Source organism: Prosopis cineraria, unplaced genomic scaffold (assembly GCF_029017545.1).
Source record: "Prosopis cineraria cultivar Desert tree isolate PC_DT_omini unplaced genomic scaffold, ASM2901754v1 PC12, whole genome shotgun sequence".
Classification (NCBI taxonomy): domain Eukaryota; kingdom Viridiplantae; phylum Streptophyta; class Magnoliopsida; order Fabales; family Fabaceae; genus Prosopis; species Prosopis cineraria.
In genome coordinates this window covers 16,258,008-16,330,096 of record NW_026555343.1, presented here as the reverse complement: position 1 = coordinate 16,330,096, position 72,089 = coordinate 16,258,008, and the positions used below count along the sequence as shown (strand labels likewise).

At 32.7% G+C, this 72,089-nt stretch overlaps 4 protein-coding genes and 1 pseudogene across 5 annotated transcripts; all 5 read right to left on the bottom strand.

The window, feature by feature from the left end:
- Nucleotides 1–28,562: 28,562 nt before the first annotated feature.
- Nucleotides 28,563–31,883, bottom strand: LOC129287849 (uncharacterized; annotated as a pseudogene).
- LOC129289170 (uncharacterized) lies at nucleotides 31,638–33,982 on the bottom strand. Its single transcript, XM_054925978.1, has 2 exons — nucleotides 32,244–33,982; nucleotides 31,638–32,013 (listed from the first exon to the last, which is right to left on the bottom strand). The coding sequence occupies exons 1-2, from the start codon at nucleotides 33,980–33,982 to the stop codon at nucleotides 31,638–31,640; spliced, it is 2,115 nt and encodes a 704-aa protein (XP_054781953.1).
- Nucleotides 33,983–36,708: 2,726 nt separating this feature from the next.
- Nucleotides 36,709–37,791, bottom strand: LOC129289169 (uncharacterized). The gene has a single exon (XM_054925977.1). It carries the CDS (start codon nucleotides 37,789–37,791, stop codon nucleotides 36,709–36,711), a length of 1,083 nt encoding a protein of 360 aa, XP_054781952.1.
- A 3,308-nt stretch (nucleotides 37,792–41,099) lies between these two features.
- On the bottom strand, nucleotides 41,100–41,927 carry LOC129289168 (vicilin-like seed storage protein At2g18540). The gene is made up of 2 exons (XM_054925976.1): nucleotides 41,600–41,927; nucleotides 41,100–41,542 (listed from the first exon to the last, which is right to left on the bottom strand). Exons 1-2 carry the CDS (start codon nucleotides 41,925–41,927, stop codon nucleotides 41,100–41,102), a joined length of 771 nt encoding a protein of 256 aa, XP_054781951.1.
- A 1,288-nt stretch (nucleotides 41,928–43,215) lies between these two features.
- LOC129287809 (UPF0481 protein At3g47200-like) lies at nucleotides 43,216–52,426 on the bottom strand. Of its 2 annotated transcripts, XM_054924055.1 has the most exons (5): nucleotides 52,387–52,426; nucleotides 52,178–52,352; nucleotides 46,504–46,917; nucleotides 45,560–46,083; nucleotides 43,216–44,254 (listed from the first exon to the last, which is right to left on the bottom strand). In XM_054924055.1, exons 3-5 carry the CDS (start codon nucleotides 46,894–46,896, stop codon nucleotides 43,582–43,584), a joined length of 1,590 nt encoding a protein of 529 aa, XP_054780030.1. In that variant the 5' UTR covers nucleotides 46,897–46,917; nucleotides 52,178–52,352; nucleotides 52,387–52,426; the 3' UTR covers nucleotides 43,216–43,581. The 2 variants fall into 2 exon arrangements, with proteins under 2 accessions (XP_054780030.1, XP_054780029.1); XM_054924054.1 differs by having other exon boundaries at nucleotides 46,504–46,914; nucleotides 52,178–52,426.
- Between the last annotated feature and the right edge of the window lie 19,663 nt (nucleotides 52,427–72,089).

The window sequence follows — 72,089 nt, the reverse complement described above, 5'->3', positions numbered from 1 at the left end:
AAGATGTCATATGAATAGATATGAGTGGAATGGTGAAATTTTAAAGCAGAGCGTGTGAGCATAGTGAAGATTTCCCTCAATGTGCCATGTGCCGTAGGGGGATAGATGAGCCGCGGTGTATAGTGTAGAAATTAGATTAATAGGGACGTGCTAACTTGTGAAAATAGAAAGGGAGAGCATGAGAAAAGAGGTATGGCATGGAGAAGAGTAGGGCATGTTTAAGGGCAAGCAAAATCAAGAGTAAGGATGGTGTTTTCAACCTGTTACTTATCAAGTAAGTCACGTACTACCTTAACCTTTGATTCTACCCTATTTTCACTTAGTTTTAACTAGTGAGAAATTAAATTCAGGAGTTTTAAGGAGCTTATTTCTTACTTATAGTAATAGAAAGGTTCTTTAGAACTAAACTAGTGCTTTGTGACTGGTTTGAGTCGAAATGAAAAGGCTTTAAAGCTGTAGATAAGATTTGCCCCAATCTAGAGAGAGTAGTGAGAGAAATTGGCTAGAAATATTAGAGTTTGAAATGAGGGATAATTAGTGGAATGTATGTAATTGAGTATAAATTGTGGAGATGATAGCGATTAAGTGCTTAATTGTGATAATTGTTACTTTTGTCAACAGAGAAATTGACTTTGGGTTGCCAATTTTTTTTTATAGATTCTAGTGTGTGACGAGTAGATAAACAAAAAGAGATTCAAATAAGAAAGTGACACAAGTAAACCTTTCATCGGATAGAAGGGTTGAGGTAACCATATAGTTTATTATATTTATTAACTATTATAACTATGTAGAACTGAATACCAAATGATAAATTGTGAATTTATGAGCTTTATACATGATTGTTATTAAAATGGCTTTAGCATGAACATTGATTTGTGAAATGAAATTTGAAAAGCCATTGATTTCAATGGATATATACATATATGATATGGAAGTATATATGTTGTAGAAATATGGATAAGTAGTGAAAATTATGAAAAGCATGATATGTGGGGATGTGTGTATGTGTAGAGATATATGAGTAAAAAATTTATATGGTTAGGATGGCACCATGAGACATTTGGTGCAGCATTATATAGGCTGCTACCATAGGTAATCCAGTACAGCACATTATGAGACTCTTACAATGGGACATTTAGGTAGTCTAGCAACTTCATGTGCTCGATAGGGTGTAGTTGGGAGTCAATAATACCTCTATCACAACTGTGTGAAGAGGAAAATCATAGTCCATAGGCGGGTTAGATTTCACTCGTGGTTATTTATATTTTTCAGGCTCTGGTACTAGTGGTTCAAAGGGAAAGGATATAAGCTGAGTTGGCATCTCTCGGCTAAATCTTTGCAAGAATTAGTGTAATAAAGTTATTGTTATTAGTCTTGAATGTGTATAAGTTGCCATAGGATTTATACATGTGCATAAAGATGTGATTGTGGTATATTTGATGATTTTGAGTTCCTTAGCCTTGTATATGTGTGAATGGTGAAATGATTGAATGGGCTAGTAGAAGAGTATATAGGTGTGTGATATGTGAAGTGGATAGATAGTGATTTGGCCATGTATAAGAATATATAAATGAAAATGTAATTTTAGCCTAAAGTGTAAAATAGGCGATTTACAGGCCAAATATGTTTATGTGAATTATATTGTGTATGTGTATGGTCAATCAAGTGTGTATTGTCTATTTGGACATGGTCAAGGCCCAAAAAGTAGCTAATGACAATTGGTTTCGAGTTAAGACACTTAAGTGATAAAATTTTGGCAAAAAATGGCCAAAATGCAATTAGGTGTCTAATTTTTGATAGAAATATTGGATTGAGTTGAAACCAATGTCATTAGTTAGATTTCAAAACAAGCTTCGTGTGGGCACTTGAACCATTCTAATTAGACATTATATATGGAAATGGCGAGCATCTAAATTTCATATTAGAAACTGCCATTTGACAGCAAATTCAGATATGTGCGCCACAGCACATGTACCCGCATGCCATGGTGCATGGCATAGAGCGAGCAACTGTGGCCTCGTGGCATGTAGCACGAGCTACGACGCATGATGGTAGACTTAAACTTAATTTTGCTAAAATGTGCATGTTTTCTTGGACTCGAATGTACCCTTAGAGATTGCTTCTACTGTGTGTAATGTTTTATGTTTTGAGGAAAGTGTAAAAAAATGATTTCTGGAAATATTTTCTTGAGGTCCCAAGATTTTCAAGGTTTCAAATTAAATGATTTCGAAGTGATTAGATTGATATTAGTAAAGCATATGGTAATGTTAGATAAGGCATTACACTCTTTGCATAGGAGATTATGAAGAAGAGATCCTTTTGTGATGTCATCCCTATGGATGTTTCTCACATCTTATTAGGATACCCTTGGCTTTATGATTATGATGTCACTGTTTATGGTCAAGCAAACACTTAAGTGTTTAAGCATGAGGGCAAAACTATCCTACTATGTCCTAGCAAACCTGAATTAAAGGATAAGAGTCCTTAGAATCTTAAGAACTCCTAATCAAAGCTCCAAGGCTTACACCTCTTTACAAAGCAACAATTTGCTTAAGAGTCTAAAGAGGCCAATGTTATCCTTGTTGTAGTCTTTAAGTTTTCTAGTAAGATTACTATCCTAGCGAATACTGAGCTACCAAAGGAAATAATCCGCCTCTTAGAAGAATTCAAGGACATCACCCTAGATGAGCTTGCTTCTGATTTACCACTTATGAGAGAAATTCAACATGCTATAGACCTAGTTCTAAGGTCACAACTTTCTAACTTACCACACTATGGAATGAACCCTAAAGATAGTAAAGAACTTAATAGGTAAGTAAACAGTTTGTTGGCAAATGGTTATATCTAACATAGTCTTAATCTATGTGTTGTGCCTGCCTTGCTAACACTTAAGAAAGATGAAACTTGGAGAATGTGTGTGAATAGTAGAGCCATTAATAAGATCACTGTTAAGTATTGGTTTCCCATTCCTAAACTTAAGGATATGCTTGATCTAGTTTCAAGTTCTAGTTGGTTTTCCAAAATTGATCTTCATAGTGGATACCACCAAGTTAGGATTAGGCCAAGAGATGAATGAAAGACTACATTTAAGATACAAGATAGGTTGTATGAATGGCTAGTCATGCCTTTTGGTCTAACCAATGCCTCTAGTATATTTATGAGGGTTATGACCTATATCTTTTGATCTTACTTAGGCCATTTTCTAGTTGTCTACTTTGATGATATTTTGATCTTTAGCAAGTCCAAAGATAAGCACTTATCTCATCTTTGCCAAGTATTCCTTACCTTTAGGAAAGAAAAGTCTTATGTTAATTTTCCTAAGTATTCTTTTCTACAGAAGCAAGTTATTTTCTTAGGGTTCATTGTTTTCGAAAAAGGATTAGCTGCCAATCATGAAAAGGTCAAGGCTATTCGTGAATGGCTTAAACTTAGATCTCTTTAAGAAATGTGTATTTTTCATGCTTAGCATCTTTCTATAGGCTCTTTATTAGGGATTTTAGTACTGTCATGAGCCCTATTATGGATTGCCTTAAGAAGGATAAATTCCATTAGACCCTTACCACATCATGGGCGTTTATGAACATTAAAGAGAAATTATCTAAAGCCCTTGTTTTAGCCATCCCTAATTTCTCCAAGTGCCTTGAAGTGGCTTGTGATGCTTCTGGAGTAGGAATTGGAAGTATCCTCAGTCAAGATGGTCACCCTATAGCTTTCTTTAATGAAAAGCTTAATAAAGCTAAGCAAAAGTTTCTACGTATGACAAGAAGTTTTATGTCATAATTAGATCCTTTGAGTATTGGAAATACTATCTTCTCCCTTAATAATTTATTCTGTATTCTGACCATTAAGCTCTTAAATTTATAAACTCTCAACACCATCTAAACCCCAAATATGCCAAATAGGTTAAATTCCTTTAAGAGTTTACTTTTGTTGTTAAGTACCTTGCAAGAATTGAGAATAAAGTTGCAGATGCTCTAAGTCATAGGGTTAAACTTTTATACACTATGAGTGTCAATGTTGTAGGCTTTGAAAGACTAAAGGATGACCACACCTCATGCCCCGACTTTAAGATCATTTATCAAGAAGTTAGTAATGGAGCTCATCATAACCACACATCTTTCCTTATTAAGAATGATTTCCTCTTTTGTGGTACTAAGTTGTGTATTCCTCAAACATCTATGAAAGACTTTTTCATTTGGGAACTCCATGTAAGAGGATTAGTTGGCTAGTTTGGTAGAGATAAAAATCTCGCTTTAATTGAGGATAGATTTTATTGGCCTTCTCTTAGACGCGACGTTGCTCGAATTTTGTCATAATGTCGTACTTGTCACACTTCCAAGGCTAGGAAACAAAATAGTAATTGGTATACTCCTTTACCTATCCTTGATACACACTGAAAGTATCTTAACATGGACTTTATCCTAGGATTAACCTATATTGCTCGACAACATGATTCTATTCTAGTTGTTGTGGATAGGTTTTCAAAGATAGCTTGTAACATCTTAAGTTTCTCAATTAGCAATTATCAGTGTTTCCAAGGGTAATTTAGTTAGTTTAGATAAATTATTGATTGATGAGGTTTATGGGAGACTAATATAGTTTTTGGATTCTTCGACAGCCTTAGAAGAGGGCTAGGTTAATGTTTGAGCAGGCCATGGCACGGAAGAGAGTTTAAATTTTGGTAGGACTTTCTATGTCATGCATCATGACAAGTGTGTCAATGCATCGTGGCACACATGTAAAATCTACACTTATCAGATTGCAAAAACAAATCAAAAATAAAAAGAAGAAAGGAGGAAAATGAGAGAGCGACGAAGAGGAGCTCATATACTACTAGGGCATGATCCCTATACCACATTGGGAGCATTTGGAGCTTGAATCATCCTTGGGTAAGTTTCACATTCCCTCTCCTTCATCTTTATGCAAAGATTTTTTACTTTTAGGATAATAGGGGCTTTGATTTCAGTTTTCTTTAGTTTATACTGAACCTATTGGCTTATTTAAGGTCTTAGAGAGTTAAATCAAGCCTCTAACCCTAACTTTATGAGTTTTATGGTGAATGGAAATTTTTGTTGAAGGTTTGGACGAACCCTAGGAATAATTTAGAGATTTTGAGACAATGTAGGGAATTGGCTAGTGATTTTGGTATGTGAGGATGTTTAATAGGATGGTTAGAGTGTTTGGGAATGATTGGTATGGTTAGATAAGAAAATTAGGTTTTATAAGTACTTAGAACCTAGAGAATTTGAGGTTTATCCAAAGTGATAATTGAAAATTATCACTTGATTGTGTAGATTGAGTGTTGCTCGAGCTACCTCGTGTATATAGAATAAGTAGAGCTAACATTGAGCCGCGGTAATTCTTTTGTGACAAAGGGTTGAGGTAATGGAATAATTTACACTATTTGATTATATTGCTTAACTGTTTGTGAGTAGATATGTTAAATTTATTACTTGAGATTTGATAACCTTACATATTGTGAAAAGTAGTTTTGTGCATGGAAAATCCATTTGCAAATAATGAGAATGATGAAAGTTATATATGAATGGGTTGAGAAATTTAAAATGTATATGTGATATATATGTTAAGTATAGGCATGATCATGTTAGAGGGTGGGAGTTCACCCGTACAAAGAAGTAGTGGAAGTCCATATGGAATGTATCTTCTTAGTGTCTAGTGAAGTACGGTGTTAGAGATTTTCTTCTTAGTATCTATGCAGAATATGACATTGGAGAGTGACACTCCTTAGCATCAGTGGTGCAGTGTTAAAGTAATGACACCCCAATTCGTGTGCGATGGGGGAAACCATAATCTGAAAGTGGGATAGGACACCTTTGGCTGGGTGATCCTACCACCGAAGGTGACCTTAGACTATTGTGGATATGCACTTAGTTCAAAAGCCTATAGTTTCAATTAGAGTGATATGGAGGCTCGGATGGTAGAATGATCATGCTAATGGTAAAAGATTTGTATTTATGAAAAAGAGTATGTTGTGATATGCTAAAAGTATATTTTAGAGTTTTATAGTTTTACTATCTTATGGTTGTACATGTTAATTAATAATAGTAAATTATTTTGTTACTAAGATATTTATCTCACCCCGTGGTTATATTTTACAGGTGAGGCCAAGGGGAAGGAAGGGATGATTGAAGAGTGAAGAGCGTTATAGTATAGCTCTTTCCTTTCCTCTTTTTGGGGTATTGTAATGAATATTGCCATTATATTATGCCAACTTAGGAACATGACATTGCTTTAGTTATCACTTATATGAATTTGTGTTAAGTGTGTGTGCTTGGCCAAGCTACAATTATAAGTGATGTATTTGAAGTGATTTATGTGCCAAAATGACTAAGTTGATTTGTGTGCTAAATTATATCAACCCTTTTGTGTTATTCTCAAATAGGGGTTTAGCAGTCATTTTGAGTGTGAATACTTATTTATGTCATATGATTAATTTGTCATGTGGTATGTAGTCCATTTAAAGTAGTCAAAGTATTTCCAGGGTTAATGGCATTTGGTATTATGATTTGGACACTGTTGAATATAGGTTGAAGTGAAAATGGACCATTTTTGGTTCATATGTCCATCTTTTTAACAGAAAATTATTTGAGTGTGAGACTAGTGCCATTAGTAAAAGGGCTCAATGAGCTTCGTGTGGACTCTTGAATCGCTCAAATAGGACGTCGGATGGTGAAATGGCGTGCTCTAAAAGTTCGGAGAGCTGTTGTCATGATAGCAATCTACTATCATGACAATAGGGGCGCACCGCGGCACGTGGTAGTTACGCCATGCTGTAAGTGGCCTTTGAGGGACTCATCCCTCTATGCCATCCGCCACGGTAGACAGACCAGATTTTTTAGAAATGGCTTGTTTCAGCTCGTGTTTAAGGGCTGTTTGATTTTCATGATTTCATTTCCATATTTAATTAATTTTAAATGATAGTTTGAGCTCAAACAATATTTTTAAAAAGGATTTTCTTAGGATCACATTATTTTAACTTATTATCTTTTAAATCATTAGGTTGTGATAACTTTTATTTGGGATTTAGCTAATCCTGGTTATCACAATGATGTGTATGAGTGTTGTCCTGGTAATGTCAAGGCGGACATTACATAGCCCATTTTATACCTTGCAGTAAAACCATTGAAGCTTCCTACTTAGCCAAGCTCTTCTTTAAAGAAGTTATACGCATGCATGGATTACCTACTTCTATTGTCTCTAATAGAGATGTTAAATTTATTAGCTATTTTTAAAAGACATTTTGGAAACTCTTTAGAACCCAATTAAAATTCTCTTATACCTTTCATCCCTAAACTGATGGCCAAACTAAAGTGACTAATCATAGTCTAGGTAACTTACTTCGAAGTCTCGTTGGAGATAAGCTAAGGAATTGAAATACCTACAGCTGAATTTGCATATAATAGTTCAATCAATCAGTCTACAAGAAAAAGCCCTAAACAACCCATTCATTAACTTGGTAAGCCTTCTTGTAATAACTTGTGCTTCTGAATCCACAAAATCCATAGCACAATGCCTTCATGATTTTGTAGGTACACAGCCTCACAATGCTATAATCCCTTTATTGCCAAATGTTCCATCCGCTAGGGACAAGATTGATATAATCATAGATGAACAAACTGTATTAACCACCAATGGTCCTATTCACTGCTACCTTTTTCGTTGGAAAGACTTCTTAAACTCATATACTACTTAGATTGTTGAAGAGGAGTTTTGCCAGATTGATCCTACCTTGCTAGAGTCTCACCAGCTCTATACATCTTTAGAGGAGAGTTCTTTTAAGTAAGGGGGAAATGATGAGAAGAAAATTAAAAAGAAATGAGTAAAGATATTACAAGGATATAGCATATTTGAAGATTGAAGAAGATTGAAGATATTTTGCTCTGATATTACTTTCGCATATTTTGTTTTAATTTCAGTTATTATTATCTTTCAACATTTATTGTTATATTTTCATTTATTATTATATTTTTATTTAATTTTAGAATTTCTAGGATTTTCATGCATTTATTTCAAGAGTTGGATTGAGGCTTATAAATAGCACCTCAACTCCTTTGATTGGGACGCACATTTGATTGAATAAGAATTACTATTATTTTGCCTCTCTTCCAAGTTTTTTCTTCTCTCTATTATCTCTATTGATCCCTTTCTCTCTTTTCTATATTCTCTCCCCCTTCTCCTTCCCTATTCTGCATTAACTTTTCTCCAATATTAACAAGAACGTGGCAGCAAAAAAGTACCAAGTCATCACCTTGTGTGGGTAATGTTCATAGCAATCTTATTAAAGTTCTTCTCAATATCAAGACTCAGTATGATCCATCTCCAACTTGGGATGGTCTTCCTCCTATTCTTTGTAAAGGTATGGAATCTAACTTCTTGTTGTGAACTGCCAGATTTCAACTCCTTTTGGTTCATGTATTTTAACCTCATTTTCTTCACTTTCTAGGAAGTTACAAGTCATAAGAACATTTCCTTTTTGAGTTCCCACTCTTGAGAAAAAGTTGAGCCAAGATGTGTTTAGCAAAGCTCCCACTAACAAGAATGCCATGACTTGGGTACAAGTTGCCTTGCAAACTAATCTTTCTAAGTTCATATTATAATTGAATTAAACTAATTAGTGCTAGTTACTCTCATTGAAGTCATGTCTACTTTTAAGTAAATATCACAAATTTATATGCTATGTGAGTGATAGTGCCATAATTTTTAGGATTAGTATAAATATAATTATAGAGTGTGTAAAGTTGCAAAACTTGAAGTGTAGAGTTATGAGTATTTTCCTATTTTCACTTTGGTTACTTTAAATTTCTGTTCATGAATTCATTACATTAACTTTGACATGGATCAAAGGATAATTTATTTTTTAAGTTGAAAGAAATGATAATTTATAATGAGTTATATATTTATGAAATTTTGCTACTATTTTCTATTCTTGTTCAATTTTATTGTTGTCTAAAATATGCTAAAATATTATTTATGAAAATGATTTGTACATCATGTTGCAAGGGTTGCTTTTGGCTATGTAAAATTAGCCCCCTATTTTTTAAAAAAATCCAAAAAAAATATAACGGTTATTAGTAATAAACTTTATATTTGGTCTCCAATATATGAAGATTATTTATAATAACCATCATATATTGAAGGTTCCCAATATATGATTGTTACTATTTAATAACTGTAATATATTAGGGTCTAATATATAACTGTCATAGTGACAATGTATGATGGTTATTTACAATACCTAGCCCATCATATATTCTTTAAAGTTAAATAACCCATCATATTTTGTCAAAATATATGATGGGTTATTTAATTGTCATGTATAGTCATGAATATATGATAAGGATTTAACCGTCATATAAAGGGGGATTTTAAAAGATAGACCAATAAATGACAGTTGTTAACCGTCATTTATAGGTATAAATAACTATCATTTATGCCTTTTTTTGTTTTAGTGTTTATTATCATGCTAGATATGCTGTTATGCATGCATATATACTTTTAAGTGATGATGTAGGTAAACTTGTGAATATTCATATATTCATATACTTTAATATAATAACATTAAATTTAGGTAAAAAGTGTACTACATTTGTAAGGGTCAAATTGGGATGAAGAAAGATTGGCTAGCTCATGCTTAAATCATAGTTCTTTACAAACACAGCCTACAACATTTACAAGGAAATTATTAGATGAAACATAAAGATGGAAAAAATGCAAGGGGAAAGAGCAATTGCAACAAGATCTAAACTACAATGGGAAGTAAGCAATTCTTCTTAAGAGGTTAGAGTGTGACCTAATTTTCTTGCATAGCAGCATGTTTGTCGATCTCTTCAAGCAAGATGGCTAAAAAATCTCAAGCATGAAGAAAGCAAAGGATAAGGGAAGTGGAGAACACAAAAAATAGTTATAGCATATGCAGTTATGCTCATATTAGCATAATGGTTTCAAAAACTAATTAAATATATTAATCAAGAGCCACATTAGGACTGAGAACTTGCTAGGAGCATTTGAAATGGAAAACAAGGATGAATACTTCTCATTTGATCAAACAAGAATCATTAGCAGCAGGAGATGAAACTTATAATATCAAATTCTAAAATTAAATGCATAAAATGAAATAAAACTCCTACTTGAACTTATATAAGACCCCAATCCTAAGTGGCAAGAAACAGAGGAAATAAGTTATTTTTAAAGAGAAAAATGAATGGATAGAAAGACACTATAAAAATAGTGACACATACATGAAAAATCTAAAACCCAATTCATAAGATAGACAACAAAATCACAAACGAGATTAGGGAACATAGTGATGATGATTATAAGAGTCAATAAAATATAGTTATGATACAAGTATTTCATCTCCAACAAGAGCCCCAAGTTGTATAATTTTTGGTAAATGTCAGTCTATTATAGCACCCCATAGGAAAACATTTGAGTACCACTTACTCACTTACCACAGAATTTCCCCATGTCATTTTCCTTTTCACAATTATTTGGTCTCAATAAAATAAGAGTTAGAAAATCTTAGAAAGAGAATAGAACATGAACAAAAGGCTTTATTTACAAATATTAGAACTCAATACCTCTTTCCTTGACTTTGTTAATATCTAATCTCACATAATCTTTATCAGAAAGAGAATTTACAATCAAGTTCGACATAGTACCTTAGTAATCCCAAACTAGTGATGCGTATTAATGAACTAATATTTGTAAGAAGCCATTAGTATTGTAATATATATTTTTAAAGGTCATTGATACTCTTAGAGATATCATACCTAAGATAGCACATGGAAAGTGTAAGATTAGACAACAACACTAAAAAGGGGGTGAATTGGGTGTTTAGTAAATTTTTGGCTTTTTAAACTCTTTAGAATTGTGAGCACAATATAACTTGAATTTTCAATGCAGTAAATCAAAGAAAACCTTAAATACTTTGGTTATAGATTTCAAAAACACTTATGAAATGTAAATTCTTTTAATGTAACAACCAAGAGAGTATGCAAAGCAAGATGAGCTAATTTTAAAGAGAGTAGAGTGAGAAATACTGCACACTTTAACCAACCACCTGGCTTACATCCAATCCTCAAGTTCACACTTGAGATTTTTAACTATTACAAAAGCTTCAAAGGTTGCTCACTACCTCAGTACAATCCACAAGCTTTCATAGGTATTTGTGAGCTGTTTACAAGGTCTCTTACTAATCTAGTAAGTCTCCTTAACTTCTTACTTCAAGATAGTGATCACTCTTTTAAGACACTAAAGAAATCCTTTCTTGAATCTCCTTAATGACAAAAATTATATCTTCATATCAAGTTATCTCTCAAAGAGATAACTAGAAAAATCTTAGGCATACTCAAAAACTCTCACAAAGAGTAAATAGAACAATGTAAGCCTAAGAATTAGCTTGAGTGCTTTTTACATGAACATAGTGAAAAATGAAAGTTTGTCGAATTATATGTGTTCGATCTATCTAAGTATTACCCACTAACTTAAAATAAGGTCCTATTTATTGGTTTTTATAGTTTAGGACTGTTGGAACCCATACGGTATATAATATAGTTGTTATACATATGTGGATGTGATCTATGACAGATAAAGCACTTTTCTAGCAAAGTGCGTTACATACTATCAGAACTCTCATTCACGAGTGGACAAGAGTGATCTAAGCATGGATGAGTTATCTTCACTTTAGCTTACTTATCACTTCAATTGATCTAAGAATAGATCAGTCAGGGTTTAAGCATGTATGATAAGGTTGAAGTACCAAACTTCTCTTTAAGGCCAAGCACGCGTGGGTAATTTGTGTACCAAATGTGAGTAATGCTTGGGAAAATTTTGAGCCAAGGTTAGATAGCTTGTTTAGTGCTAAGGCTCATTTTAAGTCAGCCTTAAAAGTTAATTAACAACTGATTCATCCATTCAAGCATAGATTCAACAGGATCCAAATGTAGATTGCTTCTTAGGTATACTTCAAACTGACACCTAGGATCAATCAAGCATGGTAAAAATAACATCCAAGCATGAATCATATTACAAAAACTCAACCAAGACATTTTTCCATACTGTCTTTCAAATCAAGCATGGACACAAGAATGTCCAAGCTGAATCAACATATAGGGCTATGTCTTTTGTAACATCCTGAAAATTTTAAGACTCAAATTTATTTTAAAATAAAATATCTATAATTAAATTAAAATTAATAATAATTTAATAAAGGTCTAGAGTTTGAATTTTGCTAAGTAAAAGTTTGATTTTATTTTATTTTTAACCAGAGAAAAAATATCAAAGTTGACTGGGGCTTTTGTGCTATAATAAAGAAATGTTAGGCCCTTTCTTGTAATTTTTTTCAAAGTATTTGGATTAGTTTTTTAAAGGGAAAAACATGCAAAAACCAAAAACAAAAGAGCAAGAAATGGAACAAAGAGCACGAGAGAGAGAGAGAGAGAGAGAGGAGAAGACAAAAGGAAGAGAGGGTGCTAGGGCTCAGATTTAGGAGGCTTTACGGCCATTGCGAGCTCGATTACATGATTGGTAAACTCCCTACTTCAATCCTCTTCCTTCCCTTTTGGTTTTCTTGAGTTTTTAGAAGAGGAAAATTCTTAATTTTGATCCTAAAGGATTTATTCTTGTAAGCTTTGATTTCCTGGGGTCCTATGAAAATTGTTTTGAGTTTCTATATGGTGATCTAATATTTTGAGTGGGCATTGGATGAAAAAAGGTGTTTTGGGCACAAATTCAAACCTTAAGAGATTGGATTTCACTCTTCAATGGTTTAAGTCTATTAATTTAGTTATATTTGTGCTATTTGGATCTAATAAGATTTAAATTAAGCTTTAGTTTTTATTATAAGGGCTAAATATGAAAGTTAGTGATACTAAGTGAAGGTTTTTAATTGATTAAAAATTATATGAATTAAAAATTGACCTAGTAATGGCTACTAAATAATTTTGGTGGTTAAGTGATACTATGTGAATGGTTGGTTTAATACGTTGACCATTAGGATGGATTATGACTCATTGACCCAAGTTTTATGGCATGAGTTATAGTCTTCTTTTATGCTATTTGCCATGATAAGTGATATGGATCACTTATATGTTGTAGGGATTGTTAATGAAATTTGTTTGAAAGTTAAGAGACAAGACAAGTCTTATTTTTGCATAAGGGAAAACCCTTTTAGTACAAAAGGGTTGAGGTAACAGGAGAATTTATATTTGTTATTGCTTTGTTTACCTATTTTTCAGAAGATAATATTATTTAGCATGCATTACATGTTTTAAACAATTGAACGCAAATAAAATATGTTTTAGAAGGGTTTATGAGATATTACTTTAATAATAAGGCATCTATGTTTACTATCTATTTAATAATGATGTTATTTATGGAAATAAGATTATTAGCATGTATTGTGATCATAAAAAAAATGAAGAGTTGCACTTAGAGAGTGCAACTAGGTTTGATACCTTAGATAGGCTAAGGAACTGTTTAAAGGATGAATTAGGAGTGTTATACTACCTTAGAGTATTAAAGTGGTCAATACTCGAGAAAGGTAGAAAAGGGTAGGTGGCATGATCTCGGTGAGAGTTTATTAATGAGGAGATGTGGTACTGTGATACTATATGGCTTACTATCAGTTCTCAGTGTTGCCTTTCATATTATGGGCTCAGCATACTAAAGTAGTTAGTGGATTGAGTGTTCGACACCTCTCAATGGGGGAAGAAATCTGACATATGAAGTGTAAGGTTGAGTGCCTAGGCCAAGGTAACCTTTAATAGAGAGTAAGTTGGGCTAGCTTTGGGAGGGAGTTAGCTTCGACTACTCAAGATTCACATCAAAAGGGCACAGGCAATTCGGTAGATCAGATCATGCCTTAATTTATATTTTGTGCTCGTGGAGGTACAGTAGGTATAAGGCTTACCTACAAGCTAAAGAGTGCCAGGGGGCATTCTATTGATCAAAAAAGGCCATATCAGCCTATCTCATACATTTAAGCATTTTAATTGATTAATTATATGTTATTTGAATCTATTATTTATTTACTTGACTATGGCTTTCCTTGCAATAAGGAATATCGATTTCCCTATTATTGAGACTATGGTTGTCTCACCCCTTTCTTTACAATATTTATAAGTCCAGTAAAGGATCCAGTCATGGATGAGGAAAAGAGCCAAGCTAGGGGTTTGCTTGTGATTTGTAAAGAACAGCATCCCCTTTTCTTTGAGCAAGTATATTGTAGTGTATTTAGAATTAGAGTGCTAGTAAGATGTGACTATACATATATGTGAATATGTGTGGATTGTGTGCTTGTGTATGAATTTTTGTTTGCTTGTAGACTTATGACTAGGAAACTTAGTTATGATGTGTGGTTTTGATAGATTCATTTGATAGACTAAGTTTTCACTACAAGAAAATATTTATTTTGGTGTATATATATGAATATGTGTGATTCTACACGCAATTACAAAGTGGTTGCATTGCAAATTGTATGTTAAGGGCAAAGATACACCTTGAATAGAGAGAGTGGGTGTGTGGGTCCCACAAGAATCTCTAAGCCAAGTGAAAATGTTTGGCATGTGCATTTATATAAATACATGCATAGTGTTTGAATTGATTTTTGACTACTCTTATATAATTTGTGCATTTTGGGGGTTTAAGGTCCATTTTAGGAAATGATACTTGGGTGGTCAAAATTTGATGTATGGAGATTTTTCATCATTTGAATGTTCTATTAGGTACTCTTAGTCCTATTTGATGTGTCCAAAATGTTCCTCCAAGTTTGTGACCCTTAGGTGACATTTGGAAAATTTTAAAAATAGTTTTTATCAAAAAACTGTACTTTTGCATCTGGGTGTTTAAATCTCAATCAGATCATTGGATTTCTCTAAAATTTGGGTCAAAAGTCAAAAAATTTATAATCTTCATGTGGGCTTTAGAATCACCTTAATCAGACATCGTACGAAGAAATGGTGCACTTTGAAAGTTGGTTCGGAGGTGCTACCTTAATGCTGTCAAGACAGCAAAGTTGCTGAATTTACAACATGCACGAATTTCAATCCATATGTTAGATGTTTTCAAAATTTGATATGCTAGTAGTACTCTTTAAAAGTGACGTGTGGGCTCCAGAATTGCTCTGATCAGAGGTCATATGATGAAATTTTACACTTCAAAAATTGGTCTAAAAGTGCTGTTATGACAGCAACTTTGTCCAATCTTGTAGAGTGTCTAAATTCAAATCCGACCATTAGATCTTTTTAAAATTTGGTACACTAGTAATAATCATTAAAAATGATGGGTGAGCTTTAAAATTACTTCAATTGGAGATTGAATGGTGGAACGGTGCCTCCCAAAAATTGGCCCAGGAGGGCTCTCATGGCAGCAATTTAATGCTATCATGACAGCACCTTTTTACCCCGCTTTCGCCTAACTTGCTTCCATGCGCTATAGGTAGAACCTATAAATGATTTTTTTTCTAAGTTAGTTTTAAAATCAACTCTTAACCATTCTTAGTTTATTGGAATTGTGAGATTTGGACAATTTTAAAAATGGCTTTTGTCAAAAACTGTACTTTTGCATCTGGGCTTTCAAATTTCAATTCGACTACTGGATTTCTCTAAAATTTGGGTCAAAAGTAAAAAATTTTATAATCTTCATGTGGGCTTTAGAATCACCTCAATCGGACATCGTACAGAAAAATGGTGCACTCCAAAAGTTGGTCTGAAGGTGCTGCCATGACAGCTATTTAATGTTGTCATGATAGCAAAGTTACTGAATATACAACATGCACAAATTTCAATTCATATGTTAGATGTTTTCAAAATTTGATATGTTAGTAGTACTCTTTAAAAGTGACGTGTGGGCTCCAGAATTGCTCTGATCAGAGGTCATATGATGAAATTTTACACTTCAAAAGTTGGTCTAAAAGTGTTGTTATGACAGCAACTTTGTCCAATCTTGTAGAGTGTCTAAATTCAAATCCGACCATTAGATCTTTTTGAAATTTGGTACACTAGTAATAATCATTAAAAATGATGGGTGAGCTTTAAAATTACTTCAATTGGAGATTGAATGGTGGAACGGTGCCTCCCAAAAGTTGGCCCAGGAGGGCTCTCATGGTAGCAATTTAATGCTATCATGACAGCATCTTTTTACCCCGCTTTCGCCTAACTTGCTTCCATGCGCTATAGGTAGAACCTATACATGATTTTTTTTCTAAGTTGGTTTTAAGATCAACTCTTAACCATTCTTAGTTTATTGGAATTGTGAGATTTGGACAATTTTAAAAATGGTTTTTGTCAAAAACTGTGCTTTTGCATCTGGGCTTTCAAATTTCAATTCGACTACTGGATTTCTCTAAAATTTGGGTCAAAAGTAAAAAATTTTATAATCTTCATGTGGGCTTTAGAATCACCTCAATCGAACATCGTACAGAAAAATGGTGCACTCTAAAAATTGGTCTGGAGGTGCCGCCATGACAGCTATTTAATGTTGTCATGATAGTAAAGTTACTGAATATACAATATGCACGAATTTCAATCCATATGTTAGATGTTTTCAAAATTTGATATGCTAGTAGTACTCTTTAAAAGTGATATATGGGCTCTAGAATTGCTCTGATTAGAGGTCAGATGATGAAATTGTGCACTCCAAAAGTTAGTCCAGAAGTGTTGTCACGACAGCAACTTTGTCCAATCTTGTAGAGTGTCTAAATTTAAATCCGACTGTTAGATTTTTTTAAAATTTGGTACATTACTAGTAATCATTAAAAATGATGGGTGAGCTTTAAAATCACTTCAATTGGAGGTTGGATAGTGGAACGGTGCCTTCTGAAAGTTGGCCTAGGAGGGCTGTCATGGCAGCAATTTAATGCTGTCATAACAATACCTTTTTACCTCGCTTTCACTTAATTTGCTTCCGTGCACTATAAGTAGAACCTATAAATTATTTTTTTTCTAAATTGATTTTATGATCAACTCCTTAACCACGCTTAGTTTATTAGAATTGTGTGATTTTGAATAACACTTGGGGAAAATGTTATATCTTTACTTTTGATTCCTTAATTCAATCAAGGTCCAACTAAGGTTCAAGCTTGAATAATGTAATGACCCAAATTTTTTTTAAATTAACATAAATTAATTTTCTCCTAATTGATAATTCAGATTAGTTTTATAGCAAGTGGATAGTGGTAGTTTAGAGAAACTTATCTAGCATATTTTTTTGAAGGTCCGTAATTTGAATTTTAGTGAAAAGTGTGGTTTTATTTTGTATTATGAGAAAAGTTTGTGCCTTTTCTTGTAATTGTTCCTTGGGCATTTTTGTAGTTTTCCTAATTATCCTTTTTTGTTCAGAATATATGTGTGTTACGCGAAAACAGAGCATCGGTCTAGCTCATTTCTTTCCTTCCCTTCACCGACATGAGCGTTCTGGTTCTCCACCGCCATTACACTCCTCCTCTGTTCTTCGCATCTCCGGTGGCCATAATGCCTGTGCTGTCGTGCAACACCAGGTTCTCCATCATCCTTCCCATCTTTTTGATTTTTTTTTCATGCTGCTACTCTGTTCTTCCGTTCACGATCTGGGCGCTTGCGGTGTGTGAGGAAATCAGTCGCTAGAGCTGGTAACTTTGGTTGTGATCTTTTTTTTTTGCTTGGTCTAGCGCTGTTAATTTTCGTTTGCTTCCTTTCTTGTGCATTGAGTTAGATTTTTCCCTCGTCCAGCTGTAATCTCATTTTCTTCTCTCCCTATTCTGTCGGCAGTCACTTGGTCTTTCTTCTCTGTTGTTATTGATTTAGGTGAGTAGCTTTAAATTTTTCTTCTTGCTGTTCTATGCGTGTGTTTGCTGAGATGAATAAGGTTGTGAGTTTTATTTTTCCTTCCCTGTACTATCGTGCATATCAAGTTTGAAGGGACGTTGTTTGAAGCTGAAACTATAGAGAACAAGAGGATGATGGTTTGGCTCTGATCTTTATTTGAATTTGATATAATTATCAATGCTAAAAAAAACAAAACAATTAGACAAGTGGTTGGAATTAAGAAGTTTCATTGAATGAGTTAGGAATTGATGCCTATTATGTGTTTGTTGAAAGGTCTAAAAGAAAATCTTATTTCTGTTAAACAATTTAGCTTTAGTTCAAGTGATCTGAAAAAAAAAATTGTGATGTAATTGAGGATGTTTAAAAAAAGGAGGGGTGATATGAGAACTTGAAATTTAGAGTGATTAATTTTGGTCTGTGTATATATAACATTGATTAAGTTTTGTTGCTTGTACTTGACAAGAGTTGAAAAGAGATATCAAACTTGAATATGCCATTGAATTTTTTTTTTTTACATTAGATAGGGAATTTAGAGGAAAGAAGGTTTGATTGGGTTCTAAGAAGTGAATTTTAGTACTTGGGAACACTTCAGGTAAGTGAATAGCATCCCAACTAATTTATGATCCAATTTTTTTTCAAAAATATTTTTTACTTGGATAATTTAATAACAATTATATTACATATTTCATACTTTGTTAATTAAATTATTTTTATTTTGGAAAATTATAAAGGGATGTGGAAGGATAGCTGAATCATGACATGTATATGTTTTTCCTTACAAAGGATACTTTCAAGATCAATGGAATTATTTTTATCAACTTTGGTAACTTTGGTTTCTCAATAAATGCAAGCATGGACATCATTTATGAAGTTTTATTCTAACAAGTTCAAAATTCTTCATGCGAGTTTGATTTTGAGAATGGAAACTGTACTTTCATAGTGATGACTTTCTTACATGTTTGAAAATAGATTTAGAGGGGATTTTATATAGAATATTGGTTGTTAACGGCAGTTCTGTTAGCCCTTAGCGCGCCATGGTACACCTAGTTAGTAAAGTGCTTATAGGAGGTGCTAGCCCCGTGCGATGGCCAGCGCATGTGAAACGGAGGGATGGTTATTCGTGAGTATTGTACTCACATTTGTTTTGTGGCTTCGAGCCCCATTTGGTTAGCATTACCCTTGTGGACTTTGTGTCCACATTTGATTTCGTGGCATAAGCCGCGTTTGGTTAATTACCCTCTTGGACTGTGTGTCTATGTTTGTTACTTGTTCTGATAAATCCTCATAATTATGAGATTTTAATTATTTGATGAATTTTTTTATTGGTTTTGATTAATGACATATTATTTTTTTATGCAATTATTTGCTTTATGGAAAATAAATGATAATGACGTTTGATATGATGCTTTAATGAATCAAGATTTTATTTAACGTTATATAGAACCCTCTTATGCCCAATTTTATTAAATATTTGGTTGCAAAAATTGTCATCTTTAGCTCTTATAGTTATAATATATTTTTCTTTTATACAAATTTAATTATTTATTGTTAGGATGCTATTCATTGAAAATTTATTTTGGTCTCAAAGTAATTAGCTGACCTGATCTCACTGCTGACCGATAAAGGGTTTTGGGTAAAATTTTGCTTAGCATCATCTCCTTTGATATAAATATTTGAATTCATATATTTTATTTTAGAAGTAAGGTTAGATGCTCCACATAGCCTATAAATAGGTATCTATTTTGATATATGTTATTTGCTGGCTAGAAGAAGTTGAGTTCTTGATTGATATTATATTTTATAGAAAATATTGTGTTGTAGAATTTTTGAGAGATCCTATATATAGGGGAGGTTCTGTCAAAATTTCTACAAAAAAAATACTAAATAGTTTACTATAATGATTTTTTCAGTACATTATAATTTCTATTAAAATGAAAAGATTTTCTTCAATTTAAGGCTTTTGAGAATGTACGATATAGTTCGCACCCGTGCTGATCACCCTCTATTTTCGAGGCATGACAAATAAAATCCTCTAAGTGCTATATGCACAAAATATAATCAAACATGTATGGGACACTTACAATCCAAGAGTGAATGAAACAATGTGAACCATAAGTACATGCAAATATGTTTCAAACGCATATGGACATTTCTTGTCCTTGCGTGGATAGGACTGTTTAACCTTAATGACTTATAAGCCTATGACTTTTAACACGCTGTATACTTTATCATTTTCAAATATGTATTTAGCTCTCAAAATAATTTTTACAAATTTATCTAAGAGGAGAGTAAAATAAATAGTATATATGAATGTTTGTCTTTCTACTCTTGATTCTTCATTTTCTTGAGTGTAGCATGCTCATGTTAATTATATTATTTTATTTCTTCATGCTCACTTCCATTTCTTGATATGACATTTAATTTACACAAGTAATAAATACCTTTCTCTTAGTTTTTGTTATTATGAAAACACTTGGTTCAACAGAAAGTTGAAAGAAGTGATAACACCAACAATTCCAATAGGGTTCCACATCTGTAGTGTTAAATTTCATGCGCTGTAATGAGTAATTATATCTCTTATAATATATAATGGAATAGACACGAGTAACTAATAATAATTTCAATACTGCACCTCAAACATCATATGATCCAGCCCTGTAACAAACAAGGAGTAAAGTTTACAGTTAATACTCAACTAAGAACATCTTGAGAAGAATAGCTTCCATACAAGAGTTCAACTCTAACTACAGATTATTTGAAAAAGCAATTAAATCAAGCAGTTATAAGATATAAATCTTATCTTCTAACGGTATAATTGATCCCCCAAAGCTGAAACTCTCTAATCATAGGATGAAAAAATTTGCCTTGTTCGTCAACCTGATATTAGAAAATAAAAAAAGTAGGTTTTTAAGCAGCTAAAGGAATTCCAAGATTCGACCTATCAAAACCCAATCCTACATCCCCAAAAAAAAAAAAAATTGTTGAAATTGTGCCAGAAAAGGAACAATAGACAATTAACCACCAAAACAATGTGTAGGAAGATTTAGCAACATTAAAATCAATAATACATCCACAACAGAGCAAGCTCATATAATCACCCCCCAAAGAAAATGCAGGAGAACAATTGGCAAAGGACGCACTTGGACACTTGAGCAAGAACGGTGTGAAGACCGAAGCTCGACTTGTGTAGAAAAGGTGTCGAGAGGTAAGGACGAGAGCTACACTTGAGATTTCAAATCAGAGCAGTATGACGAAGAGTGGTTTAGGAAGGAGGCGGCGGTACGTCGAAGCCAAAAGGAGAGTGAGAGTAATGAGTTGGAATGCGAGCATCTAGGAAAGAAGGAAATAGAGAATGAGAGAATGCGACGGGTTAAGGCAAAATAATTCTGAAGTTGAAAAAGCATATCTATACTGGTTATAAGTAATATCCAGTATAGATATTTTAACAAACAATTTTAAAAAATATTAAAATATAAAACTACACTGGTTATATTTAATAATCAGCATAGATATGTTAAAAATAATTTTTTTAAAAAAATTAGAATACATAACTACATTGATCATGTATTATAATTGGTGTAGACATTAATATATCTAGAGCAACTACCTATTTATTTGCAAAAAAATGCCATCATTTCCTATTTCTACACCATATGTGCATGAACCGGTGTAAATATGAGGGTGTAGAAAGACTATTTTGTACTAGTATAATCAAATTAATTGTAACCAGTCTTCAACTGTGAACTATTCCACAAATTTCTAACAAACCTTTGAACTTTCAATAGTCATCCTTTGTGAGGATTTCTTACGGAAAAAAAAATTACTTTTGTTTTTTGTCAAGTCAATATCTAATAAATCCAATCGAAAAATTTTAATTGCTTAACTTGAATGAACATGGTTTACTAAGTGCTTAAAAATTATATGTGATAAATTCTTGTGAGGTGAGCTTGCCTCGCCATTGCATTACACTTGACCCAGTGAAGCAACTACCTATATGGTGAAGAAAGTGGGGTCCTCTGCCTCTTCCCGTATATTTAAATGGGTCTCCAAATATTTAGCCCCATGAAAAAGTTCTAAAAAAGATAGAAATATAACATAGCTAGATGCAATATATACCCACACTTATGTAACATTCCTTTCTATTGTACTTATAAGATAGAGAGAGAATGTTTTTTTTTAATCTTATGTATAAGTTATTTCATTAAAATTTTTATGATAAATTTTATCTTTATCCTTCATTAACAATTTATACAGTATGTACTCTTTCCATTAAAAATATATGACATTTTTTTTAGGTTAGATGTTAAAAAATATAAGACATTTTTAGTTTTGAATATGTAATTAATAAGTTTTTTTATCTAAAAATACCTTTAATAGATAAAAAACTCAACCATTCATATTCAAAAGAGACATTCTATTAAATAAGAACAAACATGCAAAGGGTGTCTGTCGCACCCGGAAAAATGCGACGCGGACGAACGAGGAGTCGCCACCAAGATTTTGAGGTAAATCTCAGGAAACCGATTAAAAGGAGGATAAGGGTGATCTCCGAAATTAGAGAATAGGTTCGGGAGTTGGTTGAGTATGGGGAAGGTGTTAGGCACCCCACAACACTCGTTCGTGAGAACGGTTACCTGAAGTTTGTTGTGCTCTATTAATATGGTTTTAAAATTATTTTAATTATCCCTTTTATATTCATGTGTCTGATATAAAAATGATGATAATTGAGTGAAAAATGTTTATTTATTTACGAGGGAGGACGGACTTGACTCAGAATCTAACTCTGAGGCCTACGTACCCTGTGATGGGGATCAAAGTCCACGTAGTTCGGGCTTAAAAATTATTAGTGAAAATATTTTTTGAAGAGAAATTAATTAGAAATAATTCACCCTTTTGCAAATAAAACAATTTCTGAAATTTTGATGTGTGTTTTAAATTGCAAAAAGTAATTTAATTTTAATTATTTTCTCAATTTTTGAATTTTGAGTTAAAGAAAAGAAAATGGTTTAAAAATTATTTTTTTGTTTTGTGATTGGGAATTTAATTGCAGTACCTGCAGAACCTTATTGATTCATACGGTAACGCAATTGCTCTAAATATCTGCAGAGATTTCAAAATCTCACACGATAGAAGAGTTTGGCAATTTAATTTATTTATTTATTCTTATGTATATTTTAAGTATTAAAAATATATTTTAAGTGTGTATATACATGTTTTGAAGAATTTTAATTATCATACCTGCAAAGCCTTATTGACTTATACGGTAATATGATTATCCTAAATATCCACGGAGATTTTAAAATCTCACACGATACAGGAATTAAATTTAATTAATTGATTTAATTAATTATATAATATATATGTATATATATTTTAAAAACTAAATCGTTATATCTGCAGAGTTTTATTGACTCACACGGTAATACGATGATTTTAGAAGCCTACGGAGATTCAAAAATCTTACATGACCTAAAGATATAATTGGTAAATATGGTTACAATTTAAATATATTAATTTGGTTAATTAAGTTTCTTAAATTGTATATTATATGATTATTTACAAAAATTATTTATTTATTATAAAAATGGATAATCACTATATCTGCGAGGATTTATTATCCCACACGATAATGTGATTAATTTAAGTCCCTACAAAGATTCTCGTAATCTTACATGGAACTTACATAAATTTGTTTTTAGATTATGAAAAGATAGTTAATTTTTACGGTGGGTCATTAAAACCCTTGAGTGCTTTATATAAATTGGATCTCTATACCTGCGAAATCCTATTAATTTACACGATATGAGATCATTCTAGATGCCTGCAGAAATTCTTAAAACTCCTTATGACAAATAAGTAACAAATATATACTCTCTTATTTTTTGTAGGATTTCAATTATGAAGTTCAAAATAGCTAAAAATGGAACTCTCTTCTAGCAACATAATGAGCATACAAATAAAGAAGGGATGTTATAAACAAACAAAAGCCTCTGCTGGTACAAGGGTCAAAGCCATGACACCACCCATTTATATCCTCTTTCATACTATAACATATTTAAAAATCCAATTCCAAAATTTAGCCTAATGACCACAGAAAACATTTTTTATATATCGTTTGAGGAAAAGTTATAATCAGAATATGCCTATAATTATATCAGGCTAGCAAGCAAAACTTTATTTATAATTTCTCCATCCCTCTTCTCCACTTTTTTTAAAAAAAAATCACTTTATTTATTTATTATTTTTTTTATTTTTATTTTGTCAAAACATCACAAAGATCAGGTCAAAATTAAATTATTCATGGCAACTAGTTAAGAGAGCATGGGAGAGAAAATCACTACGTGACTAAAATCTGCACAATAGATAACAAAACATTTACCGTTTTAAACCAGAAGAACTCTGTCTCTCCGTCTCTTCCCGGTTTCCTTCCTTCTCTCGATTTCTTTGTTTTTTAGAAAGCTCGGACTCTCCTTCTTTCTCGAACGTATCTGTTTCTTCTTCTCCCTTGATTTCTATTTTTTCTGCTTATGGATGACAGTCTCTGCTTTTTCGAGCTCTCTCTCTTCTCCGTCTGTCTCCTCAGCTTGCCAGAATGGCTCCTTCTCTTTCAGTCCCTGTTTCGCGTCCTTTGGTCCTCTCCTTCTCGGTTTCCTCCAGCCAGAACAGATCCTTCTCCCTCTTAGCTTTTCCAGAAAAAAAGAAGCTCCACCGTCACCTCCTCTCTTGTCTCTATTTTTTGAACTCTCCTCGGTCTCCTTTTCCTCTCCTCTTATGTTCTTTCGTGCTCTGTTTTCTGCATTTCTGTCCTGGTTTCTTCTATCTTTTCTCCAGCAAGTCAGTTCCTTCCTCCTCAGCCTCTTTCTCACGACTTTCGGTCTCTCTTTCTCTGTTATCACGTTCTTCGGTCCTCTCTACTCAGTCACCGTCCTCAGGTTTTTTTCTTCTTTTCTTGCTCTGTTTTTCAACGTTTTTCGTCCCCCCTCCTCTCCTAGTCTGGACACTCTTTTATGCTCTCAGTCTTTCCCTCTCGGCTTCCTCTTTCTCTCCTTTTCTGCTGCTTTCTCTGCTCTGTTTTTTTGTCATTTTTCCCGTGCATGAGTAGCTGTGTATCTTGCTTTTTTTGCTACTGTGTTTACGTGTGTGCTCACTGCTCTGTCTCCTTTGTGTTTGTGTGCACTTTTCTATTTCCTTTCTGTGCATTTTCTGTGTACATCGTCTCTTTTTTTTTCTATGTGTGTTCCTTCTACCTTCTGTGCTTCTGCATGTGTATTGCTGCGTGTTTCTATTTGTCTGCATGTGTCTGGCTTTTCTTTTTGTTCTGTATTTACTTTCTGCATTTCTGTGTTTTCGTTTCTGCATGCTTCTGCTCATATTTGCGTTCTAGTTTTCTTTACGTGAGTTTCATATGTGTTGGTGCTGTATTCTCTGGCTCTATCTTTTCCTGCTGCACGTGTTCTTTTACTGGTGTTTCGTGTTTTTGTTTCTGATGTTTCTGCTGCATGGCCGAAAGTATGTGTGCATTCATGTCTGCATATGGCTGTGTTCTACTTCCTGTTCCTTTTGCTGTCTTCGTGCACGTCTGGCTCTCTTTTCTATTTTTTTTTGTTCTGTGCTTGCTTCTCTGGTATGCTTTTGCGTAACTGTTGCGTGTTTCTGCTCGTGTTTCTGTTTTCTTTCCTCCCTGATCAGCACTGAAGACATCTGCTGTTAGCTGTGGTGAAAGGCTGTGCGTTTCACCACAGCCTTATATATATATTTTTTGAATTAATGTCTTCTTTTTTTTTAGATTAAGGTTATATTTTTAATTTTAATGAAAAATAAGATTTAAGGATAGAAAAGTTAATTCCCTTAACACTTAATTATTTTTTTAAATATTTGAGATAATTTGGGAGAGATTTTAAAAGATTTAAATAAATTTTTTTTATTTTAATGAGCTAAAAGAAATAAAATCCTAATCAAAAGATAAAATTAAGCCCTATCAATTAAATTAGATTTTTTTGTTTTGAAAATATAATCTTAAAAGGATTAAATTTTATTTTGCATTTTTATATTTTTTTGGTTACTTATTTTTATTTTTGTTAAATTTAGAAAATGCCTGGACAAAATACGGTGTTCACAGTTGCCCCTCTTTACTTGTTTCTTATGTAAGTATATGAAAAAGTGTGTTTTTGAATTCTTACATAAGTGACAAGTAAAGATAGAACATGTATTTTGGTTGGCCATGCAATACCTATGAAAAGATCTAATTGCCCTTGACACGATAAAATATGATTAAATGCAAGACTATTGCTTAACAAACTTAATGACATGATTTTTTTTTTTTAGCAATGTGATGCGAACATAAAAGAATGCAAGACTATTGGATAACAAATACAGTAAAATAATTTTTTGATTTTTTTTACCGATGTGACACAAATCAAAATGACCAAATGATGCAAGGCTATTGGATAACAAACATAATAATAATTTTTTGGTTTTAGCAATGATGTGAATGAAAATGACTAAATGACAACGATCCAAACAAAATATATGTTGACTAGATGCCCCCTCTTCATTTAATTTTTAAGTGAGAATTTTATGAGATGATATTCTTTTCTTAGAAATGAATGAAGAGAGAAACATGTATTTTGTTTGGGGGGCAAGGCTCTTAGGTACCTACAACTAAACAAACAAAACAAAACAAAACAAAACAAAACAAAACAAAACAAAACAAAACAAAGAGTTTAAAATGAAATGTGATTTAGGAACTAAACAAAATAAAACCTCAATGGAGATGAATTGCCTATGTTCCAAAGGACCTGGTGGATGCTTGCCTTTACAAGGCTTGAAGGGTGCCTGCCATGATAGGGCTTTAAAGAATTGTGCCAGCCGGTACTGGGCTTTGGGGTGCCTACTGTGATAGGGCTTTTAAAGAATTGTGCCAGCCAGTACTGGGCTTTAGGGTGCCTGTCGTGATAGGGCTTTTAAAGAATTGTGTCAGCCGATACTGGGCTTTGGGTTGCCTGCCGTGACAGGGCTTTGGGGTGCCTGCCGTAACAGGACTTTAGGGTGCCTGCCGTTACAGGGCTTTAAAGAATCATGCCAGCCGGTACTGGGCTTTGGGTTGCCTGACGTGACAAGGCTTTAAGGGTGCCTGGCGTTACAGGGCTTTAAAGAATTATGCCAGCCGGTACTAGGCTTTTGGGTTGCCTGCCGTGACAGGGCTTTGGGGTGCCTGTCGTTACAGGGCTTTAAAGAATCGTGCCAGCCGGTACTGGGCTTTGGGTTGCCTGATGTGATAGGGCTTTAAGGGTGCCTGTCGTTACAGGGCTTTAAAGAATCATGCCAGCCGGTACTGGGCTTTGGGGTGCCTGCCGTGACAAGGCTTTAAAGAATTATGCCAGCCGGTACTGGGCTTTAAGGTGCCTGTCGTTACAGGGCTTTGGGGGGTGAGAATAGGTTTTATTTCACGTGGAAGATATGAGAAACTTACAGGTGAGGTTCGTTATTTCTTTTCTTACTTCCTAAAAATTTTTTTATGTTGTTGTTGTTGTTGTTTGTTTTTGTTTTTTTTCTATGTCATTTTGCCCCAATCCAAATGCGGCGTGTTTCTATGACAAGGGATGCAATGTGGTAATGCGCCGTGTATGATTTTCATAAGTGCTGAAAATATGTACAATATACCATGGATGGATGATTTGCAATGTAAAAGGTTTGAACCTTTGTTTGTCTCAATTTATGAGACTTCCTTTTGTGATAAATGCAAAGGGTAAGACGCGCTTATTTGCCCCAATGCAAATGTATGAATAATGCAAATGTATTGCAAGAATTTTATTGGAAAGCTTAATGTTGAAAACTATCTTAATATTTATCCTCTTTTGAAAATTTTGTGCACATTGAATAAATCATTTCGAACATAAGGTAATACTTCTAAGTCCGTTATTTAACCTTATATTCATTAATAGGTGTAGTATCACAGTATGCCGTTGCTCCTCTTTAGAAAATTCCAATGACCAAATTCTCGTCACTTGATCTTGTCTTCAAGCTAATGAGATCAACTATTATGACCGAACACTGATAGCACACATGCTCTCATTATTATTTTACCCCTACGCAATGATCTTGATACCTCAAGGGCGAAAGGCGAGAATAAAGATACCAACATTCTATGTCAAGTAAATGTGTCAATAAATATTGTTCCTTGAATGCGAACCTGCTGTAATATATGAGATATGTATTCGAATATGATAACACGAAACGAGAAGAAAGATGGTCTCAAAGGAGCAAGGGCGGAAAAAATTCATTCACTGATGCTAAAATTCATAAAGAAATGGGGATATCTTGGTTTATGAGTACAAATGGCCAAAGCGCAAATGGGATATATGGATTTACTTAATCACATCTCTTTCCTTTAGCTTTTCAAAACCCCAACAGGTGCTTCACTGAGCTGCTATTGATATGCATAATATGAGAGACGATGGAGTCAACTTTCCCAAACATAGATACTTAACTTTTGATGCCTTCCTTTTCTTCTCCGAAGACATCCTTTTGTCTTGGCGAACTCTTCTTCTTCTTATCATGGCTTTGCCCCCCCTTTTTTTTTTAGCTCTAACTTTTGCTTAGGTTACCTTTACAGGTTTTTTTTTTAACCCAACAAGCTATTCTTTCCTTTTCATTTTCCATTGGCTCTAACTTTTTCCTAGGTTGCCTTTACAGGTTTTCAACCTAACGAGCGCTTCATTCTTTTTCATTTTCTATTTAAGCAAAGTAACGCTTGACAGCATCCACATTAATGGGCTTTGCTAACTCTTGACCGTCCATGTCAGCTAGGATTAGTGCTCCTCCAAAAAAGGCATGTTTGACAACATAAGGTCCCTCGTAGGTCGGAGCCCATTTGCCTCTATTATCTTCTTGGTTAGGCAATATTTTCTTGAGTACGAGATCACCAGCACTGAATTCCCGTGGGCGAAGTTTTTTATCAAAAGCTCTTGCCATTCTCTTTTGGTACAATTATCCATGACACATTGCAATGAGCCTTTTCTCTTCAATCATGTTAAGTTGCTCAAATCGAGTTCGTATCCATTCATTTTCTTCTAAATCTACCTCTGCCAATACTCTTAAAGATGGTATTTCCATCTCGATGGGTGTAACAGCTTCTATTCCATAAATAAGGGAGTATGGGGTTACCCCTGTGGATGTGCGTGCAGTAGTACGATAACCATGTAAAGCATAGGGAAGCATCTCATACCAATCCTTATAAGTTACTGTCATTTTTCCAATGATCTTCTTAATATTTTTATTGGCTGCTTCAACTGCTCCATTCATTTGAGGTCTATATGGGGCTGAATTATGATGCTTGATTTGGAACTTCTCGCAAAAGTTCCTGACTTCCGTTCCATTGAGATTGGGACCATTATCAGTAATGATCCTTTCAGGAATCCCATATCGGCATAAAATATTTGTCTTCATGAATTTAAGGAACATCTTTTGCGTGATGCTAGCAAATGAATTTGCTTCTACCCATTTTGTGAAATAGTCAATCACAACAAGGATGAAGCGATGTCCATTCGAAGCTTTTGGGTTAATTGGACCAATAATGTCAATTCCCCACATTGAGAATGGCCAGGGTGATACCAAATTATGTAATGGGATTGGAGGAGCATTTATCTTATTAGCATAGATCTGACATTTGTGGCATTTTTTGACATATTCAAAGCAATCTTTCTCTATTGTTAACCAGAAGTAGCCACACCTTTGAATCTGTTTGGTCATAGTATGACCATTCGCATGCGTGCCACATATGCCCTCATGTACCTCAACCATGATTTTCTTTGCTTCTTTTGAGCTCACACAGCGAAGTAAAGTACCATCATAACCCCTCTTGTACAGAACATCTTGACTGATAAAGAATGTCATAGCCAAACGATGAAGGGTTTTCTTTTCATTCTCAGTCATTCCAGCTGGGTATGATCTCTTAGTGATATAATCCTTAATATCCTGGAACCAAGGATATGCTTCTCGATCTTCTTCAACATTCAGACAGTACGCTGGAAAGCTTCTAGCTTCCACTTGGATAGGTTGGACATGGACTCCACAATCAAGTTGGATCATTGCTGCTAAAGTGGCTAAAGCATCAGCGAAACGGTTTTTATCTCTAGTCAAGTGATGAAAGCTAGCAACCTTAAATTACTTAATCAAATCTGTTAGGAGTTCTTGATAGGGAATCAATTTTACATCCTTTGTTCTCCATTCTCCTGTTACTTGATGAATAATGAAAGCTGAATCACCAAATACCTTCAAACACCGTATACCAAGGGTAATAGCTGCTCGAAGACCATTAACACAAGCTTCATATTCTGCTATGTTGTTAGTACAATCAAATTCTAATTTGATGGCCACTGGAAATTGTTTTCCTTCTGGTGAAACGATCACCGCTCCTACCCCATTTCCATGCATGTTGGCAGCTCCATCAAAATACATTTCCCATTCTTGCTCTTCATTGTTTCCTTCATCACAACCTTCTTCTGTAGTGCATATGCCTTCATCCGAAAATTGAAAATCTAATGGCTGGTCATCCTCTAAAGGATTATCGGCCAAGTGATCTACTATTGCACTACCTTTGACTGACTTTTGCATCACATGCTTTATATCATATTCTGATAGTACAACTTGCCATTTTAGTACTCTTCCTGCAATGTGCGGGCTCTCAAAGATGTACTTAAGTGGGTCCACTCGTGAGATTAGCCAGTTAGTGTAGTAAAGCATGTATTGCCTTAGCCTTCTAGTTGCCCATACTAGTCCACAACAAGTTCGCTCAATCACCGGATAACGAGCTTCACACTCATTAAACTTCTTGCTCAAGAAATAAATTGCTCTTTCCTTCTTTCCAGAATCATCACGTTGACCTAGCATTGCTCCCATTGAGTGAGGTAAAGTTGCTAGGTAAAGGATTAGTGGGCGATCTGGTGATGGAGGGACCAAAATCAGGGGATTTAACAAATAATCTTTAATTTTATCAAAGGCTTTTTGACAATCATCATCCCATGTCTCCTTGCAATTTTTCTTTAACAGCTTAAACATTAGTTCGCAAGTGGCTGTTAGATTGGCAATGAATCAAGCAATGTAATTCAATTGTCCCAAGAAACTTCTAACTTCTTTCTCTATTTAGGGAGATGGCATTTCTTGAATTGCCCTCACTTTATCTGGATCTACTTTTATCCCTTTACGACTCACAATGAATCCCAATAACTTCCCAGAAAGGGCTCCAAAAATGCATTTGTTAGGATTCAATCTTAGCCGATATTCGCGTAATCTCCCAAATAGCTTTCTAAGGACTCCAACATGACTCTCATTCTCTGCTGATTTAGCTACCATATTATCTACATATACTTCAATTTCTTTATGCATCATGTCATGGAATAGTGCTACCATAGCTCGTTGATAAGTTGCCCCAGCATTTTTCAAACCAAAAGGCATTACCCGGTAACAATAAGTTCCCCATTAGGTTGTAAAGGTTGTTTTCTCTTTATCCCTTTCATGCATGGGGATTTGATTGTACCCTGAATAACCATCCATAAAGGAATAGCGATAGCTTCAAGCAGTATTATCGACCAATACATCAATATGGGGTAATGGAAAGTCATCTTTCGGACTCGCATTATTTAAATTACGATAATCAACACACATTCGAATCTGACCATCTTTTTTAGGAACAGGAACAATATTTTCCACCCATTGTGGGTAAGTTACTACCTCCAAAAATCCTGCTTCTAACTGCTTTATTACTTCTTCTTTTATTTGCAAGGACACCCCCATGTTCATTCCCCTTAACTTCTATTTCTTAGGCTTGACCTTGGGAAGTAATGGTATTTTATAAGAAGCAATGCTTGGGTCTAGCCCAGGCATATCTTTATATAACCATGCAAACACATCTATGTATTCTTTAAACAACTCAATCGTTTGTTCCCTTTCAGGATTATCTACTATTTTGAGCATTCTTTGATCCTCCTCGGTTCCCATATTAACCATCTCAATCACTTCTTCATGTGGGCGTATTCCCTTATCACTCAATTCAAGCATCTTAGAAAAAGTTTGGATTATGTCTTCATCATCAGACTCACAATCATGCATATCAGTGGCAACGAATGAATCATCTTCACAGGGTTTATTAATCTCTGGGTGAGAGATAGAATCAGAAGAAATAAAATCCCTGGATAATGAATATGGAATGAGATAAAATAAGGAACAGGAATGAAACGGAGAAAAATGTATTGAAGTAGATAGGGTGGAATAAAGAAATAGACATGAATGCAATTGAAATTCATTTTCATGAATTATGTGTATCAAAAATTTGCATTAGAGAATACCCAAGATCTATTACCTAAACCTGGGCTCAAAGAGTAGATAACAAAATAGGAACAACATAATTGAAACAATTACTCTAAGCTAATGATATCATTGGCCTCTTCAAACTCCCAATTCGCCAGAACTTTGTTGGAATCATTGACTGCAATTGAGGCACTTGTTCTACATGCTACATCTTCATTAAAAGAGATCACTGAGATAGTTGGTTCATATATCACCTCAGACGGGCCTGGGAAGGATTCTTTAATGTGTGGAATCTCCAATTTACTGGCCTTTTTGCCTTTTGCCAAACTTACTTTGTCTTTCATCTGGTCTTCTAGGGTAGGCTCATACCCTAACCCTTGGCGATTACAATTATCCAAAACCTTAATTGGACACGTAATTCCTTGTAAATGAGAGCCTAAACCTTTCCCTGGCATAAACCCACTCTTCGCCATGATTTTAGCCACGACGGAATTGATGTTATGAGTACTATCGCAAATACCCTCGACCTCTAGGCTTTGAAAGGAAACTCCATGATCTTTCTCTGCAGCCTCAATATAAGGGAGTAAGCTTGGTTTGCTCACCATGATTTCCTCCTCTCCTTTAACTGCTATAATTCTCTCATCACTGATGAATTTAACCTTTTGATGTAGGGTAGAAGGAACAGCCCTAGCAGAATGAATCCATGGCCTTCCTAGCAACATTATGTAACTTGGGTCTATGTTCATGAGTTGGAAATCCACCTTAAACCTGCTAGGCCCTATCTCCAGGGAGAGATAAATGGATCCTAATACTTCCCGTCTTGATCCATCGAATGCTCTTACCACAATATTGCTTTTATGTACACTTGAAGCTTCTAGTGATAATGATTCAAATGTGGAAAGCGGCAAGACATTTAACACTGATCCTCCATCAATTAATACTCTTGCGATTATGAACCCTTCACATTTCAAAGTGATGTGCAAAGCCTTGGAATGGTAGACAGCGATTTCTGTAACTTCCTCTTCCGAAAAGGAAATGGTAGAGGAGGCTTTTACAACATTCATTACAGTTGCCACCTTCTCAGGGGTTATATTAGGCTGCACAAAAGCTTGATTCAACACTTCTTGTAATGCTTGGCGATGCGCTTCAGAATTCAAAATCAAAGAAAGTATGGAGATACGTGCTGGAGTTTTCTTCAATTGGTCCACAATGCTGTAATCACTTTGCTTCATAATCAATAAAAACTCATCTTCTAATTTTTCCATTTCTTTAGGATTATCTTCCTTTGGCCTGTCAATACTTGCATTTTTCTCTTTTACCATTTTCCTAATGTAAGATGGTAAGTATGGTTTTCCACTTCGAGTAACACCCCCTTGGTTTGCCATTTCATTGCTTGTCCCGGCAATCAACGTTGGTTTTTTATGGTTCCCCACAATGCTTTGATATTTCCACAGGACTGCTCGATCACTTTCATAGGGAAAGGGATGAGGCGTGCTTATGGTCAATGTTGGTTGTCTTGCATGAGGTGCAAGATCTACAGAGGCTTTGTTTATCATAAAAGAGACTACCTGGACCCACTCTTTTGGGCTTGAATTTTTAATGACAAGCTCAATCTGTTTTTTTTCTACCATGCACACTTTAGCGTCTCCCTTCTTTACAGACACGATCCCTAACGCCATCATTTTTCTAACAGCTTCTTTAAACTGTTCACAGCTTTCTACGTCATGGCCTATTTTCTCCTGATGATATTCACAGTATCCAGGCATTTGATCACTAATATTATTCGTAAGGAGCATTTCTCGCATATAGCCATACTCCTTTAAGTGAGCATAAAGCTCATTCATGGGCATCCTGATCCTTGCGGAGCTTTTGAAGCACGCATCCTCTTCTTCAATAGCGTTGACTCATTTTTCATGATTTGGGAGTGGATCAGTAGTAAGGGTAGAGCTTCCCTCTTCTTTAAGCTGGATATGGTTAGAATCAACCAGGTCTAGCACATTCCTTTTAAACGTCACACAGTCTTCTATTGAGTATCCAGGTGCACCCATGTGGTATTCGCAAACAACATTTGAATTATACCATGCCGGGTAAGGCGGACCAAGAGGCTTATAAGGCCGCGGACCTAATAATTGGGCTGTCAAAAGTTTATGGTACAATTCAGCATTTGTTAATCCAAAATTGGGCCATGGGCGACTATCCCTGGATTGGACATTTCTCCTCTCTCCATCCTGTCCATGCTTGTTAGGTCTAAACCCAAATTGTTGCTGTCTTTGATTCCTTCCTTCTATTTGATAAGGGACTTGAGAACTGGTAGCTGCTTGTCTTACAGGTTGAATATAGTTCACGTTCCCTTCTTTCTTTTTTTGGTCATAATTCTTACGTGAACTACTTTCAGCTTGAGAAGTGGCTATCTTCCCTTCTCATATGTCTATGTCAATCCTTTCCCCAATCACCATTAAATCAGCAAAATCAGTGACATGTGTTCCTATCATGTGTTGGTAAAATGGCTTAGGCAGTGCACGGATGAAGTATGAGCAAAGTTCAGAATTCACCATGGGAGGTTGCACTTGTGAAGCCACTATTCTCTATCGTTGAGCATATTCTTTGAATGATTCTGATGATTTCTTAGTTATCGCCTTCAATTGTTCTCTAGTTGGAGCAGTATCAAGATTGAATTTGTATTGTCTCATGAAGACATCCACAAGGTCTTTCCATCTTTTAATCTTGGTTTGATCTAGTTGCATGTACCAGGTTAGTGCAGCTCCAGTTAAACTTTCAGAAAAGAAGTTTATTAAAAATTTCTCATCTTGTGACCATATGGACATCTTTGTGCAATAGGCCCTCAAATGATAAATTGGGTTACTTGTACCATCATATTTATCAAAGTTTGGCATCTTGAATTTCTTGGGAACATCAATTTCTGGGGTCAAGCATAATTCTTTCAAGTCTAAGGAACCCCACGTGTTCGATCCTTGAAGAGTCTTCAATTGATCTTTCATCTCTCCAAGTTCTTCTTTTAACTCCTTCTCTTTATGTAACACTTGTGGGATTTGGACCATGTAGGTATAATCTTCCCCAGGACCATCTGGTACGTTAAAGGCCCCTATCCCAGAATCTTGTTTCTCTGGCGTGGGTACCTTAGGATCTGATCCTCTGTTTGGTTCAATTATTCTGTTAGCTATGTTCTCATTTGTTATGGTATTCTGTGGTGGATTATCATCACTCCTTCCTTTTAGAGCCTCTGTTAGCAGTTTCATCATGTCACTTATTTCGGCCATTTTAGACTCCACTACAGCCATCCAATCATTTAAGGCCGCTGACTCATTCACGTTTGAATTTTCCATTGCACGACTACGCGATCGCGTGTTGTATGCTTGAGTGGCGGGAATCTGGTCAACCGAGTTTTTCTTTCAAGGCGCAATGTTGGCTTACCTGTGTAATATGATAATTAATTTTAATAAGTTTTACCTTTACGTTTGTTTTGTAAGATATCCAGCATTGTGTAGACATAAGGGTTTCACGACACTGGCACCCTTTAAATTCCTCCAGAAATTTATTATTTCATAGGGGATTTAAAGTTGACTATTGAATTAGAAGGACATTGGATCCTATCAAAATTCAAGGTTTTAAGACAATGATTGTAGTACAAATCAATCAACAATTTCACAACCACAAAGCGTCATATGGATCCTCATACAATGATTCAAATGTTAATACAGATTTAGAACTTTGTCACGCTATTGAGTTCTTTTACAATTTCATTGCACAAATGGAAGAATTCAACAATCTCTAACGGAGTTCCTCCAGGGAGAACCATGCCTTCAGCTTGCTTAAATGCTCTTGCAAATTCTGGAATTTTGTCATTAGCCAAATCAATTATCTGCCTACATTTTAACATCCACTCTTTGGTTTCTTCTGTTTGACCAAGGCAAAGTGATTTCCACTCCTCTAAGACTTCATTTTGTTGATTAAGCCTCTGAACAAAGTTCTGTGCCGTCTCAGCTGCACTTCCTCTTACCCTGGCTAGCTCATTCACTTTCCTTTCCAATTGTCTTGTGAGCGTATTGATTTCTTGCTGCATCTCCTCAATAGGCCTGATGTCTTGTAATTCCTTCTTCAATGCATCATTTTCCCTAACCATTTTGACAAGTCTTGCTTTAGTACTCTGAACTTTGTTTTCACTAGTTTGCACTTCCCTTTTCAGTTTGGCATTTTCCTTTTTCAATTTCTTAGTCTCAGGTGTTTCTTCAAGGTTATGCCCTTCTCTTTCCTTTGCTAGCTTCCTCCGTAACTCAATGCATTCATTTTGGTATTTTTCCAATTCTTCCTTATTCTTGGTCTCTGAACTAGCAAGCTCTTGTAACTCATTTTCCTTCATCTTCAAGCATTCAACCAGTCGCCCATTGATCTCTTTCAAGTCATTGCCTAATAAGGGATTTTGAGGATAGAATAAAGGGTTTTCTCCTTGAATCATACTCTTCAGCCAAGTAGTATATTCTGGACTTGAGTTTACTACACGTATTCCTAGCTCAATCTTCCCTCTGTACCCTATCTTTTGCCATGCTTCTTTGACATTCTAGTTTGATAACTTTGTCCCATCCTCCTTATGTAGAAAGTATAACTCCTGCACCTCTTTCTTAGAAGGAACATTTTGCTTATAGGCCAGTTGCCTTAACGCTAAGGAAGGGTTATAGTTGATACACCCTCTGGGTCCCATTAAAGGCACATTCGAAAAGTCACCACAATGGTAAATAATCTCCTCTTTCCACCACCAGTCTAGTTTCCATAAGATAGAACTTTCTTTAAGTTCTGAGAAGGTTCTTTTCCAATCCATGTAGCTCATTCCGTCAATCATGAATTGGTCTTTAAAAGACATGAGTGGATTACTGTCTGAGTCGTTCTTCTTTCTGAAAGGAAGCGTCTTTCCATAAAGGTGACCAAGCATCCATAAATCCAATAAAGCAATACAACAATTGATCTTTCCTTTCCTTTTATTATGACATTGAGTTAAGGTCAAGTATGTTTCTGCCAAGATTGCTGGTACCGGATTCACGTTATAGTATTCCATCATTTGGAATACACCAATGGCTCCTAAATCAATTATGCCAATTGATGATGGAAACAGGATTATTCCATATATGCATAAGGCAAAGACTCTACAAAACATAACCCAAGCCTCTTTTCCTGCCAAAACTTTCAAGTGGGCTTCTACGTCAGCTCTTGAGACTCCCTCTATTTGTCTTGGGCAAACCATTCGTACCTTTTCCTTAGGAATTTCCAAAATTTTCGCTATCGTACCTCGAGATGGTAAATACCCAGGATAAAGATATACTGCCATGTTCTCCTTAAGGGGCATTCTCAAAATTTCTCCATATTCTTCTAAAGTCGGTGCCATTTGGAAGTCTTGAAATGTGAAACATCTTAACGAGGCATCCCAATATTGGCTTAATTCCATTATTGCATCATTATGTATTGTGACTGACAGAAGATCCAAGATATTTCCATATTTCCTTTTAAAATCTTGCATAATCTTCCCTTTGATATGACGGCTCAACTCAATTAAGGTTTCCAGCGGCTCAACTTTTACAGATAATTTGATCCCTTTTCCCTGATATAACTTTCCAGTGTGACTTAGATTTGTACTACCTTCGAGTGCCATTTATCCCTTATGCCAATTTCACAAAGATTCTGGATAACTCACAGTTCCTGTTAATCAAAACAAAAGTTAATAATATACAATTCTCATAATTTTAGCAAGCTATCTGACTCCTTTTTTTTGAAAACCCTCTCCTCTAGACACTTATTGCACCATAGGGAGATGGAGTAAACAATTAATGGACGAGAGGGTTAAATCCTCTACATGATTAATGTTGAAAGGTTTAGCCTTACAATCTTATTTTTGAGAAAAGAGAAAAAAAATGGTAAAAATGATTTTGATAATAGATATGCAAGGAGAAAATCCATTCTCTCCTCAATGTGCTTATTGCCCCATAGGGAGAAAGGGATTAATTAGCCTACGTGCAGCTAAAACTGACACATGGCTAAAGTCTCAACTTTAAAAATGAAATAACTCAATGACAAGAGAAATTATTTAATTTGTGGTTTTTTTTTATAAAATAAAAATGCGAATACTTTATGATGACATGCTATGACAATGATGCAATAAAAGATCAATACTCTCATCCTGTGTCCTATTCAAGGAGACTTAAGTTCATAATCGGGTGCTCACTAGAATGGTTGGCTACTAGCTGTTGTCTGAAACGTGTAATTCACGGGTAGATGTATATTCCTAAAAGGCTCCCAAGATGCCCTCACACAAAGGTGAAGACCTTACTTAATAATTGTAGCCCTCTGAGAACATGAGCTCTACAGGGACTAAATTTACTAAGCAAGTAACAGCTTGGGTGAGGTATTCATGGTAACCTCCGAGAGTTCAAAAGCTCCACAGGGAAACCACTACTAACCTCTACTATCCTATGGTACTCACAGACCCGAGTATAGGGCCCAAAATATGTGTGTGTCAAATTGTGTAAGTGTATAGTGTGTGATGAGAGCATGCAAGCATATTATCTTATTCTCATATGCTACCCAACTCCCAACTTTTAATCAGATCAAATAGAGAAACAAATATATGTACAAATAAAAGTCATCTATCTTAAGGTTTATTCCGCATGTTATCTATCCTAAGACATGTTATAAGAATCAAAAAAGAGAGGGAAAGAAAAAAAAGGAAAAGAAAGGGAAAAAGCCCACACAAATTAAAAGGGATAATAATAATAAAAGAAAAACCATATTATATTTTGAGCTCAACAAATTTATACAGGCTTGACTCTCATATTGTCCCCAGTGGAGTCGCCAACTGTCGCACCCGGAAAAATGCGACGTGGACGGCACGCGAGCAGAGGTCCCGGCCTTCGCGGCGGGAACCGGATCGAATGAGGAGTCGCCACCAAGATTTTGAGGTAAATCTCAGGAAACCAATTAAAAGGAGGATAAGGGTGATCTGCGAAATTAGAGAATAGGTTCGGGAGTCGGTTGAGTGTGGGGAAGGTGTTAGGCACCCCACAACACCTGTTCATGAGAACGGTTACCTGAAGTTTGTTGTGCTCTATTAATATGGTTTTAAAATTATTTTAATTATCTCTTTTATATTCATGTGTCTGATATAAAAATGATTGTAATTGAGTGAAAAATGTTTATTTATTTACGAGGGAGGACGGACTTGACTCAGAATCTAACTCTGAGGCCTACGTACCCTGTGATGGGGATCAAAGTCCACGTAGTTCGGGCTTAAAAATTATTAGTGAAAATATTTTTTGAAGAAAAATTAATTAGAAATAATTCACCCTTTTGCAAATAAAACAATTTCTGAAATTTTGATGTGTGTTTTAAATTGCAAAAAGTAATTTAATTTTAATTATTTTCTCAATTTTTGAATTTTGAGTTAAAGAAAAGAAAATGGTTTAAAAATTATTTTTTTATTTTGTGATTGGGAATTTAATTGCAGTACCTGCAGAACCTTATTAATTTATACGGTAATGCAATTGCTCTAAATATCTGCAGAGATTTCGAAATCTCACACGATAGAAGAGTTTGGCAATTTAATTTATTTATTTATTCTTATGTATATTTTAAGTATTAAAAATATATTTTAAGTGTGTATATACATGTTTTGAAGAATTTTAATCATCATACCTGCAAAGCCTTATTGACTTATACGGTAATATGATTATCCTAAATATCTACGGAGATTCTAAAATCTCACACGATACAGGAATTAAATTTAATTAATTGATTTAATTAATTATATAATATATATGTATATATATTTTAAAAACTAAATCGTTATATCTGCAGAGTCTTATTGACTCACACGATAATACGATGATTTTAGAAGCCTACGGAGATTCAAAAATCTCACATGACCTAAAGATATAATTGGTAAATATGGTTACAATTTAAATATATTAATTTGGTTAATTAAGTTTCTTAAATTGTATATTATATGATTATTTACAAAAATTATTTATTTATTATAAAAATGGATAATCACTATATCTGCGAGAATTTATTATCCCACACGATAATGTGATTAATTTAAGTCCCTACAAAGATTCTCGTAATCTTACATGGAACTTACATAAATTTGTTTTTAGATTATGAAAAGATAGTTAATTTTTATGGTGGGTCATTAAAACCCTTGAGTGCTTAATATAAATTGGATCTCTATACCTGCGAAATCCTATTAATTTACACGATATGAGATCATTCTAGATGCCTGCAAAAATTCTTAAAACTCCTTACGACAAATAAGTAACAAATATATACTCTCTTATTTTTTGTAGGATTTCAATTATGAAGTTCAAAATAGCTAAAAATGGAACTCTCTTCTAGCAACGTAATGAGCATACAAATAAAGAAGGGATGTTATAAACAAACAAAAGCCTCTGCTGGTACAAGGGTCAAAGCCATGACACCACCCATTTATATCCTCTTTCATACTATAACATATTTAAAAATTCAATTCCAAAATTTAGCCTAATGACCACAGAAAACATTTTTTATATATCGTTTGAGGAAAAGTTATAATCAGAATATGCCTATAATTATATCAGGCTAGCAAGCAAAACTTTATTTATAATTTCTCCATCCCTCTTCTCTACTTTTTTTTTTAAAAAAATCACTTTATTTATTTATTATTTTTTTTATTTTTATTTTGTCAAAACATCACAAAGATCAGGTCAAAATTAAATTATTCATGGCAACTAGATAAGAGAGCATGGGAGAGAAAATCACTACGTGACTAAAATCTGCACAATACATAACAAAACATTTACCGTTTTGAACCAGAAGAACTCTGTCTCTCCGTCTCTTCCCGGTTTCCTTCCTTCTCTCGATTTCTTTGTTTTTTAGAAAGCTCGGACTCTCTTTCTTTGTCGGACGTATCTGTTTCTTCTCCCTTGGTTTCTATTTTTTCTGCTTATGGATGACAGTCTCTGTTTTTTCGAGCTCTCTCTCTTCTCCGTCCGTCTCCTCAGCTTGCCAGAATGGCTCCTTCTCTTTCAGTCCCTGTTTCACGTCCTTCGGTCCTCTCCTTCTCGGTTTCCTCCAGCCAGAATAGCTCCTTCTCCCTCTTAGCTTTTCCAGAAAAAAAGAAGCTCCACCGTCACCTCCTCTCTTGTCTCTATTTTTTGAACTCTCCTCGGTCTCCTTTTCCTCTCCTCTTATGTTCTTTCGTGCTCTGTTTTCTGCATTTCTGTCCTGGTTTCTTCTATCTTTTTTCCAGCAAGTCAGTTCCTTCCTCCTCAGCCTCTTTCTCACGACTTTCGGTCTCTCTTTCTCTGTTATCACGTTCTTCGGTCCTCTCTTCTCAGTCACCGTCCTCAGGTTTTTTTTCTTCTTTTCTTGCTCTGTTTTTCAACATTTTTTGTCCCCCCTCCTCTCCTAGTCTGGACACTCTTTTATACTCTCAGTCTTTCCCTCTCGGCTTCCTCTTTCTCTCCTTTTCTGCTGCTCTTTCTCTGCTCTGTTTTTTTGCCGTTTTTCCTGTGCATGCGTAGCTGTGTATCTTGTTTTTTCTGCTACTGTGTTTACGTGTGTGCTCACTGCTCTGTCTCCTTTGTGTTTGCGTGCACTTTTCTGTTTCCTTTCTGTGCATTTTCTGTGTACATCGTCTCTTTTTTTTCTGTGTGTGTTCCTTCTACCTTCTGTGCTTCTGCATGTGTATTGCTGCGTGTTTCTATTTTGTCTGCATGTGTCTGGCTTTTCTTTTTGTTCTGTATTTACTTTCTGCATTTTTGTGTTTTCGTTTCTGCATGCTTCTGCTCATATTTGCATTCTAGTTTTCTTTACGTGAGTTTCATGTGTGTTGGTGCTATATTCTCTGGCTCTATCTTTTCCTGCTGCACGTGTTCTTTTACTGGTGTTTCGTGTTTCTGTTTCTACTGTTTCTGCTGCATGGCCGAAAGTATGTGTGCATTCATGTCTGCATCTGGCTGTGTTCTACTTCCTGTTCCTTTTGCTGTCTTCGTGCACGTCTGGCTCTCTTTTCTGTTTTTTTTTTTTTGTTCTGTGCTTGCTTCTCTGGTATGCTTCTGCGTAACTGTTGTGTGTTTCTGCTCGTGTTTCTGTTTTCTTTCCTCCCTGATCAGCACTGAAGACGTCTGCTGTTAGCTGTGGTGAAAGGCTGTGCGTTTCACCACAGCCTTATATATATATTTTTGAATTAATGTCTTCTTTTTTTTTAGATTAAGGTTATATTTTTAATTTTAATGAAAAATAAGATTTAAGGATAGAAAAGTTAATTCCCTTGATACTTAATTATTTTTTTAAATATTTGAGATAATTTGGGAGAGATTTTAAAAGATTTAAATAAATTTTTTTTATTTTAATGAGCTAAAAGAAATAAAATCCTAATCAAAAAGATAAAATTAAGCCCTATCAATTAAATTAGATTTTTTTGTTTTGAAAATATAATCTTAAAAGGATTAAATTTTATTTTGCATTTTTATATTTTTTTGGTTACTTATTTTTATTTTTGTTAAATTTAGAAAATGTCTGGACAAAATACAGTGTTCACAGTGTCAATTTATTTAAAGGTATGATTTGATTAAATATATCTTATATATTTTAATAGAAGGAGTATATGCATACATACATACATACATATATACATACATATATATATATATATATATATTAACAAAAATTGGCTCCCCTCAACCTGAAGACTGGTTCCATCCCTTTTAGGCCCATGCACTAGCGGGAGCATTTGCATTTTTGAGGCGCATCAATGACACATCTTAATGTCCTTCCAAGACTTCCAGATCCACAAGGGCCAAAATTCGAGCTTTCAATTAGTTGCAAATTTATGAAGAATAAGCTTTTACACCTTACGTATCGTCCCAAAACCAAATAAAGACTTGTAAATCCTTCTAAAAATTTTAAAGTTTTTTATCTTTAAGTTTAATTAAAGGAAAGAAATACCCGCATGAAAATATTTGTCAATAATGAATCAGAACTCCATAGAAGAGGCTGCATCTGAAGAGAAACTATGAAACAAAAAAGTGGATAAACACAGCTATAAATAAAATGTTAAAATACTGTCTTATCCTTGCTCATAATGATGATACTACTAGCATAACCATTGACAACTAGAATCCAGGTCAATAAGAAATCTCACAGAAGTAAAGTAGCTTAGCACCATGAATGCTTTATTAATACAACAGATATTGAAGACGCACTCCTGAACTTTTTCATTCAGATTTAGACATATCCACTATATATTACTAAGATTACATATCATTCACCAAACTCTGAACAAAACACCAGCAAGAAGACAACCTCGTCTAAGAAATCGTTGAAAAAGGCTCCATGAAGATCCTCTCACGTTATTTATCACATGATACTGTCATTTTAGTTCAAAGATGCCATGCTACATCACGACTAATCAATTAGGTCGCCTTTGATCGAGCTCGAGGACCAATTTGACAACTCGGCAAAAGTTGAAAATTGTGAATACAAGGACAGCAATTCCAACCAAAGTAGAACTTGCTCTCCAAGCGTCTTTGAAGTATACCAACCTCAATGAAGCCATAGTACGATACCATTCATTCTGGTATTGTTTATTCATCTCATCTATAATCTTTCTATAGCATGTCTTGTCCGCCACAACATGTTTGCAGAGACTGTTCACCAGAGTCGCCACTTCCGTGTCACTCCCAAGTTCATGGACAATGACTTCCTTCTCAACCAGCAATTCAACATCATCTTTGGTGTGAATGAGAGAGTCAATGAGAGAGACATAGTTGCAGATGTAAGGTTGATCCGAATAGTGACACTGCTCAAAGGCTATGAGGTTTCTTAGAACACATTCTGTTGTGTCATCCACTTTTAACTGTGGGATTTGCAAACGAGCTTTGAAGTACGAGGATTTTGGTAGACAACCCAAGCACAGAAACCAACTCAAGATTTTAACTTTCTCCAACTTTATGTCAACTAAGGATCGATCAGTGACTTTCTCAAAGCTTATTCCAGATTCCCGCAACTTGGTTGCAGTCCTCAAAACACAAGAGGACGACACTTTTTCAGGACTAGCCACTTCCTTAGAAAGGTAAAAGTACCTGGTCAAATAAAATCCTTGCAAGAATTTGTCAGTTTGTTGTTATTATTACTATTTGTCATATCAATATGGCATATGTATCAATTAGTTCTCTTAATAATTTTACTTAATTTTTTGTCTGCACCTTCGTTCCCAAAATTTATAATTAATGAAGTTGTTATTTATTTAGATTCTGCCATTAAATTTTCATCAATGTTCCCAAGGGCAGGTCATGTGTTATAAAACCTGCAAGCTTCTTTTTTTTCCCCCCTTTCTTTCTTTTCTTTGTTTTTTTTTTAATAAGCAACCTGGAAGCTTCTTTTTATTTAGTTTTTCCCTATACTTTATCTAAATGACACATCTGATCAAATATTAAACCGTCTGAATTTTGTATTTTATAAAACTATTATTAAAATATAAAATTATAACAAATAAAGAAATAATTCCAACCTGCTGAAACATGATTTGAATTGTTCAAGACTTTAGTGAAATTATTAAAAAGATATTTTGTAAATATTAAATCTAACTTGTTTAAAATTTGATCTAATGGTTGAGATGTGTCATGCACAATAGGGAAACAGAGGGAAATGTAAATGAAGAAAAGCCATCCATATAAAACCTGAACTTATTTATAAATTTTTAAACCATAAAGATTAAATTATCAAAGAAATGGTAAATAAGGAAATCACTTCATGAACTTTAAGTCCAATATCACCATGAACCCTTTACTCATTTAATGTGCAAGTGCAAATTATTCACTTAACTTTTAAAAAAATGTGCAATCTGGCCTCTGCCATTAACAACTTTGATCGTCAGTTAATCAAAAAATGGCAGAAAAAGATCTCAAAAATTACAAACAAAAACCCAAAAATTACAATGAGAATCTCAAAGATTATAGAAAAGAACCCCAAAAAATGTTGGTTCTTTTTTATCATTTTTTTGGTCTTTTTTTGTAATTTTTGATGTCCTTTTCTGTTATTTTTTGATCAACTAACAGTTAAAGTTAATTTTTATTAATAGCAGGAGCCAGATTCCACCATTTTCAAAAGTTAAAAAAAATAATTTTCATAATATACGAATATCTATGGTGCTATTAAACCTAAAATTCAAAAAGTAATTTTCTCATCTACCTTTAAAGAAACTATACAAAATATTCTAGATCTAATTATAATAATAGGAATGTAACAATATGTAAGTATCATACAGCCAAAATCACTATTCCTTTTTTTTAAAAAAAATTAATTGTATGCATAATAAACAGCAATTGAATGTTATGATTATTATTGAAAATTAATATAGTGCTTTTGGAGATAATAGAAGTACGTACCTTATCAAATCAGTGAAATGTGCAGGATCATTTCTCCAGTTCTTCTTCAGTCGTTCAAACCTGAATGAGGGCTTCTTTTGCGAATCAGAATCTAAATTATTGTTGTTTCCTGAGGGATTGGGATGATCTGAATCTTGTTTTTCATCTTTGATTTTTTCATAAGGATGAAAACACTCGAAGTAATCGTAGGCGACCTCAATGAATTTGTCACGCTGCTTATCAGTCTCAGGGACAACAGAGCTGTATAGCTCTTCCAAGATGAACAATGGAATCTGGTTTTCAAGCAGAAGCAAGTCTCTCTGGATACTCTTGTTCAGCCAAGTTTGTTTCAGTATAACATCATCATCATCTGAACTTGTTTGTTTCGATACTGCACCATGATTACCATCACATCCGATTTCGGTACAGCAACATGATAAACATGTTTGTTTTGGTACATCAACATTATTATCATCACCCTCTTCTTTTCTTCTCCTCTGAATCCTCAGAAATAGTTCCATGATGAATACAGAATCCAGTAGTACCTGTTAGATATAAAATAAGTCTTACGTCTAAAAATTAGAAAATAGATTATGAAAAGATAAAATTTAAAATGTATTTAATCAAATAGCTTAAACTATTTTGGTAAAATAGAGTATCCTTAAGTGTATATAATATAAAGAATTTAACATATTGGTGAGAGAGAAAAAAAAAAAGTTGAAAGAGAAAAAGAAGAAGAAGATTGAATAAATTTAAAGCTTTTGAGACTACAAGAATAAGAAAATTGAAGAAAAAAGTAGTAGATGGATTATTAAAGATAAATGAATTCCCATATCTAGAATTAGAAGATAGATCAAAAAATGTATAAAACTTAGGATATGTCAAACCAAATGACTTTAGCTATTTTGGTGAAATAGACTATTTTAGAACATATTTAATATAAAGTATAAAAAATTTAACAGTACCAAGTCCACCAACTTTTTCCCGCAGAACAGCTTTTTTGCATAGCATTGGCGTATTTTTCGTTCCTTTTCTTTAAGGAAGTCCTTGAACTTGTCCATCGCTTCGATTTTGCCCTTGAGACGTTCCTCGATGAAGAGATTCAAGTAGTGAAGTTTGTGCGTTTGCATTGGTCTTAGCTTTTTCCGACCATAGTGAAGTGGTCCTATTGAAACCAACTGAGGAGTGTAGGCATCCTTATTCAGCTTCCGAAGATTGCATGGGACTCTGTAGATGTTGTTACACTTGCTTGCGTTCATCATCGGATCTTCCGGTTCAGTTTTTATATCGATCATAATTTCTTTCACTATCTCATACTTAAGATTTGATGAACCGGAGATGTTTATATTAGATCCCATTGAATATTGAATCCCAACCTGCTATTAGCCAAATGACAGAAGAAGAAAGCCGTTATATATATATATATATATATATAAACTCTACTCATAAATGTAGGAGCTAAATAAGTACTCCATCTGCTCCACAATTGTTTTTTTTTTTTGGTAGTCATTTGTTGTCATGTAAGATGCTTTGAAAAAAAAAAGTGATTCACTAATGAAAATCATTTCAAAATTACGTCTAATTGTTACACTACTTAAATATATATGTTCCGCTGTCTCTCTTACTAAATGAAAGGTGTATTTTGATGTTCATAGAAAAATTAAAATTTCAAGTTTTATCTAATCGATTTCATTGGTATTCGCAATATTCTTATCAAAACATGTCTTATAAGGCTAACAAAGGTTGGTCTAGTTGCAAGAATTTTGATCATATAATCCATAAGGTTATGGGTTTAAAATTCAATTGCCGATGTAATAACTTTATTGATGGGTACTTTGTATATATTTTTGTAGGTACTCGTTGAACCTAAAAGCATACTCTTACTTTGATAATCACAACCTAACTCATCTAAATTTATTCTTTATAAACAAAATATCTTATAAAATAGGACAAAAGTAGTTCACATAGATTAGGAGAGAGGGAGAAAAAAGGAGGAGGTGAGGATATTTTGTTCAAAGATAGAGTTATTTTATTGTTATTATTATTATTATTTTGGCAACAAGAACAGAGTTATTGGAATATACAGTAACTTAAAACCCATATCAAAACCGGAACCGGTTTCGGTGCTTAGTAGCTTGCTGAGCACCGTGGTGCTCATCATCCACCAAAATCTGGACCATCCAGATTTTAATTTGGATGGTCCAAATTTTTTTAATTTTAATTTTAATTTTAATTTTATAAAAATAAAATTTATAATTTTTTTATAAATATATTCATCATCAATTTGTATAGTTCTGATTTAATTTAAATGATTCAATTTAATATTATAATTTCTATAAATTAACTATCTAAATGTATTCTGGACAGTCTAAATTTAATATTAAACTTTTATCTATAAGGTCTAGATTTAAAGTTTTTATTTTTATTTTAATTGTATATTTATTAAAATAATAATATTAAAAATGTAATAAGATAAAAAATTATTAAAAAAATTTAATATTAAATCCGTATTGTCCAGAGTACATTTAAATAGTCAGTTTATGAAAATTATAATATTAAATTGAATTACTCAAAATTTTAGATTGAATCAATACTGTCCAGATTGATGGTGAATATATTTATAAAAAAATTATAAATTTTATTTTTATAAAATATAAAATTAAAATTAAAAAAATTTGAATCATCCAAATTAAATGGTTTAAATTTTGGTGGATGATGAGCACCATCGTGCTCAGCAGCGAAACCGGTTCCTACCGGAACCTGTCAGTCCAAAACTGGCCAAGGAATTGGAGGTGCATGGGGAACAGTCAACAAACCAGGATAAACCAGTAAAAGCAGCTGAGTCAACCAGAGAAAAAAAAGCAAGAAGACTCCAAAGAAGGAATGGAAAAGATAGAGCATGAAGAAAGAACAAAAAAGAAGACAAGACAAGGATGAACAGTGGTATAGAGACACTTGGCAACAGCAGCTTCACATGCACACTCCTCAGTACTACATGGCCTACCTCAATGGAGACATCGGCGTGTGATTATTACAACTATATTTAACGAGGGAGCTGTTGAGTGCTTTGGAGTCTTCTGCAAGTGCAGAAGTAAAAGGAAGTGAGATCTCTTCACTTTTTTTTTTCCTTCATTTTTTTTTATTTTTTTCGTTTTCATTATTTATTAATTTTTTTATTTAAAAAAATTGAATGGTGGAGATGAGAGAAGTAGAGGAAAAGAAAGAAAAAGAAAGGGAGAGACCCCTGGTCCGAAGCAAAAGACTCATGGAATGAAAGTTATTCCTCCATAAAAATATAAATATTTTTAATTAAAATTTATTTTTAATAAAATAATGATTTATTTTTAATTAATTTTATTTTTTATATTTATCTCTATTAAACACTTTACAATAAATATAAAGTCATTATCAATAAGGGCACTTTTAAAAAAAAATTATTACACTTCAAAAAATTAAAAGTGCCTTATATTTTTAAACGTCTAACTCTTTAAAAAATACCTTACATTTTTTAGATGAAAAGAGTAACTAGAAGATTATTATTAAAGCTGAGAATTCGAGCAGGCTAGGCTATTCGGGCTTGGCCCGAATAAACCCAACCCAAACAGGCCCGAACCTAAACAAGGCCAACTCCTTGAAAAGCCCGAATAGCTAAACCCGACCCAAATTCCTTCAAGTTTCGAGCGGCCCGAGTACCTGAATTTTTATTTTTAAAATCATTTTTAATTAATTTTTTCACTTTAAAATTAATTATTTTTTTTATAAAAAATATAAAATATATTTTTTGATACTTAAATGATGTATAGGACTCAAATATATAGTATTTTAGTATAAAATAATCTAAAACTTAATTAATTAATTAATATTTATTATATTTAATATATTTTATAAAAATAAAATTTTTTTATTCGAATATTTGGGTCAAGTCCAAACCCGATCTGAACATTAAAAAGTATATTTTTTTAAGTCTGACCTTAATTTTTTTTCAGGCGAGTTTAAGCGAATCCATTAGACTCGACTCAAATTATCAACTTTAATCATTATCCAACTAAAGAAGAAAGAATATCATTATCCGATGTCCATGTAGCTGGTCCTACATGGCACAAAAAAAAAAACGTACATTTCATCATATTGGGTTTATACTCTAGACCATTGCATTATGTTGGACCTTCTACTTCGTTGCTACATGGTTGTCTAGACTTTTTATTTTATTTAAAAAGTGAGTTAAAATGTATTTTTGCCTCAATTATTTATTCAAGAATATCTAATATTTTAATTTTATATATGGTATAATTTTTTTCTTTAACATTTAAAAATGATGTACCAGATACTTTATTGTTAAAAAAGTTAAAGTGTTGGTTGACACAAAAAATTATAGAAAATAATCTTAATTATTAAAAAAATGGATTCATAAAATTATGAATAAGTACCTTATAAAAAAAAGTAATATCAATTAAGTTCTTCAAATAATGTGATAATTTGTAAGTTTTTCTCCAAAATTTGTAACTTCTCCTTCAAAAATTTTATAATTAATATAAAATACTTGTTTACTTAAAAATAACAAATACAGTAGTTAAGTTATAAATTTTTAGAAAATGTGTAAAAGTTAACTTATAAAATTTAAAAAAAAACTTGCAAATTGTGTGAGAGGGAAATAATAACTAATGAATATCTTAATAAAAATTAATGAATATAAAATAATCATTAAATCACAATGGATAATATATCCTGTCCGAGGATATTTTCTTCAACGATAGAGTTATTTCGAATTAACAATGTAAAACCCAGATGAGAACCTACCGGTCTAGGAAGTAGGAACTAGCCTATAGCCCTATCCAGGAGAAGCCAATTGAGTTAAGGACATTGGGAATCAGTCAACAGACCAAGGCAAGCAGGGACGAAGGTAAGGAGGGGTCAGCAGGGGATCATGGTCCCCTAATTTTTAAATTTTTCTTAGAATTATATAGAGATTACATATCCCCAAAGTTTATGAAATCTTGGTAATATATACTCTAGATCATAACATTTGTCATTATTAATTAATTTATACTTTTAAAAAAGTGGTTAAAATCTTGATTTCTTAAAATTTTTCATATTTTTTCAACTGCGCTCAAGTATAATAAATATAATATTTGATTTATTTAAAATATTATCATTAAATACTCAATAAAATAAGAATATAATTAAAAAAACATATAATACCTGTCTAATTGTCAATATTTTAAATTAAAGAAATCTTTTAAAAAATAACTTATATTCTGAAAAAAGTAAGCCTTTTATTTTCATCTCTCTTTATTATTAAATCCTGACTCCATCCCGGCGCAAATAGGTGGAGGAAATCGCATACAAGGACCGCTCAAGAGTAACTTTCTTGAGCCGTGCTTGAGTATAATTGTTCCTAGTAAGTAAAACCGGCCGGTTCACGAGTTTTGCCAGACAAGAAGAGGGGGAGAAAAAAACAAACAAAGAAAAAGAAAAGAAGAAGAAGAAGAAGAAGGAAGAAGAAGAAGACTGAAAAAGGAAAGGAAAAATTAAAAGATAGGAGATGAAGAAGAGAGAAGTACAGTTAAAAAAAAAAAAAAAAGAACAGCCGAAAAGGAAGACTAGAAGATGGCAAAAGACGAGGAAGCCGAAGATGAAGAAAGAACAAAGAAGACAATATAATGATGAATAATAGAGGCTATTTGCAACAGCTGGCAGCTTCACATATTCCTCCTCTGTTCCTCTCTGCATCTCTTAGCTTGGCAAGGTCAAGCTTCCCTGAGATAGTAAAGATGAAAAATGGAGAAAGGAGGAAGAAGATGAAGAGTAGAGACACGTGGGAACTGTTTTTTTTTTTTTTTGGGCCAATTCACATGGGAATTGTTCAGTACCTGAGTTTGCATATTTATCAGAAGCAAAAGGACTAATAATGGTTAACTTGAAAAGAACGAAGATTATTATCCACTACCGCTACCACTATATAGCTGGTAGTCCCTGCTTTTCTGAAAAACAGGGGGGGAAAATAAAAGTCATACATTACATCATTTGTGTAGACTTTTTATCTTTAAAAAAAAAAAAATTAGAAAGTTAAGATTTGGTTAACTGTTTTTCCCCTAATTATACCTTATTTAATAAATTTCATCAAAGTTCTGTTCCGCTTTGTAAACGTTTCTTCTAATTGTGTTTAATTTTCTCAACCTCAGACATATTGCTATTGAGAGATCCAACTTACATTAATCTCTCTCTCATTTTATTTTTCTATTTATTTGATAAAATATTGTTTATTTCATATATTTTAAGTTAACTAATAGTCAGTTTAATTTTTTCCATTAAAAATTAAAAACTTAATATTATTTTGGCAGCAGCTGAGCTAACAATAGATACAAAGAAATCCCTCACAGTAATTTTAAGGGTTTCCAGTCCCATAGTAAACGCTATAGAATGTAAAAATGGATCATCAAAGAAGAAGAAAAAGAGAAACAAAAACAAACAGAGAAAAAAGAGCATAGATGCAATAGGAAGAAATAACATAAAACCCAGTAAAAAGTTTCTACATTTCTTAGGTAAAACTAAGTTTCTACATTTCTTCAAAAACAAAAGAACAAAAAAAGAAAAGGAAAAGAAAAAAACAAGGAGGGCGGATATGAAAGATTTCTGAACCTGGAACAGTTTGTTGTCTCTTCTCGGAAAATGATCTTTGTGTTGTGTTGGCCGAGTATAGTCTGAAATCTGAGTTGCAGGGCTTAATTTCTGTGAATCTCTTGAGGGAGATAGATAGAGAGAGAAAGTGTTGAGAGAAAGACAGAGAGAGAGAGAGAGAGAGAGAGAGAGAGAGAGAGAGAGAGAGAGAGAGAGAGAGTGTGTGTGTGTGTGTGTGTGTGTGTGGGTGTGGATCTGTGGATCTCAGGATCTCTGTTGGATGGTATAGAAGACGAAGCAATATGGTGCCAGGACGTTAAATAGATCTTTTTGGTGGCAGGAGATGAATAATACTTTTTTTTATTAAAATATAAAATATTGACAACTAGTTTATAATTCTCAACAAAATTAGTTAAATTATTAATTTTTTTAAAAAAATTACATTTTTTTAATTTCATTTTAACTAAATATTTTATATAAATATTTTAATAATGATAACTAAAATTTTAATACATTATTTTTTAAAAATAATAAATAAAATAAAAATATAGTTAAAAATAATTATAAAAAATTACCTATTATCTTTAATTTTGAATTAAACGGAATTTTTTAAAAATATCTTATATTCTTTCTGTTTTAAATTATAAAATTTTTTTAAATGAATTTATTTATTTTAAAATATTAAAAAATTTAAATAGATTAAAATTTTATTAAATATATTAATTTTAATATTATCATTTCTCTCACTATAATTAATTTTCATCTTTTTTTTAATATATTAAATGTTAGATATTTTTAAAATTTATATTTTTATTTTAAAAATTTAAAATTATTAAATGTATTTAATGAAATTTATTAATATATAAAATTTAATTTAAAATATTTTATAATTTAAGATGAAGAGGTTATTATATTATGATGGGAGAGGATAAATAAATTTCTTAGACGAAAGGCCCGGATATTTCACATCAATATTATTAAAGAGAAAATTTAATTTTCTTGGGATTCGGCATGTGGAAGGATTTTTTTCAAGGAAGAGGAATGATTGTGGTGGGGGGGAGAGCATGCTTGTTTAGATTTGCCAGAGTGTCGAGACTTAACCTTGCTTCTCAAGTGCTCCATTCTATTTTTATTATAAAATACATTTAACTATTTTTTAAAAAAATAAAAAGATGTTGTTAAATTATTAACTTAAAAAAATAAAAAAATTAATTTTATCCATATTAAAATAAATTTTAATTTAAATTTGAATGTCACTTTTTTCTTATAGGTCATAAATTTAAATATGAATAATATTAAAAAAACGTAATTGATATCACATAATGTGTTTTATAATATTAAAAAAAATGTAATTAATATTACATAATCTGTCCTATATTAACCACTCAAATATTCTTAGAAGATGTTCTCTAGAGGGAGTATTTATTTAAACAGGCCATAACTTTTTAATTAAGGACTAGCTCCAAGTCAATCAAACAGACATTTAAAACAGACATGCTTAACAAATTATGTATTATTATAATATTACACAAGCATGCCAGGGCGGAGAATATATATATATATATATATATAAGAAATATAAAAACGTGTTATATTATAATATATTTTATGTCATTTATAATATTTTAAGTCTTGATAGGTTTAATTTAAAACCTCTAAACCTATGTAAAAGAGTGCATAACAAAATAGCTTTTTAAATAGGTTTTCAAGCAAAATCAAATTAAACTTTAACTATCTTAGACTAAGGTCTTTATTTACGCCTATATTTTTTTTATTTATAAATATTTTTTATTAAAAATAATTATATTTAATATATAATTAAACATTAAATATAAATATTTCTAATTCTAATTCAAAAAAGTTAAAAAAATTTCACAATGGTAGGAGTTAATGGCTGTGAAAGCCGCCCATCAACCACCTCTAACGTACGGGAAGAGTTCAGGGCTATAAAAGCCACCCACCCCCCACTTCTAACGTATGGGAATAGTGGAGAAAATAAAATTTTGAAAATAAGTGTAATAATTTACCCTTAAAAATGTAGAAGAGTTGCATGAGCATATGGCAATTAGTAGAGTAGCAGCACCGCAGAGCTACTCATTAGTGAAGGTTGGCAATTGCACTCCCTGAAAAAAATTATAAGTTATATATGTAAATTTTACAACTTTAAATCCTCTATTCTTTAAATTTTGCACCATCTAAATTAAATAAAAAAATTTGGTCTTAAAAAATTATTAAATATCTAATATTTTAATAATAAATAAATGATATGAAGAATATATTTTACATAAAAGTTCATATCAACCTATTTAATATATATTTTAAAAAATGAAAAGTAATCTACTTATATTATTACAATTTTATCCTTAATGTAATTATATTATTGTTAAAAAATTATTAATTTGTTAATTAAATTATGTTGCATCACTGACTTCAAATCCTGGCTCGGCCACTGGCACCTAATAGATCACAACATGATTGCTTATACATTTTTCTTCTCATTTTCTTAGATTTTCTATAATTTTTTATAACAGCAATAATAATCTCATATTTGTTCCCATTATGCAATTCTTTCATTTTTCTTCATCTCTATTTTTTTTTTAATCTTTCATTTTGAAGAGACCCTGGACTTATCATTTGATTATAAAGCTAGGTTTATTCAAACCATTTGAGGATCAGCCCATGTTCAAGTTTTAGGCTTAAAAAACTGAAACTTAACCTATCCTGCTGATCTAAACTCATTTCAATCCCTACCTTGTAGGACACAATGAAGAAGAACAATATATATATATATATATATATTAATTTATCATTTGATTTTCTAATCTAACTTCGTAAATTCTTAACTTATACTCTTTTTATCTCTAGATAAAGTATTTTAATCAAATCTCATATATTAATAAAAGTTTATTATTTAATTAAGATTACATTAAATTACAATATACTTTTTAATTTTTTCTAATAATTTTAATTAATGTGGTGTATGGTAAAGTATCAATTAATATCCCCTCCTTTTTTTAAGACAAGACAAAACTATTTAATTACTTAAAAAATCATGACACTTCTCATTTTTAAAAACAAAATAAATTTTTAAAAAATATTATATGTACATATACAGACAGAGAGACACACACAGGAAGTATGTAAATGAGGATATTTTTATTAATTACTTTTTTATTTCAATAAAAGAGACAAAGTCCTTAATTAATTAAATTTTAAACTTTCACGATATTTACGTGTCATGAATTTTAGTCCGTAGGTGTCATTGTCATTTGCCTTACGTTTTATATTTTTTTATATTAACATCGAATTGATGAATTTGAGTGACGTCACCTATAACATTTTTGCACATGTCATACTAATTATTGGATGAGTAGGAGTTAGGTGAAGTAACAAAATGATCCTGCCTCACCAGCCATTCCAAGGCTCTTGAGCCGCACGATGGTGGGCCTTGGGATTACAACCCACGTGATTGATTTACAGCTGTATTTTATTAAATTAAAAAAAAATCAGTTAAGAAATTATTAAATGTTACCAAAACGTGAATCAGCCATTATACAACTAATTTGCTAGTCAAAATTACAGGGAAGTGATTATAATTAAAATAATGACAAGTTAATGTAACTTATAAGAGTTTCAATCCTTTAAATAAGATTTTTTTTTATTTTAAAGGGCTGGTACTAAAAAAAAAACAAAGAAATCTATAGTAATTTTTTTTTTTAAAATGACAATTAGAGATGTTGTAAAGACATTAATGACAATTGGAGGCATTGAATTATTGAAATGCTATGAAAGGACTATAGTCTTTTTTTTTTTTTTTTTGCAAAGGGAAGGGCCATAGCCTTTATTTGTAATTAAAAATAAATAATTATTAAAATAACTAATGGAATGTAACTCATGAATTTAAATAAAATTTATTGTGAATTAAAAAATAGTAATTTGTCAATTTTTGGAAGGTTAATAGTAAATTTATGAAATTTGAATTGTGAATAAATAGATAGTCTTTTGAATTCATACATAACTTGTGATTAAGGGATATTAAGTTGTGAATTTTAGGAATACTACATATGAATATGTCAGTTGTGAATAAGTATGAATAGTCTTAATTGTAAATCAATAATTTAAAAACTCTATCATATTTTTTAATATACATTCACAAATGACTTTTTATATGTTCACAAGTAACTTTCAAAAATTCACAAGTGATACTCTTTAAATTCCCAAGTGACAATATATTTATGAAATTATCTATTCATTCACAATTGGCTTTCTATATATGCACAAGTAATATTCCTTAAATTCATAGCCAGCATTTCTCAAGTTGATGAATAACATGTTATTTCAATAATTTAATATGTTTTAATTACAAATAAAAATTATGGTCCTTTTTGACATTTCATATTTTAAGGTCTCCCAGTGTCATTAATGTTTTTACATGTTTTTAATTATTATTTTCCCATTTTTAATTATCCTCTTCAATAAGTGTGTCTGTATGAATGTATGTATATGCATATATATACTCTAAATTAAATTTTTGACAAATTGTTTTCAAATGGAAATAATCAGATGGTAGAAAGCATTTTTCTCACAATGCATCTAACTAGGCATATAAGAAATTTTTTTTCTTCATCATAGTAAGCTTTCCTTCCTCATCACCAATGCAAGTTAGTTAGAGGATTGAAAAGATGTTTTATAAAAATGTTAATGGTTATTTTTGCCTTTCAACTTTACCCAAATGGTCACTAGACACCCTAAACTTATTTATGGATTAATTTTGTCCCTCAACATTAAGGATTATCTCCCTCATTAACTTGTCATTTTCTCACTATCTCTTCATCGTTAGCATGGTTTTAAAAACCAAATCAGATCGACTAGTTCAGCTAGTCTAATCGGGAACTGGATATGGTTTTGATTTGTTAATGACCATTGAACTGAAGGTTGAGCCAACCCAATCAAAAATTGGCACATTGGTCAACAATTGGTGTGAATTGAGAAAAAAAAATTCAAGAAAAAGAAAGAGAAAAGATCCTAAAAATGCCAAAAACGGTGATAGAAAGTGACAACCACAAGAGGAGAAAATCAAAAGGGAAGAACTGGAAAAAAGTGAAGTAAAAATCTTAAAAAGTATAAAGAAATAATGAAAAGTGAAAGCCAGTAAGACAGACCAACAAAAAAAAACCTCTTATGAGCTATTTTCAACCATTGTAACTTGGAAAGACAATGAGCTGAGTGAATGCTTGAACAGAGAAGTAAGACACCATTTCTTCTACTTTTCTTCACTTTAGTTGCATGAAGATAGAAAAGGACCTATGGCCTCATTCCTGTCCCTCTACTTTCCTAAATTTTTCAAGTCCTTTAATTTTACCTTTTCAAAATAGCCCCTACTATGCATGCTTCACAATGCACATTATTTCCTTTATAATTTTTCTTTCTTTATTTATTACCTTGACTGTAAAGTGATTGAATAGGTAGTAGGAGCATGAAAGTAAATTAAGTGCTTAGATAATGATACCAGCAATGTCTTGAAACTCGGATTGAATATCAAATTGAAAAGAGCAAAAGGTCACAATTTCTCATGCTTCAACTAGTTAGACTAGTGACTGAACTAGTGATATAAAAATTTAAAAAAATAATATTTATGTACACAAATTTATAAATAAAGCATTAATTTATCGGTGATGCTTAGGACCTCAACACCAAAAGCTACATGCTTGGACTATTGGAGCTAAAGGCAAAAGCATGTTGGCAGACTTAACAATCTCAATGCAAAATGCTAGAGTTGGAGGTACACTATCATGTCATGATTCACAAGCTTTTGATTTCGATGCCAAAGGATAGATTGCTGGAGCTAGAGGCTAGAGAAGGGATTAAAGATTGAGCCTAGGTCATAGAGGAGAGATTAGATATTAAAGAAGAGAAGATAGAAGATAACTAGAGATTAAAGAAGAGAACGCAAATTTGAGCAACTAAGCTTAATTTTCCTTTTTTTAAGACTTATTTTGACCTACTTTGATTTTCAGGTTAAATTTGGTTTTCCTTAAATTGCTTGGATCAACTCAATCCAAATACCTAAGTGATCTAAATGATTGAAACAAGTTGTTTTGTTGAGCGGTTGACAGTTAGAACGTCCGGTCTAGGTTCCAAAACATTGGCTACAAGAAATAACCTATAAAGACGTAGAAAAACCTTTCTACACTGAATGTTTGAATTAGAAAATATTTTGTTTATTTTAAATTTTGTATAAGATAATTATTATTATAAGTATATATCTTTCTAGTATAGTTTATACATTTCTATTTAATAAAATTTTTGTTGAATCCTGGTTTTGATGATTATAAAAAAAGAAAAGTTTATGTTTCACAGGTTTAATAATCAAGAATTAATGGCTTATAAGGGAATTAATCAACTTAGATTTAAATTTTTCTATCTCGTATAGAACTTGTTATTCCGGAATACTTGCTTTCTTCCCAAATAGGCAGAAACACATAAAATATCATTTGATCTTCATACTTCAGTTTCTCAGAAAAGATTAAGTATTTAACTTAATCTTAATCTCTTATATTTCCTAAAAGGTGTCTCAAGTGTGCTTAGAATCAAAATCTCATCATATATGTGCCTTTATTGTTTTTCTAATCAATAGTCTATTTTGGAATAGTGACCTTATTATGAAATAGCTTATTCTTAGGTAAGTCTTCCTTATTCCCAAATATCATCCCTTCTGCCTATTCAGGAATAGCCTATTTTGGAATAGTAACCCTTATTTCAAAATAGTAGTCTAATCTTCATAAGCTTATATGCATTAAGTCTTTTTGAAGTATAGCTTGTTTGAGAATAGTCTGGTTAGGAATAGCTTATTTAGAAATAGCTTTTCTTATTCCCAAATAAAATCCTCCAGATTATCATCTCGTAACTTTATTTTGATATATGCTATTTACTTCTAAATAAGCCTTTTGCATTTACATTTAATATATTCCTCCTCATTCCTGAAGAGCCTCACCTATTCTAAAACAATCACACTCTCTCATACTTTGTTTCCTATGAGAAAAACAAGGATTTTTTGTAACTTTTTTGAACCATTTTGTTTCGTGTTTTGAGTGCCATATTAATCATATAATATCTTTAGAATCATTCTAAACACGTTCTTGGGATAAGTTGAGTTCAGTTTGATCTTACCCATAAAAAATCTTTATTCCTAAATAAGCTTCTCTCTTCTGAAATAGCATTTCACCTACCTTGTCAGAATATTTAATGAAAAGTGGCGTTACTTTCTTTACTTACAGTAACAACAAAAGCTTCACTAAAAAGTACTGTTCCATTGTCTCAGTTCAGTGATTGTTCAGATATTTCAAAGAAAAGAAGCCATTGACTCTAATGGCTATATTCATGAGAATAATGGATTCTCAATGAGCTTAAGCTATAAATGCAAATATTTATGAAGATGGAAGAGATACTGAAACATCCTAAAAATTTTAAGACTCAAATTTATTTAAAAAAATAAATAAAAATAAAATAAAATATCTATAATTAAATTAAAATTTAGAATAATGTAATAGAGGCCCAGAGTTTGAATTTTACTAAGCAAAAGTTTGGTTTTATTTAATTTTTAACTATGGGAAAAATTACCAAAGTTGACCCGGGCTTTTGTGCAATAATAAAAAATGTTGGGCCCTTTCTTGTAATTTTCCCCAAACTTTTTGACCAGCAATTTAAAGACCCAAATTGATGCAGAAACGCAGAAATTGAATTGGAAAGGAAAGGAAAGGAAACGTATGAGAGGGAGAGAGGAAGAAGAGAAGAGAAAGGGAGGGAGTTAGGCTTGGATTTAGGAGTCTTTGCGACCGTTGCGAGCTCGGCTACACGATAGGTAAACTCCCTACTTCAATCCTCTTCTCTTTCTCTTGATTTTCTTCAATTTTTGGAAGAGAAAATTTTTGGATTTTGATCCCAAAGGCTTTATTCTTGTAAGCTTTTGTTTCTTTGGATTCTAGGGAGCATGTTTTGAGTTTCTATATAGTGATCTAATGTTTTGAGTGAATAATTGGATGAAAAGAGGTGTTTTGGGCAAAAAATAAACCTTGAGAAATTGGGTTTTTGCTCCTCAATGGTTTAAGCCTATTGATTTAGTTATAATTTTGCTATTTGAGCCCAATAAGATTTAAATTAAGGTTTGGTTTTCATTATAAGGGCTAATGGTGAAAGTTGGTGACACTAAGTGAAGGTTTTTAATTGATAAAAAATTATATAAATTGAAAATTAGCCTAGTGATGGCTAATAAATGGTTTTGGTGGTTAAGTGATACTATGTGAATGGTTGGTTTAATATATGGACCATTAGGGTGAATTATGACTCATTGACCTAAGTTGTGTGGTATGAGTTATAGTCTTCATTAATGCTATTTGTCATGATAAGTGATGTGGATCACTTATATGTTGTAGAAAATTGTTGGTGGAACTTATTGAGAAGTAAGGAACAAGCCGAGCCCTATTTTGTACAAGGAGAACCCTTTTAGTACCAAAGGGTTGAGGTAACAGGGGAATTTATATTTCTTATTACTTTGTTTTAGCTATTTTTGAATAAATATTACTAGTTATCATGTATTACATGTTTTAAAAGATTAAATGTGCTTTATAAGGGGTTATGGAGTACTACTTTGATTATAGTGCAAATATGTTTTCTAATTGTTTAATAACAATGTTTTTATGGAAATGAGATTTATAAATATTATACTACTTTAGAGCGTTGAATGGTCAATACTCAGGAAAGGTAGACAAGAGTAAAAGGCATGATCTCGGTGGGAGTTCACCAATGAGAAGGTGTGGATTTTTGATATTCTATGGCACACTGTCAATACTCAGTGTTGTCTTACGTATTGTGGGCTCAGTGCACTAAAGTGGTTAGTGTATTGAGTGTTCGACACCTCTCAGTGGGGGAGGGAATCTAACATATGAAGTGTGAGGTTGAGTGCCTAGGCCAAGGTAGCCCTCATATGGAAAGTAAGTTGGGCTGGCTCTGGGAGGGAGTTAGCTTCAACTGCTTAGGATTCACGTCGAAGGGGCATAGGAGGTTCGGTGGATTAGATCATGCCTTAGATTATGTTTTGTGCCTGTGAAGGTACAAGTAGGTATAAGGTTTACCTGCGAGTTAAAGAGTGCCAAGAGGCATTCTGTTGGTCATGAAAGGCCATACCGGCCTAAGTCATGTATTCATGCATTTTAAATGGCTAAATTATATACTATGTTGAATTTATTATTCATTTATTTGATTATGGCTTACTTTGTAATAATCAATATAGATTTCACTGTTACTGAGACTGTGGTTGTCTCACCCCTTTCTTTTCAATATTCTAGGTCCAGGCGAAGGATCCAGTGGTGGACGGGAAAAGGAGCAAAGCTAGGGGTTTGCTTGTGATTTGTAAAGAACTGCAACCCCTTTCTTTTGAGCAAATATATTGTAATGTATTTAAGATTAGGGTGCCAATAGGATATGATTATGTATGTATGTGTGAATATGTGTGGATTGTGTGCTTGTGTATGAATTTTTGTCTGTTTGCAGACTTGTGGCTAGAAAACTTGGTTATGGTGTGTGGTTTTGATGGATTTACTTAGTAGACCAAGTTTCTATTACAAGCAGATCTTTATTTTGATATATATGTGATTTTATAAGCAAATGCAAAGTGGTTGCATTGCAAATGGTGTGCTATGGGCAAACATACACCTTGGATAGAGAGAGTGGGTGCGTGGGCCCCACAAGGAGCTCTGAGCTAAGTGAAAATGTTTAGCATATATATTTATATAAATACATGGTATTTGGATTGATTTGTGACCACTCTTGTATGATTTGTGTATTTTGGGGGTTTAGAATCCATTTTGGGAAATGGCACCCGGGTGGTCAAATTTTGATGTATGGGGTTTTTCCATCATTTGAATGTTCTATCAGGTGTTTTTAATCTTATTTGACGTGTCCAAAGTGTTCCCACAGGTTTGTGACCATTAGGATGAGATTTGGACAATTTTGAAAATGGTTTTTACCAAAAAGCTGCACTTTTACATCTGGGTGTCCAAATCTTAATCCGACCGTTGGATTTCTCTAAAATTTGGGTCACAAGTAAAACCTTTTATAAGTTTCGTGTGGGCTTTGGAATCATGTCGATCGGATATCGGATGGAGAAATGACGCATTTCGGAATTTGGTCTGGAGGTGCTGTCATGACAGCATTAAATTGCTGTCATGACAGCTACAGTGTTGAAGTTGTAACCTACATAAAATTCAATCCGTCCGTTGAATCTTTTCAAAATTTAGTACACTAATAGTATTCTTTAAAAGTGACATGTGGGCTTTGGAATCACTCCGATCGGAGATCAGATGATGAAATGGTGCACCCCGGAAGTTAGTCCGGAGGTGTTGTCATGACAGCTTTTTAGCTGTCATGACAGCAAAAATAGTCAATCTTTTAACATGTCTAATTTTTAATCCGACCGTTGGATCTTTTTGAAATTTGGTACACTTATAGTACCCTTTGAATGTGACGTGTGAGCTTTAAAATTACTTCAATCGGAGGTCGAATGACGGAACGGTGCCTCTTGGAAGTTGGCCCAGGAGGGCTATCATGACAGCAATAAATTACTGTCATGACAGCATCTTTTTATTCCATTTTCGTCTAACTTGCTTCCGTGCGCTATAGGTAGAACCTATAATTATTTTTAAGGTTTTAAATGATTTATTTCTTAAGTTGGTTAGAGGATCAACTCCTTAACCACACTTAGTTTGTTTGAATTATGTGATTTTTGGATAACACTCGAGGCAAGTGTTACAGATACGAAGGAATACAAGAACACTCAAGTTATTTATTTTTATTGTTCACCAACCTTCTGAGCTCTATTGATTATATATCAACTCTGAGCGAGAGTATTTAATAGTTGTTATTTACTTTTAAACATACTCTGTTTGCCTCTATTTTACTGATTAAGAATAGACCAACTTAAACTCGGGGAGTTTAAGTGGGTTACTTCATTACCTTTGTAAGGGGGAGTGATTCAAACTTTAGTTGAAGTCTGGCATTGTACTAAAGCTACCAAGAGTCCAGATTAATCTTAGTGAAGTTAGTGGAGAAATCTTAAGGAAAACTTGAGGACTGGATATAGGCTCAAGTGGTTGGAGCTTAACCATGATAAATATCTGAGCAAGCTTATTCTCCTTTATATTCTCTCTAGTTGGTGATATCTCTCTAAAATATTCTTATTTTAGCTATCATTTATCAAATTTTTATAAAACCTAATTCAAGCTCTTAGATAGACTTTCAATTGGTATTGGAGTCTGGTTACTCATTATTGACTTAACAGTCAGAGTACAAAGATTCTATTAATAACTAATTTTGTAGATGATAACCTTAAAGAAGAATTGTCCACAACTATACCACCTACCTTTAAGGGAGAAGACTACCCGTTATGGAAAAGTAGAATGACGATGTACCTTGAAGCTCTTGACATTGAAATGTTAAATATTATCAGTGAAGGTCCATATGTCCCAATGACAAGTAAAGATGATAGGCTAATAAGAGAGAAAAAGAAAAGAAGAGTGGAGTGATGAGGATAAACGTCTCGTAAGTCTCAATGTTAAGGCCAAGCTTACTATAGCTTGTGCACTTAATTGTATTGAATATTATCATGTTACTTATTGTATAACTGCTAAAGAAATATAGGATGCTTTATGGTAAGTTTATGAAGGAACTGATGGAGTTAAGGAGAACAGGAAAAGTAGCTTGATACACAAGTACGAGAGCTTTAAAATGAAAGAAGGAGAAGGAATCAAAGATATATAGATTAGATTTACTCATATTATAAATCATCTCGTGAATTTGGAAAAGACATGCACTCAAGCTGAACAAGATAGGAAGATACTCAAAAGTCTTCTGATGGAACGTCAACCAAAGATCACTGCTATCATAAAGGCTTAAGGAGGTTCAATGAGGTTTGTCATTGCTCTCTTTGGTTGATTAGAAGAACATGAATCAACACTTCTACAATACAAGGAAGACATGGATAAAAAGAAGAAGGCAATTGCCTTGAAAGTTGTGGAAAATGATGATTTAGCTACTGAGCTTAATCAAGATGAAGAGTTTGCCATGATAGTCAGAAGATTCAAAACATTTTACAAAGGCAAAAGGAACTTTTGAAGGGGATCTTCTAGCAACAAGAAGTATCAGAAGGAACCTCTCACTTGTTATGGATGTCAGAAGCCTGGTCACATCAAATGAGATTGTTCCCAATGGCAAAAGAAATAAGAAAAAGAGAAGAAGAAAGAAAAATCTCAGAAAAAGAAAGCTTTTATAGTCTGAGAAGACAGTTCTTCAGAAGATGAAGATGAAGAAAAAGAAATAGCCAATCTTTGTCTCGTAGCATGAAAGGAAGAAGACAATCTGATTGAGTCACAATCAAATGAGGTAAACTCTAACTTACTTCAAGATGAATTTAATGACTTGTTTACCTTATTTCAAGAGCAATGCAAATAGCTTCTGCATGCTAAAAGGACTATTTCTAAATTAGAAAATAAAATTCAATCCTTTTTTAAAAAGAATGAATATGATAAATGCAATTTATTATAGAACCAGAATGACTCCCTGGAAAATCATTTAGTTAAGTTCACTTGAAGTCTCGAGATGCTAAATATTTTAATTGGTTCTCAACATTGCATTTCTAATAGATCAGGAATCAAGTATAATCCTACAACTAACACATCTTAGAAAAAAAAAGCAAAGAAGGCAGCAAAGTATTATCATAGCCTTTTTAACCCTTTGGTGCATTCATCTAGTCTTTTTATCACGTGTGCATTCTATATTAAGAAAGGTCATCATGTCAAATCTTGCCTTCATAAGAAAAATGGCATTAGTGTAAAATGGATTCCCAAATGTACTTATGTACTTGGGAGTTCAACTAACAAAAAAGGACCAAAAAGAAATGGGTACCAAAAGAAAAATGATCCTATAATCGCAGGTTTGCCTCACTGTCTCAAAGGAAAAGAAAATGTGGTGCATTGATAGTAGGTGTTTGAGACACATGATTAGAGATATTGATGAGTTTGTGGAACTCTTAGAAAAAGAAGGAGGAAATGTAACCTTTGGTGAAAATCAGAAAGGTCAAAGTACTCATATTGGGAAGATCAGTAATGAAAGAAAAGCAATTATTGAAGATGTTTTACACATCAAAGGACTTTTCCATAATCTTATCAGCATCAACTAAAGTTATGATAAAGGAAATAAAGTTATATTTGACTCAAAATCTTGCATAGTACAAGGGAGTTGAATGAAAAGATAGTTCTTCGTGGTGACAGGAACGGTAATTGTTATACATTTAATTTAGAATTTGAGTCTTGTTTGCAAAAATATTTTATGAGTAAAAATGAGGAAAGCTTTTTATGGCATAGATGCTTGGCCCACGTTCATAAAAAACAATTAGAAAAATTAGTGAAAAATGATTTAATCATTGGACTTTCACCCTTAAGTTTTGATCAAAGAAGAATCTACCAAGCATGTTAGTTTGGAAAACAAACTAAATTAAAACTTCTTTCAAATCTAAGGATTTTATATCCTCTAAAAGACCTTTTAGCTCTTGCATATGAACTTGGTGGGTCCTTCAAGAGTTAAAAGTTTTGGTGGTAATTTATATACACTTGTTATTGTTAATGATTTCTCTAGGTTTATATAGACCTTCTACCTGAGTTCTAAGGATGAAACGTTCTATGCATTTAGTACTTTTGCCAAAAAGGTCCAAAATGAGAAAGGTATATCTATTGTGTCTACTAGGTTTGATCATGGAGGAGAATTTGAAAATGGAGACTTTACGGACTTCTGTGAAGAGCAAGGAATCAGTCATAATTTTTTTGCACCAAGAACTAGTCAATAGAAAGGCATAATGGAGAGAAAGAATAGAGTACTTACTAAAATGGCTAGATCTATGTTGAATGACAATGGAATATCTCAAGTTTTTTTAGACAGACGCAATGAGTACATCATGTTACATTATTAATAAAGCCTATGTCAAACCAAAACTCAACAAAACTCCATATGAACTCTATAAAAGACGAAAGCCACATATCTCTCATCTTCATGTATTTGGAAGTAAGGTATACATACACAACAACAACAAGAGAACCTTGGAAAGTTTGATGCAAAATCAAATGGTTCATAACCATTTAATATTATTAAAAATAACCATTTTATATACCCTTTTTTGTAGTAATGCTACCTGAGTCTTACGTGTGTGAAGAGCTACCTGACCAAGGTTATTTAACTTACTTGTGATTCACAATTTCTCTCAAATCTCACACTATGGGGTTTTGTTTTTCTAAACTAGCTTCCTTATCAAACAAGCAAAAACTAGGTTAGCTTTAAGTTCCTTAATAAACCGTGGGACAATCCCTCGTTGAACAAGTGAAATAACATGGACATAATCAAAGCCAGTCATCAAGCTTCGAATAGTGACCATACCACATGAGTTTATATTTTCTAATCCTCTCCTTAGGTGAACTCTTGCTCATATAATCATGTCATGTGCAAATGTGAAAATCATAGTATGCATATAAATCAGCATAATTAGCATGCAATTCTAACATCATCATTATGTACTCACGTATCATCATTTTCATCATGTCACAATTCTCTCCACATAACTTACAAATTGCATTTGTTTCACATTATTCTTTAATGATATGAGGTTAAGCATAATATTTTTTTTATATCACATAATACCACCTCAAACATTCCATTGTGTATGTTCACACACATGTATAGGTTTTTATATACCACAAATCATGCTCAACTTATAAATTTTTAAATATGTCATGCTGTATTTGCAAAAATCAATATCCAATATGTAGAGAGTAGTTTATGAAATAACATAACTAATTAAAACACAAAATTACAAGTAAGTTTTCCGTAATTCCTTTAAGTCTTTAAGAGGCCAAATGTTTACTCTTCAATAAAAATACTTCAAAAGCTATATCAAAGTTTGAGTGGTGTACAAGATGATTAATCTACAATTAATTATACCAATCATCATTATTATCATCACAAATGTAACATCCTATTTTTAAATCATAAAGTAATAAATTAGTCTTTGACAACTTTGAGGTATAGAAAAGGAAGGCATAAGAAATTATCAAGTATTTTTGAGTATTAAAAAATGTATTAAATAAAATAATATGTGTTTTAAAAGAGAATTTTTCTAAAATAGAATGAATTGTGAGAATTAAATTTAAAGAATGAATGTACACACACACACACACACACACACACACACATATATAAAAGAGTGGGTGTTGATTGAAATAAAAAAATATATAATACGTATACATGTATATTTATAATTTATAATATATATATATATCTTAATAATTTACATTATATAAAAATTATAATAAAGGAAAATGATTTGGATGTGGGCCCAAGGCCCATCGCATCCCATTAAGCAAACCTAGCGTATGGCGCACACACCAATTGAATAATTCCATTGCAGCGGCGTTTTGTGTGAATAAGAGAGGGAAGAGCAAGCGTAGCGAGCGGGGGTGAGTGATTTTAGATCCTGGGTAATATGAGCAAATATTTTAAGGATGGTTTGAAAATTTTCAAGACTATTAAAGTATCCTAAAAATTTTATTTTACTTGTTTATCTTCTTATTTTTCATATTCTTGATAGTAGAAAAATTTAGAGTCTGACATATTTAGAATTTTTGTATCTTTTTGCTAATAGAGAATTGGTCTAAAATAGTTGTAGATCTATTTTAGAGTTTTTAGAAGATTTAATCTCAACACATAAATTTCTTATGATATTTGAGGACACTTAATGTAAGGTTTGAGTCTTAGAGGAAAAAATTAAGACTAGTAGAGATAGTAAACTAATACTTGAGCTATAGAAAAAAAAGGGGTTATTAGAATTCTAATTATAGATAGACTAGTTTATGCAAATGGATATGTATTTAAAAGATAATTTTTGGGTTCTTTAATATAGCTTTCAATTTTAAAATAACTTTAAAGTAATGAAAAGTAGCTTTAGGATAATCTTGTAACAATTTTGAATTATATATTAATATGTTTGTACATGTGTGATTTACGTAGTCTTTTACTGAGAGCTCTTTTTGATTGGATTTGATGTGTGGCTGCTTGTTAGCTAAAGGAGAACAGGTAACTCAGGGTTTTTCCATGTGGGTAAAAACTATATTTGATGTGGTGATTTATATAAGTATGCTCATGTATAATTTTATCTAGTTCATTATGATACCTCATAAAGAATGTGATTATAGAATTTAATGAGTTACTTTAATCCTTCTCACATGATCGTGGCTTATAACCATGATTCAATAAGGTATTATATTTGTTTTAAAGCATTCTCATAAGCTTTGATTGTTGCATATATATGCTCATGACATGTATCGGGGATGGGGTGAGGAGATGATGATATTGACGTTAATATATATATATATATAAACAAGAGATTTAATGACCACGTAGTTTGTCTTTACTTTTCACATAGTGGTTGGCCTTATTCAGGGCCTTGTTCCTCAATACTTACCTGGCTAGGTTTATGAAGGGGAAATGTAGGACAGTGATACCTCTAGGTTGGGTTCTTTAAGGAGGGGAGCTATAGCTTAGACTTGGGTGTGCTGTACCTTTGGCCAAGTATATCTTGAGCATCGAGGATGCCTTGTTCAATCTAGTGTGCAGGCTAAATTGTGGATAAGTCTATGGTTTCGGTTAGTGGTATAAGGTTAGATGGAGCAATAAGGGGGTTATCTATTTTGCATTTGATCATAAGTTGCATATCATGATTATGAATTGTGTCCTTTAAGCTTTTATGTTCATAATTGAACAACCATAATGGAATTACATGTATGCTTATATTATGTTATTTTGAATTTTTGTTAGTTGTACATGTTAGTTGTACATGTATGGTAAAATTCAAGGTTAATGAGATGTTAGTGTTTTTTAACATTTTAGTTAAGCCTAATGAAGTAAGGGGGAATCACATGGAAGTTTGAGGCATAGTTTGAGTAAGCCTTGAGTCTCATTTTAGTTTGCAAAATAATCAATTACTAATTTAGGAATTATTTAGAGAATAATTTTCTAAATTGTTTGGTATTTATTTATGATTAATGAGAATACTGTTAGCTGAAGAAAAAATTGAGAATTTGTTACACCCCAAAATATAATGTGACTGGCACGAGGTATATGCACAATTCACCTCCTTAAAGCCTTGATTAAGGAGAGTTTTGAATTAATACATCTGTTCTACAATCAACCTGATTATTTATATATATATATATATATATAATTTTACTTTTCACATAATCAAAATATTAAACTTTTTATAAAATTTTTGGCAACATCTCCCTTATGAGTAGAGTCTTCCGAGATCTCTACAACAAAGATTTTACAATTTATACATAGCAATATGGAGCTCTATTCCTTAGCAATAGATAGACAACGTAGAGGCTATACTGTTATTATAGAATTGAAGAGGAATCTTTCAACACCTTAAGATAAGCCTATATTGAAAGTTTTAGAATTTTGCCCTTACAATCATATGCCCCTATGGCACTTTTATCTTGGGTGTACCTTCTCTCTAAAATGAAAACATAAAAATCATTAAGCTCAATAAAATTTATAACATATGGAAAAACATGAACTTCAAAAATAAGCACATATCACTAAGTTGAGTTCAAGCTCCATGGGACACTATTTGGCTACAAATCCTCCTACTTCATACTCAGTACCTAAATAGCATCTCTTACTGAATAAGAGACCAAGGAAATGTTTAGCTCAAGATATAAATTTACATATTAAGAAAAAACAATAACAAGAAAAGGAATGACATTTAATGAGCCCTTATAAGGCCTTCAATAATGCCTCAATAATAATTATGCTCGGGTTTATAATGATAATCAAGACTCTATTGTAGAATCCTTACTCCACATAGTTATAAAAAAACTTAGGCTTTGATACCAAACTATCACACCCCAAAATATAATGTGACCGGTATGAGGTATATGCACAAACACACCTCCTTAAAGCCTTGATTAAGGAGAGTTTTTAATTAATACAGCTGACTTACATTCAACTTGATTATATATATATATATATATATAATTTTACTTTTCACATAATCAAAATATCAAACTTTTTATAAAAATTTCAGTAATATCTCCCCTATAAGTAAAGTCTCCTGAGATCCCTATAATAGAAATTTTACAATTTATACACAGCAATACGGAGCTCTATTCCTTAGCAACAAACAGACAATGTAATAAAGAGAATCATGACCCTAATTATAGCCTATGTGAAGCACCTAATCATATTTTTCATGCATAATTCATAAATTCATATTTGCATCAATGCAAAATATTTACAGAACAAATCTTCTCCAGGCTCAGCAAAAATCCCTCATTATGAAGCAGGACGTACAGTGTCTGCTATACTATTTGAGGCCAAAATGACTTTTCAATGAATAATGTTCCAACCACAATATTTTGTAGAATCACGATGAATAAAATGCAATAATTATATAAATTATGTGAGAATCCAATTCAATATAAGCAATTTGTCAACTTGGAATAAAAGTTCTATATAACTTCAATAACAATAACATTTAAATTTATAATGACAAAGAAACTTTAAAATTTGATCTTTAGAAATCAAAATAATTAAATAATAAATAAAAATAACAATATTTACTAATTGAAAACCATTAAATATGAAATCACCAATTAACTAAAAATTCATATTTCTAGGGATTTATTAGAACAATTCACAAACGTAGATACACAATCTATGAGGGCAAATAACCAAATGTAGCTTATGCCATAAATACAAACATGGATACACATTCATGAAGGTAAGTAATCAAACATAATCTAAGCTATGAAATGAATGTAGACACACAGTTCATAAGGGTAAATAACTAAATAGGTTTAAGCCGAGAAACGAACGTGAGTATGACACCTATGAATGACAAATATGAGAACAAAACCTATGAAAATCCAACTAGCTAGTCAATAACCATGGCGTGCCAAGGGCTAATGAAACTCCCATTAGTAACTAATGTTTTGTATAAAATTTCCTTCAAATCTATTTTCAAATATGTGAGAAAATCATCACTATAAAAATATAGTTCTCATTTTCAAAGTTAAACTTGCATGAATAACTTTGAGCATTAAAAACTTTCCAAAATAAAATTTCATAACTAATGTCCATGTTTGACATTTATTGAGTAACTCAAAAATAACCATTGGATAAAATAATCTTATCGATTTTAAAACTATTCTTCATAAGAAAAAACACATACACATGCCATAATTCAAATATCATTCAAATCTCTTCAAAATTTCTCAAGATAAAACTAATTTAATTAATAAAATATTAAATATGCAATACAATTGTTATTGAATGATCTATATAAAAAAATATCTTGGAAAAAGAATCTTATTGATAAATCAGTTGAGACACTATCTGCTTATCTATAATGCTCTTAGGTTCTAAAGCTCACTCTATTAACTCCTATCATGTTTCTCTTCCTCCAATTGTCCTATAAGAATATGAGTAAATAAAATTTTAATTAATTTTTTTATAATTTATAAAGATTTCTTTTCACCTTTAACAGAGTCCCAATTTACTACCACTATTTGAGATTCCAAAATCAAAATTCATATCTTAGAATTTGTCTTATTATCACCATTTAAATCGCTAATTTTCTCCATATCGCTTTAGCCATGCCAATTTATTCATTGAGATATAATTCTCTCATGGGCTATGCATCAAACACCTTAGATTCCAATCGCTCAATTTAAAACCTTCTAACATTCAATCTCTTGTCCAACAATTTATTAATCACGACAAATTTCTAAAATTTCAATTAGCTTACAAATAACTTCACAAGCTAGTCTCTACATAA

Coding starts and splice junctions, on each gene's coding strand:
- LOC129287809 (XM_054924054.1), bottom strand. CDS start 46,896: ATGGGATCTAATATAAACATCTCCGGTTCATCAAATCTTAAGTATGAG. Junction 46,084..46,503: donor GGAAAAAGTTGGTGGACTTG/GTACTGTTAAAT, acceptor TATATCTAACAG/GTACTACTGGATTCTGTATT. Junction 44,255..45,559: donor CATTTCACTGATTTGATAAG/GTACGTACTTCT, acceptor TTATTTGACCAG/GTACTTTTACCTTTCTAAGG.
- LOC129289170 (XM_054925978.1), bottom strand. CDS start 33,982: ATGCCCATGAATGAGCTTTATGCTCACTTAAAGGAGTATGGCTATATG. Junction 32,014..32,243: donor AATGATATCATTAGCTTAGA/GTAATTGTTTCA, acceptor TTCATTATCCAG/GGATTTTATTTCTTCTGATT.
- LOC129289169 (XM_054925977.1), bottom strand. CDS start 37,791: ATGGCACTCGAAGGTAGTACAAATCTAAGTCACACTGGAAAGTTATAT.
- LOC129289168 (XM_054925976.1), bottom strand. CDS start 41,927: ATGCAGAAAGTAAATACAGAACAAAAAGAAAAGCCAGACACATGCAGA. Junction 41,543..41,599: donor CCGAGAGGGAAAGACTGAGA/GTATAAAAGAGT, acceptor GTTGAAAAACAG/AGCAAGAAAAGAAGAAAAAA.